The sequence below is a fragment of the Maniola hyperantus genome, chromosome 17, assembly GCF_902806685.2.
Source record: "Maniola hyperantus chromosome 17, iAphHyp1.2, whole genome shotgun sequence".
NCBI classification, from domain to species: Eukaryota; Metazoa; Arthropoda; class Insecta; order Lepidoptera; family Nymphalidae; genus Maniola; species Maniola hyperantus.
Genome location: NC_048552.1, coordinates 13,070,638 through 13,142,726, shown reverse-complemented (window position 1 = coordinate 13,142,726; position 72,089 = coordinate 13,070,638). Strand labels below are relative to the sequence as shown.

Sequence of the window (72,089 nt, the reverse complement as noted above, 5' to 3'; positions counted from 1 at the left end):
GACTCTGAGTATGGCGGTAAGACCTCGGTTACAAGTTACAACTCTAAAATGCAATAGCAGGAAACAGCTAGTCACAAATAAACAACATTACAAAAGCAAACCCTTTAGCAGCCATTGCCAAAGCGCAAACACGATTACACGGACAATCTAAACTTCGTCGCCAAATTGTAAAACATCACCATCAAATTCCTTCCACATTCCATTCCAGAGAGTAAGTAAATAAAGAAAGTCGATACTGACAACTTCTCGATCGGGAGATGGTGTGATATTCCTGGTTTGATACTCGACTGAAGATTTTTTTAAATAAATCAAATCATAAATTTTATTGCCTTTAAGATGCTGAGTGCTGACATAAATTATATAAGAACACAGAAAAATATTAATAATACAGGTAAAGAACAAATAATAACAATTAAGTAGACCTAGGTCAAGGTCTAGGACTAGGACTAGGCCTGACTTGTTAGTTTAAGAAATAGATCTATAGAATAATTGATGAACAGCATCTATTTCGATAACAATTTAAAATCAGCTTTTTTTATTCAGATACAAGTCAGCCCTAGACTGCAATCTCACCTGGTGGTAAGTGACGATGCAGTCTAAGATGGAAGAGGGCGAACCTGGAGGGGTATGGCAGTTTTTAATAAGCCCATGCCCCTCTGGTTTCTACACGGCATCGTACCGGAACGCTAAATCCCTTGGCGGCACAGCTTTGCCGGTAGGGTGGCAACTAGCCACGGGCGAAGCCTCCCACCAGACCAGATCAGAAATTTAGAAATTGTAAAATTCTGAATCCCTGCCAGAAATCGAACCTGGGACCTCGCACTGATAAGACCACAGCGCTTACCACTGCGCCAGGGAGGTCGTTAAAGCTTTATTTACTTTGACATACAGTTAAATACAAGGAAATGACGTCATATCTTTTCATCATCATCATGGTAAACACATCGTCGGATTACTACTGAGCACGGGTTTTTTCTCAGAATGTGGAGGGGTTGGTCACTACCACGCTGGCTAAGTGCGGATAGTTGGCAGACTTCAAACGCCTTTGAGAACATTATGGCGAACTCTCAAGCATGCAGCTGTCCTCACGATGTTTTCCTCACGTATTTATTAATTGCTTAAACTTACATAAGTCATAGCTTCAAAAATTGAACTTCGGAGTTCAGACCCCCCAAATAGGAGGTCGACGCCTAAGGATATAAAAAGTAAATGCTCAGTTAGTTACGTTTGTTACGAGGCCCCAACTCGCCGCGACCCAATCTGTTAACACGTTTGTGTTTATGTATCTCCCGCCGTAAAGCCCGCGTCGATTTTACGGCGCATCGCCGAAACTTGTAAAAGCCGATAAGCCGCCGTGTAATCAATTCGTGAACGCGCTCCGCGAATATACAAGCCTTTTAATACGACCTTTTTATACGACAGTCGACAAGTTAACGTTCGACTGCGACCTACAGACCTTTTACACACTTGTCTGTAGGTACAGTCAAACACAGAAGGAGATAGAGGTTTCGTAGAGTGTTGTCTCTGTCGTTGAGACCAACAAAACGTCACATCAGATACCTATGAGTGACAGAGACAACACTCTATGAAGCTGAAATCTCTTTCTAAAGATCGATGTGGAATATTTCCTGCCACCTATTGTACAAACATATTATGCCCATTCTTCCAAATGATAGACGTCCACTGCTGGAGATAGGTCTCTAGTAGGGTCTTGCGCTGCCTGAATCAAGCGGCACCCTGCGACTCGTTTGATGTCAACTGACCTCCTAGTGGAGGGTCTTCCTGCACTGTGCTTTCCGGTGCGAGTTCGCTATTCCAGCAGCTTGGGACCCCAACGTCTATCGGTTTTTCGAACTATGTGCCCTGCTCATTGCCACTTCAGCTTCGCAACCCGTTGAGCTATGTCGGTCACTCTAGTTCTTCAACGAATCTCCTCATTTCTGATTTGATCACGTAGTGAAACTCCACGGATAACTCTCTCCATCACCCGCGTGACTCATGAGCTTAATAATTATGAGGCTCATAATTAGCAATCATGTCTCGGAAATATAAACAGAAATAGTTTTATTTGCTAGAATGTGGTACTTGTTCTAACTTCTAACACATTCAACAAATAACTTAGTGTGCAAATATCATTGTAAGTACATTATCATAGACACGTCATTATTATCGGAGATCCATAATAATATGTCATCACTGGCAACACGTACCTACTGTTTGAAGACTTTGGTCTTCAAGCACTGAGGAATTTTGGACGAGAAGACATCTCGAAGCTTCCTGGTAAATTAAACCTGACTATTCATAAGCACTTTTAAAAAGTTTACATGAATAAAAAAACATTCTATTCTATTCTATTCTATTCTATTCTTCCCGAACGCTGCCCGGCTAAGTTGTGGATTATGCGTCTTCAGATAATATTATACCTCTCTAAAAATCCATTATTCTTCTTTAAATATTATAAAAGGAAAACGTGACTCACTGACTGACTTATCTATCAACGCACAGCTCAAACTGCTGGACAGATCGGGCAGAAATTTGGCATGCAGATAGCTGACGTAGGCATCCGCTAAGAAAGGATTTTTGACAAATCAACCCCTGAGGGGGTGAAATAGGGGTTTGAAATTTGTATAATCCACGCGGACGAAGTCGCGAGCATAAGCTAGTTTATCAAATAAACTTTCACATCCCACGTGCGACTAATCACTGAAATAGAGTGAGATGAAGCGAAGAGCCAATATTGACTGCTGTGGGTTACCTACGCGCTACCTTCGGTCGAAACCTTTAGTTTGGTGTCTAATAGGGCATAGGAAGCGACATCCAGTGTCCTTTTAATAGCTTTAGCGTTTAAAGTACAACTAGGTAGGTAGGTAATTCTACGAGAGTTTATTTCATTTTATTTATTGTTTACTAGCTGAAGCCCGCGACTTCATCCACTTGGAGTTAGGTTATTAAAAACCCCGTGGGAACACTTAGGTTTTGGATTGATCATGATGATGATCTTCGGGTACGGAACCCTAAAAAGGAGCGAGGAAACATCTCGGGGCGGCTGAGCGGGGCGGGCGGCCGGCGGGGCGGGCGGCGGCCATTAATCTGTGTCAACAAGACGTCGAATCAGTAATTAAGAAGTTTATCATAAAGCAAAAAATTAAGCAGCGCGAGCGTTCGACCTAAATGTCAGAGGGCAGGGCGGGGCGCTAGTGTAAGCAGGCGTGCCTACATCACACAGCACAGACACTTTAGACCTTGCTTCTTACTTCATCATCATCATCATCATTAACCGCTAGACGTCCACTGCTGGACATCGGTCTCTTGTAGAACTTCCACACGTCTTTACGCCACCTGAATCTAGCGGCTCCCTGCGACTCGTGTGATGTCGTCCGTCCACCTAGTGGGGGGGTCTTCCAACATTGCGTCTTCCGGTGCGAGGTCGCCATTCCAGCACCCCAACGTCTATCGGTTTTACGAACTATGTGCCCTGCCCATTGCCACTTCAGCTTCGCAACCCGTTGAGCTATGTCGGTTACTCTAGTTCTACGGATCTCCCCATTTCCGATTAAATCACGTAGACAAACTCGTAGAGTTCATACCTACCACTAAATAAGTAAGTAATATTATGCAGGTAAGTAAGTAGTTACTTACTATAGAGAGAGCGAGCGCGTGCCAGACCTTCGTTGTTTTATAAAAGCTGTAAGTTTCTCTGCGTATTGTCCCCAACACAGGGAGGAACGTTTGTTTCGGTGGTTCTCGGTAGGAACGGCATTCCGAACCAGTGGTAAATTAAACCTGACTATTCATAAGCACTTTTAAAAAGTTTACATGAATAAAAAAACATTCTATTCTATTCGTTGTAAGTACGCGACAGGTCGAGATGGGAATCGGGGTGGGGACGCCCCGCATACTTCATAGCCCCTGCGCTAACCCGGTGCGGGCGACGTACGGACATCCCCTCGCCTCATACTCCGAATGCCATCTCAACTGTCGCGTACAATAGATACCTATCCGTTGTTTTATCAACTCAATTTCTCTTTCTTTCAAATTCTGCTATAAGTGGAACCGCACGATATCCTAATATTATTTTAATTCAAGTTTCTTCCCGGCCATGATGAATACGGCAAAACAAAATTAAGATCGCCCACTTAACTCTGCATTGCAGATTTGGTTCCAGATAATAACACAAAAGAAAATATTATTAAACAAATCACCACTTGCCAGGATGATGTTACTTTTTCAGGGTTCCGTACCTCAGAAGGAAAAACGGAACCCTTATAGGATCACTTTGTTTTCTGTCTGTCAAGAAACCTACAGGGTACTTCCCGTTCACCTAGAATCATGAAATTTGGCATGTAGGTAGGTCTTATAGCTGACATTCGGGGAAAAATCTGAAAACCGTGAATTTGTGGTGACATCACGCAAAAAAATTAAATTGTGGTCATGAACTAATAATTAGCATTTTCAATTTTCAAAATAAGATAACTATATCAAGTGGTATATCATATGAAAGGTCTTCATCTGTGCATTCTAAAATAGATTTTTATTTATTTTTATACATCATAGTTTTTGAATTATCGTGCAAAATGTCGAAAAAATACAACTAGTATGGAACCCTCGTTGCGCAAGCCTGACTCGTACTTAACCGGTTTTTATTTTTAGGGTTCCGTACCTCAAAAGGAAAAAAGGAACCCTTATAAGATCACTTTGTTGTCTATCTGTCTGTCCTGTACGTCGTATCTGTCAAGAAAACCTACAGGATACTTCCCGTTGACCTAGAATCATGAAATTTGGTAAAGTAAAGAAAATTTTATTGAACAAAAACAAAAACTACTAAAACAGTACTATAATATTATATTAATTAAATCTACATAATCATGCTTTATAAACATCAGTGTGTTTATAGTTGATCTTCTTGTCAATGCCCAGCAGCTGTCGTATGATGAACTCGGGCAGGCGCTTGTGTCGCCAGCGCGTTGGCAGCGGCGTGTGGTTGGCCTTCTGCAGCTTGCCCGATACGTATTGCTCTGCCGAGAACTCGTTGGCTTGCTTCACCATGGCAAACAGTTCGTTTTGGAAGATCTTCTCCTTTTTGATGCGGCGGTTTTTCTTTACCTGGAAAGCATACAAAAGTATTAAGTTAAATAAATAAAAAATAAGTACTCCCTAAAATGTGAAAGTGTGGATGTTTAGATGTTTGGATGATTGTTACTCAATTACGCAAAAACGGCTAAACGAATTTGGATGAAATTTGGAATAGAGATAGATTATCCCCTGGATTAACACATAGGCTACTTTTTGTCCCGGAAAATCAAAGAGTTCCCGCGGAATTTTGAAAAATGTAAATCCACGCAGACGAAGTCGCAGGCATCAGCTAGTAATGATAATAAATCTTTATTTAAAGCGACTAGGGTTCAATTTGTTAGTAGATAATTTGAATTCTTAAAAACTATTGTTAGTAAAAAAGTGGGCAAAAAAGAGACAATTAATCATTTACAATAATACTATAGTAGTAACATACAAATCAAATAATATGCTTCCAATTTTTTTTTACAAAACCAAGGGAATCCTAGGTTTTGTAAAAAAACTCATACCATGTCACTAATAGTAAGGGATCATAATCCTTAGCAATGAGGATACAAGGCAGAGAGCTACCCTTTCAAAAAACTAGGAAGTTTGGACTTGAGTCCTGTAGTTTTCAACTTATACTTCATAATATAAAATCTGACAAATATGATGATTTTTAACAATACATAAATAATATTCACCCTGGCCCAGCGATACCTCATCCTCTTCCAAAGCTTCTGCCTCTGATGCTTTTTCATCTTTCTCCTTCTTATAACAATCAAACGGACAGCCTGTTTCTCTTCTTGCTGGATCGCAGGCAGACCTATCTCATCCTTCCTCCAGTTTGTGTCAATTAAGGGCAAAATCGACCGAGGATTCACTATCGGTATATAGAATACAGGATCTTGCTTTCTTTTTGCTTCATTAGGCTTTTCATTGATCTCAAAATTAATACTTCGAGGTGAAAAAGACAATGTTTTTGCTTTCGATATTAAGTTTATTTTTGGTTGTAAAGGTGCTGTTGGTTTGCATTCTTTTAGTGCATTTAAAGCAGTTTTTAAGTTTACTAGCCGTAAATCTGGAAATACACACGATATTGTGTTAAAAATGGTAATTTAACCGTATTTGTTTCGGTAAATTTAATGAACTAACCTATGAATCGTACTTACATTTTGCGGTGTTCTGCAGTGAATTCATCATTTTGATTATACTCGCTTGGAACTAAAACATGTTTATCTTATTCTTTAGTATTTAAATAATATTTTAAAGATAAAATTGCAATTTACTGCCTGAAATAAAACATAACCTTAATATTGACTTATTGACTTTGACTGTTTGACTGTTGACAGCACTAAGAACTTGCCACTTTGACACTGACAACTGACAGTTGATTTTTTTCCAGCTCTGGATGCAAATCTTTTAAGACCATTAAAGACGGACAACCATCTGTTGAATAAAGGTGGGTGTCCCTGTGGGCTCTGTGTCCTGGTGGTAAATGGTGTCCCATTAACAAAGCGATTGATTCGCGTTGAATTTCATCCTCCATAGCAAAGAGTATATTATAATCACTACTGCTCCATACACTGAATTGGACTTGTTTCTTGGCAATATAATATTATGTAGGCAAAGAAGAGGCAATAATATTTCATACCTTTGGAAAATGTTTTGAATTTATTCTATTTCGCATGGGCAAGCTTAGGTACTAATAAAATAAAGTAAATAATTAATAAATTAAAGTTTATTGTGAATGTTTTTAACAGTAGGTAAGTACCTATTAGTCTCTTCACATATTATAAAATATATCCGTTGGAACAGCTCCCACATCACCAACTATAGCGATGGCCATTTGATTGCCTGAAAATAAAATATACACGTAATTATTTAAATTAAAAAACCGGCCAAGTGCGAGTCAGGCTCGCGCAATGAGGGTTCCGTACTACAGTCTTATTTTTTCGACATTTTGCACGATAATTCAAAAACTATGATGCATAAAAATAAATAAAAATCTGTTTTAGAATGTACAGGTGAAGACCTTTCATATGATACCCCACTTGATATAGTCACTCACTTCGAAAGTTGAAAATACTAATTATTAGTTTATGACCACAATTTTTTTTTCGTGTGATCTAACCCTAAATTCACGGTTTTCAGATTTTTCCCCAAATGTCAGCTATAAGATGTACCTACCTGCCAAATTTCATGATTCTAGGTCCACGGGAAGTACCCTGTAGGTTTCTTGACAGACAGACAGACAACAAAGTGATCCTATAAGGGTTCCGTTTTTCCTTTTGAGGTACGGAACCCTAAAAACAGCAATAGGTATTAGACTGGATTGGCGTGAAGCACGGCAGAGGTGTGAGGGTGCTGATGTCGGAGGCAAACTCTCCTTGAGTCACCCGTGCATGAGCCAGCAAGTAAAGTAAGTAGGTAAGTAATAGATATCAGACAGGGGGGTAGGTGGTGACTGTTTTTTTTTTAAATAGAGATAGCTAGCAAGCGAGCAAGAGGGTCATCTGATGTTAAGTGATTACTGAACATTTGCAGCACCAGTTTGCCTAATGCCCACATAGTTTGTACCATGGAAAAGTGGTTACAATAAAACAATTCAGTTAGTCAGCTGATCTGCTAATATTGCTCAACACTGGGTATTATACACGTACAGTACCTACCCGGCAGTAAATATTGTACATAGACCTTTAGAAAGAGTTAGCGCTTTTGTAAAGCGTTGTCTCTGTCGTTGAGACCGACAAAACGTCACATAGGTATGGTGACAGAGACTACGCTCTATGAAGCCGAAACCTCTTAGATCGATGTACAATATTTCCCGCCGGCTACTGTACACTGTATAAGTGTATAATAAGCACGTGCAGTACGCGACAGAAAATAATGTACATCTACCTTTAGAAGGAGATAGCAGATTTGTAGAGCATTGTCTCTGTCGTTGAGACCGACAAAACGTCATATAGGTATGAGTGACACAGACAACGCTCTACAAAGCCGAAATGTCATTCTAAAGGCCGATGTACATTACTTCGGCCGCGTACTGTAGGTATAAATAAATTAATAATATGTAATAAAAACAGACGTCTAGCGGCCAGCGTGTTGGCAGTGTCAGCGACGTCCGCGGCTTCAATGGCGTCGAGCATGGCGACGGCATGCTCTGCGCTGTCTATGTGTGCGCCGCTGAGCGCCTGCAGCGCGAGCCCTTGTGAGGCTTTCACTGGGTCCTCGTCGTGAAAGGACAGGCTCACCTCTGAGAACATTCAAGAAAAAAGCCGTAAGCCGTCATGATCCACCGTGGTTCGTCTGAAATGTGGACCTCCACAGAGACCTTTTCAACTCCTGACAATACCCCATCACTTCAAACAGTTTTCCAAAAAATATTTAGAGAAAGAAGCAACCAGATGCACAACCCCTCTACACAGGCAATGGACACCCGATCGCGATAAAAGACGTCCTGAGCAAGTCCTTAACGACCCTGATGATCAAAATATCATGACCGACAATGCATTCTATCTTGTAGGGTAAGACACATCAATGACCTCTGCACTGCGTCTTCGCCGGCGAAGACGAGGTCCCCGATTTGTAGGTACCAAAATCATGCTTAGGTCTCGGTGGCGTACGGATTAATCAAGTCCAACCAACCCACTCGTCTAAGCATAGCCGAGGTCCGAACCTCACAGGGGGCGCCCTTACGAAGACATTGAATAGATTGATAGCCCATGACTGGGCACGTCCTACTATCGTACCGCAAGGCATCGCCAAGGTCTGCATCCGTACGTAGTCAAATTTCCACGGACATACAGTACGAAGCAATAAAGCCTCCTCGTTTCTTATTCGAACCGTAGGACATGGAACGCCCTTTCGGCATCAGTTGTCCCTTATAATTTTAAAAGGCTTGAACCCTTTATCTTACTGCATCATAACTTGCCAGTTGCCAGCATGTCCGATTGCAGTCAAGCGTTAGTCTGAGATCTTTTTCCTAGCGCTAACTATAATAAGATTGTTTCTTACGTAGTCTCTTCTTTCCATTTTCTATTTGTTCTGTACTCAGTTTACAGACGTTAGCCAGAAAGTCAGTGGCAGCGTAGGCCGCGTTACACGCCGTAGCTGCTTTGCACTTTGCTACTATACCTGCAAAAAAATATCAATAGAAAAACGCCACCACCAAACTTGCATGGCATGAAATTTCCTGAGGGAGTCAAAAGAAATGCTTACCAAAAATACCCGTTTCCGCATAAGAGATGTTGAAAGCTCTGTAATCAGAGAAGATATCACCCTGGGATAGAATACCGATCGGTCCTTCAGAAGTCCTGTCCAACCAGTGTTGCCCCTGAGCCATGGCGCTGGTGCCACATGCGGACGCTACTACTGCATGTTTGAACAGATCGCTGGAACAAATTAAAGGACGCCACAACTTTTATACCTACCAGGAATCGTCATAAGCTACTTAGTTACAGTTACCTTAGTTATCGTCTACGCAAAGTTTAGAAATCTTTTAATATGGGTGTTAGAGGGGCGCCTATGAGGTAGGTACTTGCCTAGGGCGTTCTCGACATTTAATCCGCCTCTGTACACACGATCGACATAATATCAGGAATCGTCATAAGCTAGTGACAGCTAGTTATCGTCTACGCAAAGCGTACTATCTTTTGTGGGGTCGAGCATAGTACACTTCTATAACATAATTCCGAAAGAGTTCTTAGATTTGCAATTGCATATTGAATTCACGAATTTCAATAGACATGGGTGCATGGAATTCAACAGCCCCAAAAGGTAGTTCGCACAAAACGGGCGGTCCGTTTTGTGCCAGATCCTTTTTCCACGCACATGCAAACTGTAGAATCAACTCCCTTTGCCGGTGTTCCCATCAGATTACAACATAGGGTTATTCTAGGGACGGAACTAGAACGTAGTGATTATATACCTACTCTTTGGGACGTAACAACAAATTCCTGAAAGGCCAGCAACGCATTGGAGTTTCTTCTGGTACTGCAATTGCAAATGTTCATGGGCGGCGCCGGCGGTAATCACTTAACATCAGGTGACCCACCTGCACGTTTGCTCGCCATTTTTTTAAAAAAGGTAGGTACCTAGTGTAATAATTAAATTTCCTAGTTATGTTGTTTGTATTTACATATTGTTAGAAACTTTTAAGGTATTAGCAGGTTACTTCAGGTGGTACCTTCTTGGTGGTCTTCAGGAGGTAAATAAGCACGAATTTTCAATAATATGTTAGTAACTTGTATAGACTTATGGTTAGCTGTTGTTTTCTTGAACTTACTCAACATTATCAGTTCCACAACCTTGCACCGCTGCAGCGATCCAGGTGTCGCTGTCGGAGCCCAGGTCGTAAGTCTCGATGCCAGAACGAAAGCAAGGGCTCGTGTGGCATTTTTCAGACGTGGGCCTTCCCTAAAACCAAAACTTTTTACAGGTATTTATTTATAGGTAGAGGTTTTTATAGGTCAAAACATATTTTTCTGCTGGAAATGAGCATAAAATTTCTGTGAAGATCTTCTACGCAAACTGTGACTCTAATGATGTGTAATATTTTACGAAATCATAAAGCTACTTACCTACTTAATAGTGGCGGAAATATCTACGCACCTCGCTGGAATGCGCTTCCCTCGCGCTTCCCTGCAACTCGCCCGTTTTCGCCTATCCAGTACCTACCAGCACACCAGTGCCAACGCGAGCGCGTTGCATGAGTTGCGTCACTAAGTCAGGTTCGCAGATATTTTCGCCGGCTTATACATATATTCGAACAGTGCGGAGTACCTACGTATAAGTAGGTAACTTACCACTCTCGAATCGATCATTTCTGCCAGTTCCATAGTTTCTTCAAACGGTACCCCCACACTGGCGACCGCACAGTGAATAGATTTGAAGTTAGTAGCAGCGTAACTCGTCAGCGTTTCAGACGTCATGCTGTCAATCCTCTCCTCTTCACAGAACATGGAGTTGGCGAGAGGGCCGGCCCAGCATGCTCGCTGAACCAGGTCTAATACGCGCTGTTCTGGATGCATTCTGGTGAGATCGCCTCTTACTAGCTGCTTTCGGTCGGTTATTTCCCAGTCGTGATAAGAACATCTAGAAAAATGGCAAGAGGTGTGGTAGGAGCCCTACGTTGCTGGGACGCAACTCGCACTGGAAAGATATGTTGACACTTGGTAGACCTCCTAGTAGGTGGACAGTCAACACCAAATAAGTCGGTAAAATGACAATTGACAGGTACAGTGTGATGATCGTAATTATTGCGATTGGCCGACAATCGTTCACTATTGGCTAAAATGAATCTTAAAACAAAAATACCATAAATTTAGCCAATCACAATGACTATCCGGAATTGACCTATGGTGTTAGCTTGTCATAGAATTTAAAATAGCAAAAGCACCTCGCAGCAGTATCCACCAAATAGCCTTTCAGCGTATTAAACAGAGGTAGAGTACATCTCAGGGAAAAGGCGATGGTCTGCCTGTCAGACGTGCAGGTCAGGTAGGCGCCTTGCTGCTGTAATACGCGGAGCTTGCCAAACGCAGTATATTCACTTCCCGATCCTGAGGACATCGCGCGGATGAAGTGGGATGCTCCCAAGTCATCGTTGGTTTCGAAGCGGGACCCAGCCTGAAATACAAAGACGTCATCAACCCTTAGTGGGGTAACCCGTCTTAACCACGGATCCAGAAATGAAGGGCCAGTTGAGTGTTGGTAGTACAGAGCTGGTAGTAGTTAGCTATCTTTCAAATGCAGAGTTAGTACCTGAAAGATAGAGCGAAGTAGAGGAGGAGGTTTTTTTAGTCCGTAGACCGTTGGGCAGCAATCCCAATGGAGTCGGGCATGCGATCGGAAACACCGAGGTATCCATGAGGATTTTTCCTCCTCCAAACGAAAAAAAAGTACATAGCTGGTAGAAGGAAAATGGAGATCTAGATAACTGCAGTGGAGTGCTGCCGCATCACTATCTACCGACACAAGTGGGGAATATTGCGCGGGAGGCCGTGCGACTTATAAACACGGAGTCCATCGACGACTGACGGGTACCTATATCATCTCAGTAGCCACGACCACTCTGTCAAGAGTGCATGATAGTTATTGTTATGGCAATGGCAACATTGCCACCATCAGCCTATTCAGCATGGTAAAGAGAGGTAGAAAATTTCTCAGGCTGAGATCTATAGAGCACACTGACTTTTACGTTATTCAAGGAGCGGATGAACTCTTAAAAGCCAGGAAAGCATTGGCATATTTTTGCAAAACTATGCAAAAGCGAGTCGGAGTTAGGCAGGTGCTCCAAGGAATGCCTAATCGAGTGCTTCTTTCGTCTGATCCGCCCAAGGTCTCGGGTTATATCCTTGGCCTGAAAGTACGTAACTCGCTGTGATTGGCTAATCATTGCGCGAGATCGCCATTCAACAAAGCGATCAGAGAAGATTTAAAAACCAAGTAAACTATTTGAAACCTGGAACATAACAGTGCAAGCAGTCATCAGAGCCCCAGAGACCCTCGCAGCCACGATCTGGATGCCGTTCAGCATCATAGACTTCTGTATCTCTGTCGGTCCATACACCTGCGGGTAACATTCGGCCCTCGTGGCTCTGCTCGTGGATAGACGTTTGTAATGTTGCAGGATTTGGGGTGATAGCTTTTTCATTTTGTACACTTTTTGCAGTTGACATTATCTTTCAAAAAATCACCAAAAAATCGTTTACAAAATGACAAAATGTAGACGTCTTTAAAATTGTCATTATAGTTAAGTAGGTAGGAGGCTTTTAATCTGAGGTAGGCTATGACTTGTAGGCTGTAGCACGTACAGTACGCGGCAGAAAATAATGTACATCGACTGTTAGGAGGAGATAGCGTATTTGTAGAGCGTTGTCTTTGTCGTTGAGACCGACAAAACGTCATATACCTACGTATGAGTGAAAGAGACAACGCTCTACAAAACCGAAATGTCATTCTAAAGGCCGGTGTACATTATTTTGTTTTCTGGTTATCTGCCAACTTCAGTGCGACAAGGCTATCTTGGCGCGTGGCAAAAACTAACGTCGCCGTGAAGTGTCCCCTTTGTTCTTGTTTGAATATTCTTAGATTCTAAGCCTTTGGTCTCCAACAGCGCCCCCCTGTCACTGTCATTGAAGTGCCAAGAGAGCCTTGTCGCACTGTACTTAAGTATAGTAGGCGACGGATCGAGATAGCAATCGGGGTGGGACGCCCCGCACACGCGCTCAGCCCCCGCGCTAACCCGGGCGGGTGCGGGTGACGTGCGACTGTTCAGGGTGTCCGTCCCCCCGCCTCATACCCCGATTGCCATCTTGATCTTCTAGCCGAATTTGAAAAAGTCTTGCCTAGCGACAGGCATTCTTAGTCGCAAATTTTTGTTGATAACATTTACTAGATACCTACAAATATGTATTTTCGCTTCCGTGTGCCAAGGTGATAACAGTGTTAGGTTTTATAACTTAATCTAGGCTTAACAGTGCTTGTTCACATTAATAACAACTGTTGCCTACGTCGTCAGCCAGGTTACAGGGTGTCTGGACGTCCGGCCAGGAAGAACCTTGACCTTGAACTTGCGCAGTGGGTGATTTATTTCCTAGCCTTAAAATACAGACTTTCCTGGTTTAGCGGTCTACATGAAAATATCTCGGGTTCTATTTCCGGCAGGTAGTTCTGGAATTTGTAATTTAAAATTGTCTTTGGTCTAGATAAAAGCTTTGGCCATCGCCAGTACAAGCCCAGTCATCGGTAAAGACGGCACGGCTAAGCGATTTAGCGTTCCGGTACGATGCCGCGTTTCTGTAATAAATAAAATTGTGCCTGTAAAAGTGCCTGTATGTTTGAACGGGCTAAACTTCGGAACGGGCACGGCTGAACCTATTTTGACGGGACTTTCACAGACAAGTAGAGGATTAACCAAAGAGTAACATAGGGTACTTTTTCAACTGACTTTCAAAAAAGGAAGAGTTGTGTTTTTCTACCTATGTACACCGAAAGTTACGAGATTTCTGAACCGATTTGCATAATTTTTTTAATCGATAGAGCTTTGTGACATTGTCCCATAAAAAAATAGATTCCAACTCCTCAATCCTGCTGCTGCAGGGGACCTGATCACCAAGACTGATGGGATTTAGAAACTGTCGGTTATAAATTGATATTGGAGGTACTTGCTTACCAAGAATACCAAGTTAAGACTTTTTGAACTCAAGGACGCAACTCCTCAGCCCTGATGCTGTAATGAATTGCATTCCTAAATCGTGGTGATACCACGGGATTTTTAAAAACCTAAATCCACGCGGGCGAAGCCGCGAGGATTAGCTATTTGACTATAAGTTTCCTGGACATTGATTAGCTAATACCCGCGACTTTGTCCGATTTCCTATCCGATGTCCTAATTTAATAGAACGAAAATAAAAATACGTAATCCTAAAGTATCAAATTAGGTTATTCCAGGTCTGTCACACTGATTTTGGGGATGCCATTTTTTTTTAATTTGCCGCGTTTTGCCAGTCGCATCTTTCGTTAGCCAGACTCTACCATAAATTCAGCCAATCACAACAATTGCGATTGTAATAATGATTGATGCAGGTTTTACGAAATCGAGTTACAGAGCCTCCGAACCGACGTCTTAACCACTAGGCTATAACGGTTTTACAGTATGGATATGGATGATCATAATCTCAAATGTGGTAGGTAGGTATATAAATCTGCCGCCACATAAAAGTAATTCGGAATCAACCTATCACTTTTATGACTTGATAGCATTTCACGGTATCAGTGTTTCTTCTATTTAGCTGTTTTCCCGCGAATGTCACCAAGGTGACCATGAGGTTTGTTTTACAAATACTATAAAGGCCAATCCGCACTTGGCCAGCGTGGTAGACTATGGCCAAGACCCTTCTCATTCGGAAGAGACCCGTGTAGTGAGCCGGTCATGGCTTGCTCATGATGATGATGATGATGACTGTAAAGGCCAGAAGCTTTTGATGACCTCTCTGGCGCAGTAGTAAGCGCTGTGGTCTTATTAGTTGTGGGTTAGATTTCCGGCAGGGGTTTGGAATTTTATAATTTTTAAATTTCTGTTCTGGTCTGGTGGGAGGCTTCGGCCGTGGCTAGTTAACACCCTACTAGCAAAGCAATGCTGCCAAGCGATTTAGCGGTCCAGTACGATGCCGTGTGGAAACCAAAGGGGTACATAGGTTTAATAAAAACTGCCATACTCCTTCCATACCCCGATTGCCATATCGACCTGTCGCGAACTATACGTGCTGTTGTTATCAGCTATAAGTACTTATACAATAAAGTGTTTTATGTGATATAGGTTTCATTTCTGTTGGGTTTGTAGGCCTTATAGGTCTCGCCTATAAGGTTAGCTACAAACTTATCATAAGATCTTTTGTAATAAATAAGTTCAGATTTTTTTTCATATAAACTGTCCTGCTAATTTCTTACAACATGGACACACTCGTTGATTTCGCACGGTATGAGATATAAACAATGCATATGAACCTAATATAAACACAATTATCATATAAAAGCAGATATGAAATAACTATCCACACCATACATCGATATCGCAAAGTCCTTTTCTAAAACAAAAAATAAAATAAAGAAAGTCGCGTTGCTAATATTATCAATCGCAGTTCAAAATCAGCAAAAAAATCTCATTTTAAATATCTAGAAGCATAGCATCGCGGTATAAAATAAATTCGAAAGTAGATAATAAAAGCAGTATAAAATACCTACTGAAGAAAAAGTCTTACAATCCAATAATGGATCAGCAGTTCAAAGATGGGCCGGATTTTCCAACTTTTTTGGATAACAACGATCCTCTGGGACAATTTCGTCGTAGATTTTATATAAAGAAGGGTACCATTTATATGTGCGGGAACTCTTTAGGACTAGCTTCGAAGGACGCGGAAGACGCAATTTTAAAGGCAATGGACAGATGGAAAGAAGAAGGAGTGAAGATTTGGAACGTGGAAGATAGCAAGTACTATTTATATTCAGCAGAACTAGCGAAACTGATGGCGGACTTGGTCGGAGTTGACCCAGACGAAATAGCAGTTACTGATTCCACAACCGTGAACATACACCAAGCGGTCAGCACATTTTACAAGCCAACTAAAGACAGATACAAAATACTAGTCGATAACATAAATTTTCCCACCGATAAATACGCAATAGACAGCCAAGTGCGATTAAAAGGATACGACACAAAAGATGCTGTAAAAATTGTGAACTGTAACGACAAATTTATGGATGAAGATGATATCATTGACGCTATGACTTCGGATGTAGCTTTAGTACTCCTACCAACAGTTTACTACAGATCTGCGCAAATTTTAGACATGGAAAAGGTCACTAAGGCTGCAAAATCAAAAGGTATAATCATTGGTTGGGATTTAAGCCACGCAATCGGCAGTATAGAAATCGATTTAAAATCTTTAGATATAGATTTTGCCGTTTGGTGCACTTATAAATATTTAAACGGTGGTCCAGGAGCTACTTCTGGGTTGTATATAAATAGAAAACATTTTGGTAATCTCCCTGGTTTAGCTGGATGGTTTGGCAATAAACCAGAAACACAGTTTCAGTTACGCCAAGATTTCGATCACCAAAAAAACGCAAGCGGTTGGCAAATTGGAACTCCCCATGTCTTTTCCATGGCAGGTTTGGAAGGTTCGTTAAAAATGTTCAATGAGGCTGGAATGGCGAATCTTAGGAAGAAATCTTTGCATATTACAGCTTATCTTATGTTTTTAATTGAAATAAAGTTGGCTAAGTACGGTTTTACTATTGGAAATCCAAGGGAAGATGAAAAGAGAGGCGGGCACGTATGTCTAGAACACGATGAAGGGTATAGAATATCTATATCTTTGAAAGCTCGTGGTGTCGTCCCAGATTTCAGAGACCCCAACGTCCTGCGTTTGACTCCTACTGCTTTGTATACGAGTTATGAAGATGTGTATAAGATGGTAGAAATTTTGTTAGATATTGTTAAAAATGAGACTTACAAGAAAATAAGCCTTAAAAGGAATTTGGTTGTATGATATTGGCACCGATTCTAAGCACAACCTAATTTTAGAGTATTCGCACCCTCTTCTTACTATTGTAATATGAAAAGGACAGAAGCAGTTTAACATTTCTAAATTTAATTTTTAGATGGTAAAACCCGTGATTTTAGCACGCACTCGCGAACCTACTGTTTAAATTTGTATTGTGCACTAAAATTTAGAGTCTTTAAATGTGAAAGTCATGTTCCGTTCCTTTTTTAGCATTAGTAAAAAGAAAAGGATGCAGATACTCTTAATTTAGTTTAGAGAGAGACTAGAGAATCGGGGCCTTATGTGTTAGTTAATAAGTGTATGCTTAGGTTATGTCCAGTAAATTAAGTGATAGGAGAATGTAAAATAAAACAGAAATATAGTTTGTTTTATTTATATTTTATCTCTAAAATAGGCTTAGTCTATTATAATTCTAGCAGTAAAGCGAATAATTTTCTCTCTTTCTAAATTTATGTACCCTACCATTTGCAACTAGAAATTTCAAATATTTCTAAATAAACTTATTTTTAATTTAGGTTTCATCACATTGCAACTGTACACAATATTTTTGAAAAATAAAATAAAAACACAAAATATGTCAATTAATATAACTTTCACAGTAGTACCCTAAGTGCCAAATCTTTTTGTTTAGATTTTGGTACTTAATAAGGCATAAAAAGTAATAATCTATGAAACCTTAACTATTTATTTATTTTACCTAGTTAACTTTTTCTATATATTTACAGTAATTTACATCACAAGATTTAATTGTATGGTGGACGATGTAACATTTTTTTGTATCATACAATGGGAGTTCTTGAAGAGATAGCATGCTATCTCTTATCAACTTCCAGACTTGTATTTATCTATCTAAATTCTAGACTTTTTTTAACGTATTTCAAGTAAAATATTTGAATTTATGATAATATTTTGAATAAATAAAATTTTAAAATCGATTTTATTCGCCGAAAAATTTATTTCGGTGATTAAAATACTATTCGGAAAAATCATGTTTTTCAAGCCGCCAAACTATAAATAAGCACTTTGTCGGTTGTTTTACTGGAACATTCGATTTTCGAGGAAAAACAATGTTTTATTCAAAAATACTTAAATGCAATTTTGATATTATTTTCGATTAGCTTCCAAGAACCATTAAAAGATATCATAGATTCGTATCATTAAGTTATGAAACCTAGCTATTATAATAGGATGCCAGTTTTAAAAATCTACCTTGTTCAGTAAATAAGTACTATTTAATTTAACAAAATAGAATAATTTAGGAAAGGAACTTGACACATGATTATTATAACTTTTTTTATAATCTAACAGATAGTTTAAGTAAAAAAAAACACGCTTTATTTTTAATATTTCTTCCCGTTAAAATGTCGCGTGAGAAGTCATTTTGTACGGACTATATCTAACTTTTTTCGAAGTAAACTTTGCCGTTGGCAGTTGGCACAACCAAAAACCACTAAAAATCTTCTTTTTAGTGGTTTTTGGTATTACATAGTATTTTCCGTTGATATTTCAGTCAGAATTTTGTATCTTTTTTTTAAGGTCAACATAAAAATGAGCATTTTATTTTAACATTTTTTAAATTATATTGTAATATAAATAATAGTTATAGTATAAAACATAAGTGCTATGACGGCTATGACATATCCCTTAAGTACATGTTATTCGAAATTTCCTAACGACATTTCAGAACAAATGCATTGATACAACTTTTTTTAGAATTTTTGCTTTTTTGGCACAACCAAAACCTACTCGTAATAACAAGAACTTTTAGTTAGTACTAACTAGTAGTTAGAGTATTTATCAGTCAGTATTTTGCACGTTTACAAAACTACAATTTAAAACAAGTTAGGTCTTTATCATATAAGGAGCATTTATTTTTCAATTTTTTATACAAATAATTACGGTATAAAAGACTTGCGGTCACAGTAGGCAAAGCCGCGGTTTGCGGTATGTGTGTCTGTTTGTCTGTGTGTACGTTCCACCATACTTCTCCCTCAGAGCGCGCATTGGCCGACAGATGGCTCCGAATCTGACTTGAGATCCTGGTGGAAAAAAAAAAACCAATATTAATTAGATATATATAATGCAAAAAAAATTTTGCGATAAAAATCGTGGCAACACCCCTTCAGATACCCAACTTCAAAGGTGTCTGGCAGGGCGTTACCACCTACTAGTGTCTAGCAATGCATGACGTGATTTCTAATACTATTCTAAAGAAAATATATAAAAAAAATATTTTTTACACCTTTATTACCTGTTATCTCCCAAAGCCACCATGTTCCAAACAAACGTTCCTCCCAGTGTAGGGGACAATACGCAGAGAAACTTTCAGCTTTTATAAAATAAGGATATACCTTATTTTATAAAATAAGTATATATATTATAAATATATTATGTATATGTCTGGCACGCGCTGGCTCTTAAACCAAAATATAATCACTACGATACGCTACGCAATATACATATTACAATAAGTGATAAGCTAGTGGCAATGTATTGTTCAGTGTACTAACACCGAGTCATACAGCGGCCGTTAGTCCGAGGCCGCTCGACGCTCTCTAACGCTCCCTGCAAGAAATACACCAAAACATCACACACGCTTCTTTGTCTGTTTGTTTGTTTCTTTGTGACGCTCTAGAGAATGCGTGGACTAATTGTAATAATTATTGTGGTATGGTAAGGTATAAGTTGTAAGCAAAAACTAGTCGCAGTCAGCAAAAGTCTTGTTCGGAATGTCCCGTCTTGTGCGAAGTCGTTGTGTGTGGTGTAGTATGTGTGTGGTGTGGTATGTTGTGTGTGTGTGTGAGGTGTGTGGTATGCGTGTGGTGCGCTTGTGTAGTGTGTGGTGGTAGTTATAGGCGCAAGGTGGTGAGTTGTTTTGTGTAGGTGGTGTGGTATGCGTGTGGTGTGGTGTGACGTACATGTAGTATGGTATGGTGTGACGTACGTGTAGTGTGGTGCGCGTGTGGTGTGGTGAACGTGTGGTGTGGTGTGTGGTGACGTACAGTTGGTGAGGCGCACCGAGGGCCAGTGGTGCTCCTCCTGCTCCCGCTCGTGCGCGCGGCGCCGCACGCTGGGAGGCTCGCTCCTCACGACACAGCCCTCGTGTATGTGGACGCATGTGATGTACGTGTGGTGTGTGGTGACGTACAGTTGGTGAGGCGCACCGAGGGCCAGTGGTGCTCCTCCTGCTCCCGCTCGTGCGCGCGGCGCCGCACGCTGGGAGGCTCGCTCCTCACGACACAGCCCTCGTGTATGTGGACGCATGTGATGTACGTGTGGTGTGTGGTGACGTACAGTTGGTGAGGCGCACCGAGGGCCAGTGGTGCTCCTCCTGCTCCCGCTCGTGCGCGCGGCGCCGCACGCTGGGAGGCTCGCTCCTCACGACACAGCCCTCGTGTATGTGGACGCATGTGATGTACGTGTGGTGTGTGGTGACGTACAGTTGGTGAGGCGCACCGAGGGCCAGTGGTGCTCCTCCTGCTCCCGCTCGTGCGCGCGGCGCCGCACGCTGGGCGGCTCGCTCCTCACGACACAGCCCTCGTGTATGTGGACGCATGTGATGTACGTGTGGTGTGTGGTGACGTACAGTTGGTGAGGCGCACCGAGGGCCAGTGGTGCTCCTCCTGCTCCCGCTCGTGCGCGCGGCGCCGCACGCTGGGAGGCTCGCTCCTCACGACACAGCCCTCGTGTATGTGGACGCATGTGATGTACGTGTGGTGTGTGGTGACGTACAGTTGGTGAGGCGCACCGAGGGCCAGTGGTGCTCCTCCTGCTCCCGCTCGTGCGCGCGGCGCCGCACGCTGGGAGGCTCGCTCCTCACGACACAGCCCTCGTGTATGTGGACGCATGTGATGTACGTGTGGTGTGTGGTGACGTACAGTTGGTGAGGCGCACCGAGGGCCAGTGGTGCTCCTCCTGCTCCCGCTCGTGCGCGCGGCGCCGCACGCTGGGCGGCTCGCTCCTCACGACACAGCCCTCGTGTATGTGGACGCATGTGATGTACGTGTGGTGTGTGGTGACGTACAGTTGGTGAGGCGCACCGAGGGCCAGTGGTGCTCCTCCTGCTCCCGCTCGTGCGCGCGGCGCCGCACGCTGGGCGGCTCGCTCCTCACGACACAGCCCTCGTGTATGTGGACGCATGTGATGTACGTGTGGTGTGTGGTGACGTACAGTTGGTGAGGCGCACCGAGGGCCAGTGGTGCTCCTCCTGCTCCCGCTCGTGCGCGCGGCGCCGCACGCTGGGCGGCTCGCTCCTCACGACACAGCCCTCGTGTATGTGGACGCATGTGATGTACGTGTGGTGTGTGGTGACGTACAGTTGGTGAGGCGCACCGAGGGCCAGTGGTGCTCCTCCTGCTCCCGCTCGTGCGCGCGGCGCCGCACGCTGGGAGGCTCGCTCCTCACGACACAGCCCTCGTGTATGTGGACGCATGTGATGTACGTGTGGTGTGTGGTGACGTACAGTTGGTGAGGCGCACCGAGGGCCAGTGGTGCTCCTCCTGCTCCCGCTCGTGCGCGCGGCGCCGCACGCTGGGCGGCTCGCTCCTCACGACACAGCCCTCGTGTATGTGGACGCATGTGATGTACGTGTGGTGTGTGGTGACGTACAGTTGGTGAGGCGCACCGAGGGCCAGTGGTGCTCCTCCTGCTCCCGCTCGTGCGCGCGGCGCCGCACGCTGGGCGGCTCGCTCCTCACGACACAGCCCTCGTGTATGTGGACGCATGTGATGTACGTGTGGTGTGTGGTGACGTACAGTTGGTGAGGCGCACCGAGGGCCAGTGGTGCTCCTCCTGCTCCCGCTCGTGCGCGCGGCGCCGCACGCTGGGCGGCTCGCTCCTCACGACACAGCCCTCGTGTATGTGGACGCATGTGATGTACGTGTGGTGTGTGGTGACGTACAGTTGGTGAGGCGCACCGAGGGCCAGTGGTGCTCCTCCTGCTCCCGCTCGTGCGCGCGGCGCCGCACGCTGGGCGGCTCGCTCCTCACGACACAGCCCTCGTGTATGTGGACGCATGTGATGTACGTGTGGTGTGTGGTGACGTACAGTTGGTGAGGCGCACCGAGGGCCAGTGGTGCTCCTCCTGCTCCCGCTCGTGCGCGCGGCGCCGCACGCTGGGCGGCTCGCTCCTCACGACACAGCCCTCGTGTATGTGGACGCATGTGATGTACGTGTGGTGTGTGGTGACGTACAGTTGGTGAGGCGCACCGAGGGCCAGTGGTGCTCCTCCTGCTCCCGCTCGTGCGCGCGGCGCCGCACGCTGGGCGGCTCGCTCCTCACGACACAGCCCTCGTGTATGTGGACGCATGTGATGTACGTGTGGTGTGTGGTGACGTACAGTTGGTGAGGCGCACCGAGGGCCAGTGGTGCTCCTCCTGCTCCCGCTCGTGCGCGCGGCGCCGCACGCTGGGAGGCTCGCCCCTCACGACACAGCCCTCGTGTATGTGGACGCATGTGATGTACGTGTGGTGTGTGGTGACGTACAGTTGGTGAGGCGCACCGAGGGCCAGTGGTGCTCCTCCTGCTCCCGCTCGTGCGCGCGGCGCCGCACGCTGGGAGGCTCGCTCCTCACGACACAGCCCTCGTGTATGTGGACGCATGTGATGTACGTGTGGTGTGTGGTGACGTACAGTTGGTGAGGCGCACCGAGGGCCAGTGGTGCTCCTCCTGCTCCCGCTCGTGCGCGCGGCGCCGCACGCTGGGCGGCTCGCTCCTCACGACACAGCCCTCGTGTATGTGGACGCATGTGATGTACGTGTGGTGTGTGGTGACGTACAGTTGGTGAGGCGCACCGAGGGCCAGTGGTGCTCCTCCTGCTCCCGCTCGTGCGCGCGGCGCCGCACGCTGGGCGGCTCGCCACTCACGACACAGCCCTCGTGTATGTGGACGCATGTGATGTACGTGTGGTGTGTGGTGACGTACAGTTGGTGAGGCGCACCGAGGGCCAGTGGTGCTCCTCCTGCTCCCGCTCGTGCGCGCGGCGCCGCACGCTGGGCGGCTCGCTCCTCACGACACAGCCCTCGTGTATGTGGACGCATGTGATGTACGTGTGGTGTGTGGTGACGTACAGTTGGTGAGGCGCACCGAGGGCCAGTGGTGCTCCTCCTGCTCCCGCTCGTGCGCGCGGCGCCGCACGCTGGGAGGCTCGCTCCTCACGACACAGCCCTCGTGTATGTGGACGCATGTGATGTACGTGTGGTGTGTGGTGACGTACAGTTGGTGAGGCGCACCGAGGGCCAGTGGTGCTCCTCCTGCTCCCGCTCGTGCGCGCGGCGCCGCACGCTGGGCGGCTCGCTCCTCACGACACAGCCCTCGTGTATGTGGACGCATGTGATGTACGTGTGGTGTGTGGTGACGTACAGTTGGTGAGGCGCACCGAGGGCCAGTGGTGCTCCTCCTGCTCCCGCTCGTGCGCGCGGCGCCGCACGCTGGGAGGCTCGCTCCTCACGACACAGCCCTCGTGTATGTGGACGCATGTGATGTACGTGTGGTGTGTGGTGACGTACAGTTGGTGAGGCGCACCGAGGGCCAGTGGTGCTCCTCCTGCTCCCGCTCGTGCGCGCGGCGCCGCACGCTGGGCGGCTCGCTCCTCACGACACAGCCCTCGTGTATGTGGACGCATGTGATGTACGTGTGGTGTGTGGTGACGTACAGTTGGTGAGGCGCACCGAGGGCCAGTGGTGCTCCTCCTGCTCCCGCTCGTGCGCGCGGCGCCGCACGCTGGGCGGCTCGCTCCTCACGACACAGCCCTCGTGTATGTGGACGCATGTGATGTACGTGTGGTGTGTGGTGACGTACAGTTGGTGAGGCGCACCGAGGGCCAGTGGTGCTCCTCCTGCTCCCGCTCGTGCGCGCGGCGCCGCACGCTGGGAGGCTCGCTCCTCACGACACAGCCCTCGTGTATGTGGACGCATGTGATGTACGTGTGGTGTGTGGTGACGTACAGTTGGTGAGGCGCACCGAGGGCCAGTGGTGCTCCTCCTGCTCCCGCTCGTGCGCGCGGCGCCGCACGCTGGGCGGCTCGCTCCTCACGACACAGCCCTCGTGTATGTGGACGCATGTGATGTACGTGTGGTGTGTGGTGACGTACAGTTGGTGAGGCGCACCGAGGGCCAGTGGTGCTCCTCCTGCTCCCGCTCGTGCGCGCGGCGCCGCACGCTGGGCGGCTCGCTCCTCACGACACAGCCCTCGTGTATGTGGACGCATGTGATGTACGTGTGGTGTGTGGTGACGTACAGTTGGTGAGGCGCACCGAGGGCCAGTGGTGCTCCTCCTGCTCCCGCTCGTGCGCGCGGCGCCGCACGCTGGGCGGCTCGCTCCTCACGACACAGCCCTCGTGTATGTGGACGCATGTGATGTACGTGTGGTGTGTGGTGACGTACAGTTGGTGAGGCGCACCGAGGGCCAGTGGTGCTCCTCCTGCTCCCGCTCGTGCGCGCGGCGCCGCACGCTGGGCGGCTCGCTCCTCACGACACAGCCCTCGTGTATGTGGACGCATGTGATGTACGTGTGGTGTGTGGTGACGTACAGTTGGTGAGGCGCACCGAGGGCCAGTGGTGCTCCTCCTGCTCCCGCTCGTGCGCGCGGCGCCGCACGCTGGGAGGCTCGCTCCTCACGACACAGCCCTCGTGTATGTGGACGCATGTGATGTACGTGTGGTGTGTGGTGACGTACAGTTGGTGAGGCGCACCGAGGGCCAGTGGTGCTCCTCCTGCTCCCGCTCGTGCGCGCGGCGCCGCACGCTGGGCGGCTCGCTCCTCACGACACAGCCCTCGTGTATGTGGACGCATGTGATGTACGTGTGGTGTGTGGTGACGTACAGTTGGTGAGGCGCACCGAGGGCCAGTGGTGCTCCTCCTGCTCCCGCTCGTGCGCGCGGCGCCGCACGCTGGGCGGCTCGCTCCTCACGACACAGCCCTCGTGTATGTGGACGCATGTGATGTACGTGTGGTGTGTGGTGACGTACAGTTGGTGAGGCGCACCGAGGGCCAGTGGTGCTCCTCCTGCTCCCGCTCGTGCGCGCGGCGCCGCACGCTGGGCGGCTCGCCCCTCACGACACAGCCCTCGTGTATGTGGACGCATGTGATGTACGTGTGGTGTGTGGTGACGTACAGTTGGTGAGGCGCACCGAGGGCCAGTGGTGCTCCTCCTGCTCCCGCTCGTGCGCGCGGCGCCGCACGCTGGGCGGCTCGCTCCTCACGACACAGCCCTCGTGTATGTGGACGCATGTGATGTACGTGTGGTGTGTGGTGACGTACAGTTGGTGAGGCGCACCGAGGGCCAGTGGTGCTCCTCCTGCTCCCGCTCGTGCGCGCGGCGCCGCACGCTGGGCGGCTCGCTCCTCACGACACAGCCCTCGTGTATGTGGACGCATGTGATGTACGTGTGGTGTGTGGTGACGTACAGTTGGTGAGGCGCACCGAGGGCCAGTGGTGCTCCTCCTGCTCCCGCTCGTGCGCGCGGCGCCGCACGCTGGGCGGCTCGCTCCTCACGACACAGCCCTCGTGTATGTGGACGCATGTGATGTACGTGTGGTGTGTGGTGACGTACAGTTGGTGAGGCGCACCGAGGGCCAGTGGTGCTCCTCCTGCTCCCGCTCGTGCGCGCGGCGCCGCACGCTGGGCGGCTCGCCACTCACGACACAGCCCTCGTGTATGTGGACGCATGTGATGTACGTGTGGTGTGTGGTGACGTACAGTTGGTGAGGCGCACCGAGGGCCAGTGGTGCTCCTCCTGCTCCCGCTCGTGCGCGCGGCGCCGCACGCTGGGCGGCTCGCTCCTCACGACACAGCCCTCGTGTATGTGGACGCATGTGATGTACGTGTGGTGTGTGGTGACGTACAGTTGGTGAGGCGCACCGAGGGCCAGTGGTGCTCCTCCTGCTCCCGCTCGTGCGCGCGGCGCCGCACGCTGGGAGGCTCGCTCCTCACGACACAGCCCTCGTGTATGTGGACGCATGTGATGTCTGAGCCGGGGATCTCGAACATCACCTCCAGAAGTAAATTCTCCTGCGAATATAAACGTTTTATTTTAATATTTTATTTTAATTCAAATAAAAGAATGGGAATATTCAAAGGGAAGACCAACAAATTTCTAAAAGGCCGGCAAAGCATAGGCGGTTCCTCTGGTGCTGCAGATGTTCATGGGCGACGGTAATCACTTAACATCAGGTGACCCGCCTGCTCGTATGCTCGCTATTTTTATGAAAAACATCAACCTAATAAATAATATCCGGTGTTTAGCTACAAATAAGACCGCAAGGAGAAAAGATTGACCTCAACTGACTTGACTCAGATTTTTTTTATTGTGAGATGCCTATCCACTCTTGCCTTAAAGGCATTCAAGTTATACTTGGCCACTCAAGATGGTGAACACCCTCTGAGTTTTTTGTCACTGTAATTCGTATGAGATTAACAGAGAGGGCACTATACTAACTTCTCTCCGTGCATAGAATGTAACAACTTACCATAATAGCTCTCAGTCCTCGCGCCCCGGTTTTCCTCTCCATGGCCATGCAAGCAACAGCCTGCAGCGCCTCCTCGCTGAAGGAGAGCTCACATTTGTCCATCGCGAATAGTAACTTATATTGAGCCACCTGTGACGAAAAACTCCAAGTTTATTATATTATTTTTGACAGTCGGTTAAAAGTCGATGACCTTGAAATATTTACGGAACAATTTTTAAAATATCCCCTTTCTAACAAAAAAAGAATGAATGAAATCGGACTACGCGTTAATGAATTACAACTTAGTATACATTTTAACTTTCATCCCCTCTCCTACGGGAACCATGCTGAATTTCGGGATAAAAAGTATCCTATATTCTTCCTCATAGTATGACCTCAAATCGTACCAAGTTTCATTGGAATCCATTCAGTAGTTTCAGCGTGATGCGCGGCCGTGATACAGACAGACAGACAGACAGATAGACAAACAGACAGACAAAAATGAAAAAAGTTACAGTTTTGGGTTCAGTATCGATTATAGAGTGCCCTCGAAAAAAAAAATTTCAAAATATCTTCAATGTACAGAATTTGACCTGTTACAGTTTTATTATAAGTATTGATATAGTCGTAAAAATATAAGAGGCCCGTTTTGACATTTGTCATTGCGTCGTAACTAGTTATGAACCACACGACTCGGTACTCGATACTTACGATAGATCGATTCAAGTTTGTATCAGTATTTGATCGATTTGATAAAATATCACTACACAATATTTTAATTACTATTAAAATCGAATAAAGCTGGTTAAATTTAAAATGGTTAAAATTAGAGCCTCAATAGCTCAACCGGTAAAGGAGTGGACTGAAAACCGAAAGGTCGACGGTTCAAACCCCGCACGTTGCACTATTGTCGTACCTACTCCTAGCACAAGCCTGACGCTTAGTTGGAGAGGAAAGGGGAATATTAGTCATTTAACATGGCTAATATTCTTTAAAAAAAAAACAGTAATTAAATAGTTACAACACTATTATTAAAATATATTATTTCATATTATTTTACAAGTCTAAAAGATTTACGTATTTTTTTTAAACACTTTATGTAATTAATTTTAATTTTATTGTTTTTTTCAGTTTCGTTCCAAGTTACATTCTATGGTCTTTCACAAATGTCAAAACGGGCCTATTACATTTATACGACTATAGCACGGTAATGTTATCTATACAGTATTCAAATCATACAACCCGTCGGAAATATCTGAGACCCTGTCTTAGTGACGTCATGCAACGCGCTTGCGTTGGCACCAGTACTGGATAGGCTAAAACGGGCGAGCTGCGGAGAAGGGGGAATATTTTCGACGGGTTGTACGTATAAACCTTCCTCTTGAATCACTGTTATCTATTGGTGAAGACTAAAAACCGCATTAAAATCTGTTGCTCAAAAGATCTAAGCTTTCTGGATTTTTTTCTGACGCACATTACCATCATGGTCAACCCATCGCTGGCTCACTACAGAGCATGGGTCTCCTCTCAGAGTGAAAGGGTTTTGGAAGCACATACTCGTGACATAATAAAGCCTCAATTTAGAGCCTCAATAGCTCAACGGGTAAAGCAGTGGACTGAAAACCGAAAGGTCGACGGTTCAAACCCCACCCGTTGCACTATTGTCGTACCTACTCCCAGCACAAGCTTGACGCTTAGTTGGAGAGGAAAGGGGAATATTAGTAATTTAACATGGCTAATATTCTTTAAAAAAAAAGCCGTTGGCTGGTGTGTGTTGGTCCTTGGCGGTTGTTGGTGCCACGGCATGATCTCAACACTCACCATAGCGTTCTTGGGTTCCGTGAGTATTCGAACGAGCAGGTCCTGGTTGAGGCTGTGGAACGGCACCAGCACGGGGAATCTGCCCACAAACTCCTGCAAAAATAAATACAAACAAATGTAAATACAGAGAGATTGTTGCATCATCATCATCATTTATTTTATTTTATTTATTTATTTTATTTTATTTATTTATTTTATATCTAATTAGAACGGCAGTGCCACTTACACTACACTAGCGGCACGCTATGATGGCCGGTTTGACACATTACAATAGTGATGTGGAATGTCAATTTATTCTCGAACAAAAAACAATTAAGTTTTGTTTTTGTACCTGATTAAATAGGTTTAATAAAACAAAAATGTATATGTTTATTTAATTTATTTGAACGAACTGAATATTTGAACGAAAATGAATATACATACTTTATATGCACACAAGAAACATATGAATACAAAAGATACCGAAAAAGGTGCCACAAAAGGCCATAATTAATCAGATTCGTCCATACTACTATTTTCACTGTCGTCACTGCTATCATCACATACATTAATAATTATATGTTCGTTTTCTATAATATTATCTATTTTCACATCTCTTTCATAATCTTCCCTTATTAATTTAACAGTTCTATTCACAACCTTTTCCCAGTCTCCTTTAGTCACATGTTCACAAGCTTCTTCTAATAATTTTAGCATTTTTTTTGTGGTAAATGGGGGTTCTGTATTGTGTCTTGCAGCATATCCCTTAATTTGAGCCCACACCAACTCAATCGCATTATACTCACAATGGTAAGGCGGTAACCGTATAACTCTGTGCCCATGTTCTAATGCTATTTCGTCAATGACGTATCGGATCTTGGTTGGTTTGTTTTCTTTTAAAAGACGTACTAATTCCGCTTTTAACATATTCATGTTTGCATCTACGCCATTTTTACGAAGCCATGCGACGATATCAGCTTTCTTTTGGGATTGGGCAGGTGGCTTGTCAATTTGCATCGAGTGGTATGGGGCGTTGTCCATAATTATAATAGATGGTTCAGGGAGGCTACACAACATTGAGGTAAACCATTCAGTAAACTTTTCTCCATTCATGTCTTCATGATAGTCTCCAGTGGTTTTGACGCAAAAGCCATGAGAGAACCTTCGACAAACCCGTTGATGGTTCCGGCGTGACAAATTATAAGTCGCGATCCTTTTCCTACAGGAACTTTGGAAGTAGATGCTGCTGTGTCATCGTTCCAAGAACGGCCTACAGTATGGTTAGCATTAAGCCATGTTTCATCCAAGAACACAACATTTTGCCAATTTTTGATTTCTTTCACTTGCCGTAAAAAAGTATACCTTGCCATCGCTATATCAAATCTTTCCATCAATATTTTGCGTTTGTTACATTTTTTGTATCGAAATCCAATGGTCTTCAAAATCTTCGTTAAAGAACTTTCCCCACCGAAGAATAATCCAGCTTCCTTCAGTGAATGCACCAACTTTTTTCTTGTTGGATACTCCTTCTGTAAATAGTAGCCGTAAACATGTCTTCGGATAGCATCGGCATCAAAGCTATCGATGCCTACGACTGGTTTTGCTCGTTTTCTCTTTTTTGGTGTGTGAAGTTTATTTTCTTCTGTGCCAGTCTCGCCATATTTTTTTTTAGTTATCCGTCTAACAGTTCGTTGTCCAATATTAAGCGCATCAGCTACGCGTTCAACCACTGACGTTATAGGTAAAATTGGCCCTCCATTTTGAGCTTCACGATCGAAATAGTTACGAAGGCGTATTAGGAACTCACGTGTCTGACTATTTAGAACAGTTCTCTGCGTACGTTCGGTCATATCGACGAAATCCACAACAAAGGGCTTGAACAGAGTCCAAATTAACGAGCAAGGGTCAACAGTAATGCAGTATCAATATTTGAAATCCAAAGCCAGGTCAAAACTATATCACAATCGCATTGCACTGACAGTTTATACTTTTCGAAGCAACGTCAATTCGAAACTGCTTTGTTTTGCATTGAGCATTGACGCGAGTTTGCCGGAGGTAGTAGTTGTGCTAGCCAGCGATCCTATGTGACGATCGTATTAGATTCCATTTTTAAAAATTTATTGATATTTTTTTGCGATTTCAGAGGTTTGTCCACATAGTGAAAATTGTTCATATTCACAAGTACATTCACCCCTTAAATGGTGCAAACTGATTTTTCTACACTTGTATACATTTAAGAAATCAATTTAATAAATAAATTTTGAGTCCTAAACCTAAAACTACATTCGATAAAATTTATGAATCTCTGCACATCACTATCGTCAATAAAGTAATACAATTATTTCCTTCAAAGTCGTTATCAATTAATACGGAACTTCATGAGCGGACAAACGTCAAACCGGCCATCATAGCGTGCCGCTAGTTTAACTAGATGATTAATAATAAATTTAAATAAAAATAAAGGTACAAGAAAAAAGACATAAAATACAAAACGATAAAAGATCAAAGAATTTTGAATATGTACGTTGAGAACATTGAATGACATATTCATGCAATGCTCTCAGCGTACTTCAGTAACTCCCGAACCAGTATTATAGACCCATCATTAAATGGGTCCCATTGAGCATTATTGTCCAAAAGCGCGTTGAACGATGCTAATGAACGGGGTATAGGTGACATAGATCTAGCAACAGTGCGATGATGTGGGACCACAAAAATTTTATTTTTTCGTGGACGAAGATTACTATTGGATTCAGGGACACGTATGCGACACAGTTGGTCATGAAGTTCTGGAGCATTAACATCTCCTCGCAAAATTTGACACATAATTTTGAGTTGGTCGCAAATGCGTCTGACCTCCAGGGAGTTGAAACCATGATCAACCCATCACCGGCTCACTACAGAGCATAGGTCTCCTCTCAGAGTGAGAAGGGTTTTAGCCATAGTCTACCAGTACCACGCTGGCCATGTGCGGATTGGCAGACTTCACACACCTTTGAGAACATTATGGAGAACTCTCAGGCATGCAGGTTTCCTCACGATGTTTTCCTTCACCGTTAAAGCAAGTGATATTTTAATTACTTAAAAACGCACATAACTCCGGAAAGTTAGAGGTGCGTGCCCGGGATCGAACCCCCGACTTCCGATTGGAAGGCGGACGTCCTAACCACTAGGCTACCATGGTGGTTGTTGCATACAGACGGCAAAATGTAAATTCTTTGCATTGAATAAAATGTATGAAATAGCTATTTCACACACATGGAGAACTGTACTGAACTGTTCCATGTATACTGTCATTATACTAGCGATCGCGCTCATCTGCTTCGTGACGTGCGCTGTCCAACAGTGACCCGTCAGCCGACTTTGAGGGTAGCTTACAGCCGCACTCAGAGCCGCTTAATCGTTACTTAAGGCATTCCTTATCCATACTAATTAATGCCTTAAGTTATTAATTAAGCAACTCTGAGTGCGGCTTTTAGTCTAAGATGACGATGTGGTGGATGAAGTGGTTTTGTACAGCGAATACTTAGGCATGTGGAGTGTATTATAGTGTGGATGGTGTTATGCAATAGGTGTATTATCGGAGATTGTGTTAAGCCTTATGGATGGATGGTGTTATGTCATATGGATGAATGGTGTTATGCCATATGGATGGATGGTGTTATGCCATATGGATGGATGGTGTTATGCAACTGCACGATATGGGATGGTTTAATGCAACAGGTAAGTGACGACAACACGGGATGACTTTATGCAATACTGACCGGTATCATGCCGAAGTCGATCAGGTCCCGCGCCTGCACGGATCTCAGCCAGTGGTCGCGCTCATCCGCCTCGTCTCGTGCACTGTCCAGCGGGAACGCGTCAGTCGCTAGAGCCGCGCGTCGATCGGACTTAGGGTATAGAGTATAGACTAGACTTGTTTGAGATGACAACATGCAATGAGTGGTTTTGTGTAGCTAATACTAGGGCATGTGGATTGTGTTATGCAATAGGCGTAATTAGAGATTGTGTTATGCCATATGGATGAATGGTGTTATGCCATATGGATGGATGGTGTTATGCAACTGCACGATATGGGATGGTTTAATGCAACAGATACGTGACGATAACATGGGATGGCTTTATGCAATACTGACCGGTATCATGCCGAAGTCGATCAGGTCCCGCGCCTGCACGGATCTCAGCCAGTGGTCGCGCTCATCCGCCTCGTCTCGTGCACTGTCCAGCGGGGACGCGTCAGTCGCTAGAGCCGCGCGTCGATCGGACTTAGGGTATAGAGTATAGACTAGACTTGTTTGAGATGACAACATGCAATGAGTGGTTTTGTGTAGCTAATACTCGGGCATGTGGATTGTGTTATGCAATAGGCGTAATTAGAGATTGTGTTATGCCATATGGATGAATGGTGTTATGCCACATGGATGGATGGTGTTATGCAACTGCACGATATGGGATGGTTTAATGCAACAGATACGTGACAATAACATGGGATGGCTTTATGTAATACTGACCGGTATCATGCCGAAGTCGATCAGGTCCCGCGCCTGCACGGATCTCAGCCAGTGGTCGCGCTCATCCGCCTCGTCTCGTGCACTGTCCAGCGGGGACGCGTCAGCCGCGGCGGCCGCTAGAGCCGCGCGTCGACCGGACTTGGGGTCCCAGGCGCCAAAACCTAGGTATTTCTCGTTGTTGCGACGCTGGATTAGCCTGCACGGGAAAAAATACTTATCAGCGCACTTCAAGTTAAATTTCTTTGAAAAAAGAAAAAAACAGCTTTGTCTATAATATAATATACTAGCTAATGCTCGCGGCTTCGTCTTCATGGATTTAGGTTTTTAAAAATCCCGTGGGAACTCCTTGAGTTCCGGGATAAAATGTAGCCTACATCACTCTCCAGGTTTTTAACTATACTCAAGCGAAAAATCACGTCTATCTGTTGCTCTGTTGCGACGTGATTGAAGAACAAACCAGTAAACCAAAAACAAACACTTTCGCATTTATAATATTATGGATAGTGATTCGGTGATGTTTTTCATAAAAAATCTGTAAAAATCTTCGCTTCAAAAATGAATGCCGGTTTGTAGGACTCTGTACCCGAAGGGTGCCTATCACTAAGCCTACACTGTCCGTCTGTCTGTATAGGTAGAGTCAATATTTTCAAAGTGTATTTTTTAGCCGCTCTAACAAATAATAATAATTTCAAAATGGCCGCCATCCAAATTTAAAAAAAGGACAGTGTTAAATTTTGTACAATGGTACGGAACCCTTCGTGTCCGAGTCCGACTCGCACTTGACCATGTTTTTGGAATTGATCTCCTCATACCTGTCGAGTCCGTTGTAAGCGCCACTGGCCACGAACAGTATGTTGGTCGTGTCGACTTGCACGGCGTCGCCGCGCAACTTGCGCGAGTTGCGCTCCGGCACCGACACCACCGCGCCCTCCAGCATCTTCAGCATGCCTTGTTGTACACCCTCGCCTGGTAATGATACGTACATCATGATCAACCCATCGCCGGCTCACTACAGAGCACGGCTCTTCTCTAAGTATGAGAAATGTTATGCGGATAGATAGACTTCACACAACTTTGAGAACATTATGAAGAACTCTCAGGCATGCAGGTTTCCTCACGATGTTTTCCGTCACCGTTAAAGCAAGTGATATTTAATAACTTAAAACGCAAATAAATCACTCTGAAAAGTTAGAGGTGTATGCCCGGGATCGAACCCCCGACCTTCAATTAGAAGGCGGACGTCCTAACCACTAGGCTATCACAGCTTCACACATAATATATTATTATGTTAATCATTACAATCACTTTAAACTTAAATCACTTAAAATTTAAACTGCCATACCCCTTATAGGTTAGCCCGCTATCATCTTAGACTGCATCATCACTTACCACCAGGTGAGATTGCAGTCAAGGGCTAACTTGTATCTGAATAAAAAAAAAAAAAAAATTTAAAACGTACCTCCAACATCCCTCAGTTGATGTATCCCAGGCACGGCCCCTATTTTGTCCACCTCGTCCAGAAACACGATGCCCGTCTGTGCGCGCTCCACACTGAAATTAACAGAAACATACTTTAAATTGATTAAACATATTCATTTCACAGGTATTTTACCACAAATATGTGTATTCATTAATACACATATCCCGTGGAAGCAAGCTAGGTCGCTTGTGTGGGATGCCACGTGTGGGATACACTGGCGCTGTCACACGTACAGGCGACCTCCGTGGCGGCCGGAGCGGCGGCTACTAAGGCAGAAAGGGCCAAGAGGCGCAAATATGAGAATATAGAAAATAGTTTCATATTTGTGCCTTTTGGGGTGGAGACCATGGGTTCGTGGGGCGAGGATGCTAGATCCTTTTTAAGGACCTTTCATCCCGTCTCGCGGAATCCACGGGGGACCGGAGGGCTGGCAGTTACCTCGGTCAGCATATTAGTCTGGCCATTCAACGAGGTAACGCTGCCAGCGTTCCCAGCACCCTGCCTCGTTGCGGTGGTTTAGATGATATTTTCGATTTGTAATTTTTATGTTCTCTAGAATAAGTTTGGTATTTTTGTTTTTTGTATTTTCATTTTCTACGTGTAAATATATTCATTAATACAGATGGTGAATATAAAAGGAACTAAAGTCCTCCCTTGTAGAACACCATCGCAGATTTGCAAGAATGATTTTACTTTCGATAAGAAAAACATAACTCTAATCTACTGGTGAGCATTTATGTTTTTTTTTAAATATTATGTGGATCACTGTTGGACAGAAGCTCTTTGTAATTTATAAAAAGGCGAATATTTGTATGATGAATGCAATCAAACGTTTTTGACAAATCAGAGAACTGCTAAGGTGTAAGATTATGGGAATACATAGCTTTTAACTATCTCGTTGGCAACAATAAAACAAGAATACGAAGATGCCCAAAAATGGTAAACTAACACTAAAAGGTGCAAGATTGGAAGATCTTCTACTTAATGAATGGACGAAACACCTGGGGAGCCGCTGGACACAAGACCGTTTTATGTGTGTCAGTAGCATTCCTTGCAAGAGACTTATGTCCAACAGCGATTGTAATACTGATTAAAAATGACTCTTCACGCGCCATTTTAACTCTATGGGTCAACTGTCATTGTCAAAAGTACGGTTCACCTTTAAAATAAGGACTAAAATCGTACTTTTGACATGAAATTTGACACAAAAAAAATTATCATTTTTAGGATTTATTTTTAGGGTTCCGTACCTCATAAGGAACCCTTATAGGATCACTTTATTACGTGTCTGCCGTTACGTGTCGTTAGGTAGATGGGTCTAATAGCACAAGTAAAGGGAAAAGTTGTTATTTTTTGTACGATTGTACGGAACCCTTCGTGTCGAGTCCGACTCACTCTTGGCCGGTTTTTACGCACTATACTCACTTAAAGTTAGCATCTTGCAGTAGCTTAGCGATGACACTCTCGATGTCCTCGCCGACGTAGCCGGCCTGCGTGAGTGTGGTGCAGTCGCAGATCGCGAACGGCACGTCCAGACACTGCGCGATCGTCTGCGCTAGCAGCGTCTTATACTCACTTGAAGTTAGCATCTTGCAGTAGCTTAGCGATGACACTCTCGATGTCCTCGCCGACGTAGCCGGCCTGCGTGAGTGTGGTGCAGTCGCAGATCGCGAACGGCACGTCCAGGCACTGCGCGATCGTCTGCGCTAGCAGCGTCTTATACTCACTTGAAGTTAGCATCTTGCAGTAGCTTAGCGATGACACTCTCGATGTCGTCGCCGACGTAGCCGGCCTGCGTGAGTGTGGTGCAGTCGCAGATCGCGAACGGCACGTCCAGACACTGCGCGATCGTCTGCGCTAGCAGCGTCTTATACTCACTTGAAGTTAGCATCTTGCAGTAGCTTAGCGATGACACTCTCGATGTCCTCGCCGACGTAGCCGGCCTGCGTGAGTGTGGTGCAGTCGCAGATCGCGAACGGCACGTCCAGGCACTGCGCGATCGTCTGCGCTAGCAGCGTCTTATACTCACTTGAAGTTAGCATCTTGCAGTAGCTTAGCGATGACACTCTCGATGTCCTCGCCGACGTAGCCGGCCTGCGTGAGTGTGGTGCAGTCGCAGATCGCGAACGGCACGTCCAGGCACTGCGCGATCGTCTGCGCTAGCAGCGTCTTATACTCACTTGAAGTTAGCATCTTGCAGTAGCTTAGCGATGACACTCTCGATGTCCTCGCCGACGTAGCCGGCCTGCGTGAGTGTGGTGCAGTCGCAGATCGCGAACGGCACGTCCAGACACTGCGCGATCGTCTGCGCTAGCAGCGTCTTATACTCACTTGAAGTTAGCATCTTGCAGTAGCTTAGCGATGACACTCTCGATGTCCTCGCCGACGTAGCCGGCCTGCGTGAGTGTGGTGCAGTCGCAGATCGCGAACGGCACGTCCAGACACTGCGCGATCGTCTGCGCTAGCAGCGTCTTATACTCACTTGAAGTTAGCATCTTGCAGTAGCTTAGCGATGACACTCTCGATGTCCTCGCCGACGTAGCCGGCCTGCGTGAGTGTGGTGCAGTCGCAGATCGCGAACGGCACGTCCAGGCACTGCGCGATCGTCTGCGCTAGCAGCGTCTTATACTCACTTGAAGTTAGCATCTTGCAGTAGCTTAGCGATGACACTCTCGATGTCCTCGCCGACGTAGCCGGCCTGCGTGAGTGTGGTGCAGTCGCAGATCGCGAACGGCACGTCCAGGCACTGCGCGATCGTCTGCGCTAGCAGCGTCTTATACTCACTTGAAGTTAGCATCTTGCAGTAGCTTAGCGATGACACTCTCGATGTCCTCGCCGACGTAGCCGGCCTGCGTGAGTGTGGTGCAGTCGCAGATCGCGAACGGCACGTCCAGACACTGCGCGATCGTCTGCGCTAGCAGCGTCTTATACTCACTTGAAGTTAGCATCTTGCAGTAGCTTAGCGATGACACTCTCGATGTCCTCGCCGACGTAGCCGGCCTGCGTGAGTGTGGTGCAGTCGCAGATCGCGAACGGCACGTCCAGGCACTGCGCGATCGTCTGCGCTAGCAGCGTCTTATACTCACTTGAAGTTAGCATCTTGCAGTAGCTTAGCGATGACACTCTCGATGTCCTCGCCGACGTAGCCGGCCTGCGTGAGTGTGGTGCAGTCGCAGATCGCGAACGGCACGTCCAGACACTGCGCGATCGTCTGCGCTAGCAGCGTCTTATACTCACTTGAAGTTAGCATCTTGCAGTAGCTTAGCGATGACACTCTCGATGTCCTCGCCGACGTAGCCGGCCTGCGTGAGTGTGGTGCAGTCGCAGATCGCGAACGGCACGTCCAGACACTGCGCGATCGTCTGCGCTAGCAGCGTCTTATACTCACTTGAAGTTAGCATCTTGCAGTAGCTTAGCGATGACACTCTCGATGTCCTCGCCGACGTAGCCGGCCTGCGTGAGTGTGGTGCAGTCGCAGATCGCGAACGGCACGTCCAGGCACTGCGCGATCGTCTGCGCTAGCAGCGTTTTACCTAGAAGAGAGGAGACACAGTGGTGACTAAATAATTATGAAACAAGACATACAATGACGCCGATTCTCTTGTCTTTCTCTAAACTAAATTTAGACTATCTGCATCTTTTTCTTTTCAATATTGTGAATGAACATGAATTTTACATTTAAAGACTAAATTTTAGTGCACCGTGCTCTGAAGTGAGCCGGCGACGGGCTGATCATGATTGTAATATGTACGAATTGTCAGTTTAAACGTAGCATGTTCATATTAGCTGTAACATAAAAATGCAACTCCTCAATATATCGAAGTAGGTTGCCTGCACATCGGATTGAAAGAGAGGTGATGCAAAATTATGTAGGTTAGGTCGTTAAGCAATAAGTTTAAAACAATAGTATGTAAGATTTCTTTATTAATATTGTTAGTCCATAAGCGAGAGTAGATCATAAGACGGCTCTCAATAAACATCTTTCATCGTTGCCGCATTTAATTATTACCATACGGCCACAACATATCTCATGATAGTTACCACTGCCCGTAGGCCCCAGTAGCAGCACATTGCTCTTGTCTAATCTCAGCTCGTGGTGGTTCCTCTCCAGCACCTCGGCGCCCCCGCCCGCCACGCCGCCGCCGCCGCCCGTGCTGTGGCTCAGGTGCAGGAGGTCTGTAAAAGACAACCGTCCTTAAAACATCAAATCACTTTTCTTCCTGCGTCGCTCCCTCAATTTTCAGGATCGTGGCTCCCCTTTGATATAATCTTTGCTAAGATGTTTTTCCATTTTCCTCTGTTTCGTGCCTCGTGGATTGCATCGCAGATAGGCATCAAATCACTATCCCTATTAAAAATGCAAAAGTGTATTTGTTTGCTGGCTTGTCCCTCAGTAACGTCGCAACAGTGCAACGGATAGACGTGATTTTTTGCATGGGTATAGTTTAAGACCTGGAGAGTGCTGAGTGACGTAGGCTACTTTTTATTCCGGAAAATCAAAGAGTTCCCAGGGGATTTTTAAAAATCTAAATCCACGCGTACGAAATCACAGTCATCAGCTAGTACAAATATAACGATTCACAAAGTAAACAAGAGATGCGTAAAACCGTGACAGTTTCGCTTTTCACGCCCACAAATCAATTGAACACACTCTCGAGGACGCGACGTCAGCTGTCATCCCATTGTCATTACCGAAATCGATAGCGCATTCTTTAGAGTCAACAATATAAATAAAGTTGTTTTTTTTTTTTTTTAATAGATATAGCGAACGAGCAGGCGGGTCACCTGATGTTAAGTGATTACCGCCGCCCATGAACATTTGCAGCACCAGAGGAGCCGCCGATGCGTTGCCGGCCTTTTAGAAATTACTAATAAAAAGTAAACGTAATAAGTTTGACGATCTCCCTAGCGCAGTGGTCTTATAAGTAGTGGGAGGTTGGATTCAATTCCTGGCAGCGGCAATTTAGGATTTATGTTTGTTCTAAATTGTTTCAGCGGGGCGATTGTCTAAAACCTGCATCAATCATTATTACAATCTCAATTGTTCTGATTGGCTGAATTTGTGCGATTCTTGTTGCAACAATGCATTGTGGCCAATAGTGAGCGAGCATTAACCAATCAGAGATGAATGCGATCGTGACATTGTAGCTGTCAAACAACCGCGGTAGGGCCGCTGGTCTGCTCCGGTGCAAGTCTTCGGCCGTGGCTAGTGACAACCCTACCGGCAAAGCCGTATAGCTAAGCGTAAGTCACCTCTGTGCGTGTGATGTAGAGGATGGTGCGCGTCGCCGGTGCCCGTGACGTTGTTGTAGATGCGCTTGTAGTGGTTGTACACGGCCACGGACAGCACCTTCTTGGCGTACTCCTGACCTACCACGTGCTTGTTAAGGTATTCGAAGATCTTCTTGGGTGGTGGTGGAGGCTTTCTGAAAGGAAAAAATCTCTTTAAAAAAGGTGGCTTGGAGTTTCTCTACATGATCAAATCAGAAATGAGGAGATCCATTAGAGAACCAGAGTAACCGATAAAGCTCAACAGATTGCGAAGCTGATGTAGATTGTAGCAATAGACAGAAGGGCACATAATTCTAAAAACTAATAGACGTTGGGGTCCCAAGGTACTAGAATGGCGACCTTGCGTCGGAAAGCGCGGCATCGGAAGACCCCCACTACGTGAACAGATTAAAACTAACAGTGGACGTGAATTTTATGAATTTTGGAAAACCCCTGAAAATCCCACTTGAAAAATCTCTCGAAATATTGCAAAGTAGGTATAGTGCGCGACAGGTCAATATGACAACCGGGGTATGAGGCGGGGGGACGGGCGGAGCGTCCCCACTCTGATTGCCATCTTGACCTGTCGCGTACTATATATAAATTTACTGGTAAAAATAAGCAGATATTCCCCAAATTGTCAGAAGCTATCTTTTAACAAAGAACTCGGAGATGCAGACGATAAAATAATAAACATTTCGATAGGTCATTTCTCCTGATAAGCTTATCGGTCATTCGCCATTGCTAGACGATCCAATCCGCGAAGTCAATAACCTATAGATTCGTAGTTAAAAGAGTTATTAACGACTTTAAGGCAGTGGTCCGACCGCCGTCGATAAACGAGAAACGAGTAGAACTAGAAACTATAAACGAGTTGGCCATCAGCAGGAAGCGAGTTTCGATAATTTTGTCGCCGGGCTATAAGCGAGTGTGCAAGTGCGACGAGCGATTACTCGCGCCACTTGCCCGCGGTCGCTCAGTTCTGTGCAAACCTCATGTGAATATCGCTGAGCGAGTTTATTTTTGAAAGCTCAAAAGTGACGAAGTCGCGAGCATAGCTAGTTTCTTATAAGAAGTTATATGTAACTAGAACTAGTGTAAAGAAACACCAAGTGTACACATCATCATCATGATCAACCCATCGCGTCGCCGGCTCACTACAGAGCACGAGTCTCCTGTCAGAGTGAGAAAGGTTTGGCTGTCTACCACTGGCCAAATGCGGATTGGCAGACTTCACACACCTTTGAGAACATTATGGAGAACTCTCAGGAGTGCAGGTTTCCTCACGATGTTTTCCTTCAAATCAAGTGATATTTAATTTCTTAAACCTTCTTCGACTTTGTTATTTAACTTCGTAAAATAAAGGTACAAAATCTTGTTCGAAATTCCTCAGTGCTTGAAGACCAAAGTCTTCGAACAGTGCGTGTTGCCAGTATATGGATCCGAGACATGGTCGCTAACTATGGGCCTCATAAGAAAGCTCAGAGTCAGTCACCGGGCGAGGGAGAGAGCTATGCTTGGAGTTTCTTTATGTGATCAAATCAGAAATGAGGAGATCCGTAGGAGAACTAGAGTAACCGACATAGCTCAACGGGTTGCGAAATTGAAGTGGCAATGGGCAGGGCACATAGTTCGTAAAACCGATAGACGTTGGGGTCCCAAGGTGCTGGAATGGCGACCTCGCACCGAAAGACGCAGTGTTGGAAGACCCCCCACTAGGTGGACGGTCGACATCAGATGAGTCGCAGGGGGCCGCTGGATTTAAGTGGCGTGTGGAAGTCCATACAAGAGACCTATGTGCAGCAGTGGACGTCTATCGGTTTTTTTTTTTTTTTTTTTTTTTTATTTGGGACAGTAAACAATTGCATATGTTGATGATGATGATGAAAGTGTAAAGTTAGAGTAATACGCAACGTAGGTAGATGCCGCGATATCGCGAGGCTGTGAGACAATGTCACGGACCAGACATCTAGCAACATGGTTCGTTGACACCATTAGGTTTTCACAATAACAAAATTATTACACAGATGCCAATACTTTTAGCACGCTTAATCTAAATATATAAATATATAAAATATATAAATCAATAAAAACTTATAACAAGCTACCCGAAGTAATAAAAAACACGCCTAGTATACTACATTACAAGCGGAAACTACATGATCTTCTTTTAAACAAAATGTATTAAAAAATTAATGACTATTTCATGGATAAAAATTTATAATATAATTGATGAATTTGGACTTTTATATGCGCTGACAAACTATGCTTTTGTTCTGCTTCTTTTAAATGACTGGTTTATATTCTGTAATCACTGTATATTTTATTTTGTTTTTAACTACGACATGGAAATCCTTATTTTATTTTATCTGATTGAGTAATGTTTAAATTTATGATTTCGTAAATGTAATGAACTAGAAAAAAAAATTGATGTAATTGTAATATTCTTTAACCATTTGCACACCAGGATCTGGTAGAATGTGTCAGGCAACTCAACTGATGTAACACCTACATGTACCCACATTCCAGCGAATAAACGTTTATTTATTTATTATTATTTATTTATATTATAAAAGAAAAGGGTGACTGACTGACTGAATGACTGACTGACTGACTGATCTATCAACGCACAGCTCAAACTACTGGACGGATCGGGCTGAAATTGGGCATGCAGATAGCTATTATGACGTAGGCATCCGCTAAGAAAGGATTATTGAAAATTCAACTCCTAAGGGGGTGAAATAGGGTTTTGAAATTTTGTAGTCCACGCGGACGAAGTCGCGAGCATAAGCTAGTTAATAATAAAAACATAGTTTTAGCACACGCTTTACCTAGATTAATATCTTTTGTAAATATTTAAAATTTAAAATAGATTTGGTATGCTAATTTTAGAAAACAGTATCACGCGTTATCGTCGTGTCTCATACCTATCTGATAGAAGTTCATTGCTGAACTTATTCCCTTGTAGGGATCGCCTCTGAAGTCAGAACACAATCGTGTACCAGTCGGCCATTGTATGGCCAACCAATCACAAACGTGCCTTGAAAACTTTCGAAATTCAATTCGAAAACATAAGTTTCATTTGTGATCGTTCGATGCCTCAAATGGTTAACGCCCACTGAGTTTTTTGTCTTTGTCATTTCCATGGGATTGCGTAACAGAGAGAGCCCCTATACTAACTTTCTCCGTGGATAGAGGTCCACGGGCTGCTCGTGGTACGTGCGCAACGTGGACCTCCAACTCTCGAACAATAGCTTATTACTTCAAACAGCTTTCCAAAAACTACTTTGAGAAAGCCATCAGACACCCCAACCCCCTAATAGTTGAGGCAGCAACATACACCTCCGACCGAACCGACCACCCCGATAAAAGACGCCCTAAGCACGTCCTTAACGATCCCGACGATCAAATCATGACCGACAATGCCCCTATCTCGTAGGGCTACACAACTCAACATTATTACAGCGTCTTCGCCGGCGAAGAGATCTCTAACGTCACCCGGACGTGGACTCACGCCACGGCCTCGGGGGGGTATGGACTAACCAGTAGTTCAACAACTCCACCCATCCCAACATCATCCTAAGCCGTGGTCCGAGCCTCACAGGAGGCGCCCTTAGGAGGACGTTGCCGCCCGACCTCTCGAAATATTTCTTCTCGCCCTAGGGCTGAACACAAGGATAGAGGCATTACCTGTAGAATCCGGCTTTGCTGTCAGCGTTGTCCTTGATGCTCTTCTTGGTGTCCACCTCGCTGAGCACGACGAAGAAGTGGTGGCACTTGTCGCACTTGACGAAGCGCGTGGAGCTCACGAAGGTCTCCACGTGCGTGCACGGGTCCCCGCACTTGGGGCACGTCAGCACGCCGCTGCCGCCCTTCTTGCCGCTTGATGATGAACCTGAAATGAATGATAGATTGAAGAGATCGTCAGTTCCCTTATTATAAATGCGAAAGTGTGTTTGTTTGTTGGTTTGTTGGTCTATCGGTTTGTTGGTTTGTCCTTCAATCACGTCGCAACGGTGCAACGGATTGACGTGATTTTTAGGGTTTCGTACCTCAAAAGGAAAAACGGAACCCTTATAGGATCACTTTGTTGTCTGTCTGTCTGTCAGTCAAGAAACCTACAGGGTACTTCCCGTTGACCTAGAATCATGAAATTTGGCAGGTAGGTAGATCTTATAGCTGACATTTGGGGAAAAATCTGAAAACCGTGAATTTAGGGTTAGATCACACAAAAAAATTAAATTGTGGTCATGAACTAATAATTAGTATTTTCAACTTTCGAAGTGAGTGACTATATCAAGTGGGGTATCATATAAAAGGTCTACACCTGTACATTCTAAAACAGAATTTTATTTATTTTTATGCATCATAGTTTTTGAATTATCGTGCAAAATATCGAAAAAATACGACTGTAGTACGGAACCCTCATTGCGCGAGCCTGACTCGCTCGACTGCCTGGAGAGTGACATAGGCTACTTTTTACCCCGGAAAATCAAAGAGTTCCCACGGGATTTTTGAAAACCTAAATCCACGCGGACGAAGTCGCGGGCATCAGCTAGTAAATAAATAATTTATGCATTCGAATTTAGCAATTAGCATATTTTGTTGAAGTTTTTTAATATAAAATTTTATTATTTTCTAATAAATCATCATTAGAAATGTTTGCGAACATTTGTGTTAAATAATACGCAGGTCGTTCACCTCCACCAATAAATCAAATTGTTTATGTTACTGTAGATACTAGATATTAATTTGCAATTGTTGTCAAGATGGGAAATACCTACTTTTATACTCTAATAATATTCTTTATTCTTTATTGATACAAAATATACTAACACATATAACATGTACAAATATACAGGGTGCAACCAAAACCTCATCCACCCACTTCCCGCTACCTTCTTAAGGTCGTCAGTCCAGCGGGTTGGAGGTCGTCCCACACTGCGCTTGCTGATACGCGGTCTCCACTCCAGAACACGTCTGTCCCAGCGGCCATCGGTTGCGGCAGACGTGGCCTGCCCACTGCCACTTCAGCTGGCTAATTCGTTGAGCTATGTCAGTCAATTTGGTTCTCCGACGGATTTCCTCGTTACGGATTTTGTCCCTCAGAGAGACACACACATAAGTTCGAAAAGTTAGAGATGCGCGCCCGGGATGAGCCACGGACCTTCCGAATACAAGGCCGACGTCTTAACCACTGAGCTATCACCGCTCTAGCATAGCGACATGACTCTTTAACTAGGGGTCATCATCATCATCAACCAATAGACGTCCACTGCTGGACATAGGTCTCTTGTAGGGACTTCCACACGCCACGGTCTTGCGCCGCCTGGATCCAGCGGCTCCCTGCGACTCGTCTGATGTCGTCCGTCCACCTAGTGGGGGGTCTTCCAACGCTGCGTCTTCCGGTGCGAGGTCGCCATTCCAGCACCTTGGAACCCCAACGTCTATCGGTTGTACGAACTATGTGCCCTGCCCATTGCCACTTCAGCTTCGCAACCCGTTGAGCTATGTCGGTTACTCTAGTTCTCCTACGGATCTCCTCATTTCTGATTTGATCACATAGAGAAACTCCGCACTTAGCTCTCTCCATCGCCCGCTGAGTGACTCTGAGCTTTCTTATGAGGCCCATAGTTAGCGACCATGTCTCGGATCCATATGTCATCACTGGCAACACGCACTGTTCGAAGACTGGTCTTCAAGCACTGAAGAATTTTGGACAAGAAGACATCTAACTAGGGGTAATGAAGCCAAATAGCGTTTTTTAGATTGTAGATTCGTCGTTCTAGCCTATCTCTCATTGCTATATGATTACAAAATATGGTCTCCTACTTGACCTTTATCATATGCCCCTCGATAAAGACGCGTCATGTGGCGAGAGCGGAACAATGGAAATGCGACCTTGCTTACATGATCTTGGGGACGGTTTCACCTTGATTGCGTTTGGAAAGAGCATGTACCTTGTTTAAATTGGAATTACGTATAAAGATCGATTGACGTAGGCGCTTCTATGTAATTGATTTTGAACTTGAAATTGATTTTGGAAACATTTTGTTCTTGAAAAGTTTTTTTTAATTTATAGACTAGCACGTCGTGCCTACAATCAGAACCTATGCCTAAATTCACTCTTGTTTGACTTGAAGGTTCTTATATTAAAAGTGATGTTTGTACGATCTCAGCAAAATGATTCTTCGCTAAGAGAGTTAATTCTTCAGTAGGAGAGTCAATTTAGGACAGAAGATTTGCTAAATAAACCGGAAATCAAAGCTAAAGGACAAGTAAAGCAAAACGGACTACTTTTATACTTGTCAACCACAGAATAATCTTTTTTTTTATTTGATAAAAAATTTACAAGGTATATATAAGTACATAACCCTGGTAGTAGCAATGCAATGTTCCTGGCCCCCAAACTAGGATTCCCTGTGCTATGGGAAGCCAGTCTTTCGCCCGAATATAAATAGGTAGGTACAATTAATGTTAATAACTTACTTATAAATACATAAACCGATTACAGTTAACAAGTAAACATTAAAACAAATAAGTATTTTCTTATTAGATATAAATTACATAAACACTAAAAATTGAAAAATAATGTAATTTATTACCGAATATATTATGTATACAAGAGTTAATATAGTTCCATAATAATATTTTTTGGTGCCGGTGCCAATTAGCTTTAGCTGCGCGAATCGTCTAGACTTCATATTTTTATGGGACTCCACAATGGCACCTCATTGGCACCGACCCCAAAAAATATTATTATGGAACTATATTAACTCTTGTATACATAATATATTCGGTAATAAATTAAATTATTTTTCAATTTTTAGTGTTTATGTAACGAAGTCGGTTTTTATTTTTTTTGTAAAAAAATTTTATTTCACAATTTTTAGTGGCCCCATGGAATTGTGCTATGACTGGTTAAAAATCTACTGTTTACTAAGCTATTACACTGATCGCGAGCAATTTACTCTTATCCGTTGAGGAGTTCCAGTATCTATCTTCGAAGATGTTCATCAGATCTTCACCAAATTAAAATGGGACCAACTTTGAAGTATACCCTTTCAAACAAAAAAAGAATTTTCAAAATCGGTCCAGGCGTTTTTGAGTAATCGGGGAACATACATAAAAAAAAAAAAAAATCCGACGAATTGAGAACCTCCTCCTTTTTTTGAAGTCTGTTAAAAAGAAACAAAAAAAAAACCATTAATTGTCGATAATCCTGGCCCCCGAACTAGGATTCGAACAGAACGACCTGCATTTTGCAGAGGAATGTATCTATCTACGATATAAACTCTGAGACAGGGGGATTCTGTAATTCTTGTATGCTCTCATACAATACAATACTCTTATCATCATCATGATCAACTCATCGCCGGCTCACTGCTGAAGTCGGGTCTTTTCTCTAAATGAGAAGGGGTTGGCCATAGTCTACCACGATGGCCAAGTGCAGAATTTATATTATTTTCTTAAAAAAAATATTAGCTAAGTTTATAATGAAAACTAAAATTCCACTTTCCCCTCCAACTAAGCGTAAAGTTTGTGCTAGGAGTGGGTAGGACTGGCAACGGGTGGGGTGGGGTTCGAACCAGCGACCTTTCGGATTTCAGTCCGCTCCTTTAACCGTTGAGCTATTGAGGCTCAAACTGAAATGAATGATGGAATGAAGAGATCATCAAGTACCCTTATACTAATGCGAAAGTGTGCTTGTTTGTTGGTTTATCGGTTTGTTGGTTTGTTGGTTTGTCTTTCAATCACGTCGCAACGAAGCAACGGATTGACGTGATTTTTTGCATGGGTATAGTCCACAGACATTTCAAAGATTTGGAGAGTGACATAGGCTACTTTTTATCCCGGAAAATCAAAGAGTTCCCACGGGATTTTCAAAAACATAATTCCACGCGGACGAAGTGGCGGGCATCATCTAGTAAATAATAAACTGTCATCAACAAACTTTTCAGCTGGCGACATGGTACGCAAGTCATATCGTGTCATCGCTATAATAGAGTTATTATCATGCGGCAAGGCATGGCATGGATGCATGCAACATTGTGTTGGGCGTCCATCGGACGACAAACATGTGATGGCACGTGTCCAATCGCATAGGACTACACGTGTTGATCAATCAGACAACACGCCGACGAGTTGACGTAGCGCATTAAAGCGAAATGGGATCGAAGTTGTACAGGGGTGCTCTCTAAGGGCCATCCCACCACCCGGATCGAAGTTGTACAGGGGTGCTCTCTAAGGGCCATCCCACCACCCGGATCGAAGTTGTACAGGGGTGCTCTCTAAGGGCCATCCCACCACCCGGATCGAAGTTGTACAGGGGTGCTCTCTAAGGGCCATCCCACCACCCGGATCGAAGTTGTACAGGGGTGCTCTCTAAGGGCCATCCCACCACCCGGATCGAAGTTGTACAGGGGTGCTCTCTGGGTAAGACACCCTCCAACTCCCATCGGCGGTGTTCCCACTAGATTACAACATGGGGTTATTCAAGGGGCGGACCAACAAATTCCTGAAAGGCCGGTAACGTGTCGGCGGTTCCTCTGGTGCTGCAAATGTTCATGGGAGGCGGTAATCACTTAACATCAGGTACACGCCTGCTCGTTTGCTCGCTATCTCTATTTTAAAAAAAAAAGACAACTATACCAAGTCGGGTATCATATGAAAGGGCTTCAACTGTGCATTCTAAAACAGATTTTTATTTATTTTTATGCATCATAGTTTTTGAATTATCGTGCAAAATGTCGAAAAATACGACTGTAGTACAGAACCCTCGTTGCGCGAGCCTGACTCGCACTTGGCCGGTTTTTTTTTTACGTAGCACGGCGCGGCTGCAGCGTAGTACTTACCTTTTTAGGGTTCCGTAGTAAACAAGGAACCCTTATAGTTTCGCCATGTCCGTCCGTCTGTCCGTCCGTCCTCGGTTAATCTCAGAGACTGTACTAGAAATCTGTAATTTGGCATGGTTATAAATATTAATCACGCCGACAAAGTGGTGAAATAAAATTGTGGTAAATTTTTTTTTTAGGGTACTTCCCCTACATGTAAATTGGGGATGAATTCCTTTTCTAGTCTACCCCATAGTGTGGGGTATCGTTGAATAGGTCTTTTAAAAAGTTTACATGAATAAAAAACATATTCTATTCTATAATACTGTGGGTGCGGGAACATCATTTTTCGATTTCTAGATCCGTTTGTAAAATATGATGTTTTATAGTGCTAACTTTTATTAGAGTAAAAATCTAAAAGTGTCCCTTCCCTTTATCAGCCAAATGGTAGTATATAGGCACGTGAAAAAATTCACAGCAGTAGTATATCAATTTTAAAGGAAAACTATCCTGGTTAAGTTGTGACTACGGAACCCTACACTGCGCGTGGTCCGCCACGCACTTGGCCGGCTTTTAAAGCTTTTCCTCCCTTTACAGAGACTCGTTCGTAGGATTTGTCAGTTATTATCTGGGCTACGTTCCGCTGCACAAAGGTACGGAACTTCTCCCTATCGACTGGGCCTTGTCACTTTTTGGCACGTGTTATCGGCTTGGTGGTGTATGTTGGCATTAGTACGCGCGTGGAGCGTAATTCCGGGAAAGTGTGCACTTTCTTGATTCGTAATGCACAAAATGACATTTTTTACTTATTGTTATTATTAGGTATGACCGATACTTTATTATTTATTTATTTATTATTACATTTTAAACAATATACACTAACAGTCTTAACCAAAGCGTGTACATGCAAAGTTATTAACAGCTAATTAGTAATTACATTCTAAAAAAATCACTTAACACACAAAAGTACTTAACTATATTATAATCTATTTAAATAGGAAAAAATTGATTTTATGAAAGCTGCATCTTTTTGATAAAACACGTCGGCATCTGGGAGTTGATCCAGCATCTCGTTTATCTGTGCCTTTGTAAATAGCCTGACAAGCCGGGTTTAAAATAAACAGAACCATCATCATTAATTTAATTTTTTTGTGTGATCTAACCCTAAATTCACGGTGTTCAGATTTTCCCCCGAATGTCTGCTATAAGACCTACCTACCTGCCAAATTTCGTGATTCTAGGTCAACGGGAAGTACCCTGTAGGTTTCTTGACAGACCGACAGACAGACAGACAGACAGACACAAGTGCAAGACGCTGTTACCTGTTCCGGGAGCTTCTTTGGAGGGGTGAGGGGGTCCGGGCGGCTGCTCGGTGGGACTCTTGCAGAGCACGGCGCACGTGCTCAGCGGGCGCGAGCACGGCCGCCGCACCGTGCGGCAGGTGTGTGCGCTTCCTGGGAACAAACACACAAACAAACATTTAGGATTTTCATGATGGACCAGTTTATGGACAAATTGCAATAAATATCAACCTACAGTGCCCGGCAGTACAACCTATGTACATCAGCCTTTAGAATGGCATTTCGGCTTTGTAGAGCGTTGTCTCTGTCACTCATCCATACTGATATTATAAATGCGAAAGTGTGTCTGTCTGTCTGTCTGCTAGCTTTTCACGGCCCATCCATTCAACCGATTTTAATGAAATTTGGTACAGAGATAGCTTGCATCCCGGGGAAGGATATAGATAGGCATCATCTAGTACCTAATATATATGACGTTTTGTCGGTCTCAACGATAGGGACAACGCTCTCCAAATCTGCTATTCCTTTCTAAAGATCGATATACATTACTTTCGGTCGCTTATATTATACTAGCTTATGCTCGCGACTTCGTCCGCGTGGACTACACTAATTTCAAACCCCTATTTCACCCCCTTAGGGGTTGAATTTTCAAAAATCCTTTCTTAGCGGATGCCTACGTCATAATAGCTATCTGCATGCCAAATTTCAGCCCGATCCGTCCAGTAGTTTTAGCTGTGCGTTGATAGATCAGTCAGTCAGTCAGTCAGTCAGTCAGTCACCTTTTCCTTTTATATATTTAGATTATATTTATATCTAATTTTTCTTTTATATATTTTCCTTTTATAGTATATTTACTAGATGATGCCCGCGACTTCGTCCGCGTGGATTTAGGTTTTTGAAAATCCCGTAGGAACTCTTTAATTTTCCGGGATAAAAAGTAGCCTATGTCCTTCCCCGGGATGCAAGCTATCTCAGTACCAAATTTCGTCAAAATCGGTTGAACCGTTGAGCCGTGAAAAGCTAGCAGACAGACAGACGGACAGACAGACAGACACACTTTCACATTTATAATATTAGTAGATATGAATATCTAATTTCAAAAAGTTGTATATTACAGCCACAGGTAGATTACAGTCAAGCACCTTTAATTAATCCTTTTGTAAAATGTCGCAACCCACTTTCATTTATATTGGACCTCACGATCGCCGCAGCTTTTCCTTCACACGCCATCGCATTTCCCCCTAATCAGTCATTGTGTGTAAACAATGAAATGATACTCGAGCCATCCGTCCGTCCGTCCGTCCGTCTGTTTATCCTTGATCACTGAACTGCATGTGTATTGTCAATCTGGCGACCTACTTTCTTTAAATAAACTGTTTATTTACGAGTTACGACTAAGCAATAAAATTGATCGTGTTTGCAAATGCCATATTTTACCGTTCACTAGAAAAAATCGGTCAAGTGCGAGTCAGACTCGCAGATAAAGGGTTCCGTGCCATCGTACAAGAAATGACAGTTAAATACACATTCTGTGAAAATTTCAACTCTCTGACGTCGGCCTCATTCAGCTGGTCGGGGGTTCGATCCCGGGCAGGGGCTGTGCGGGTGTGCGGGGCGTTCCCACCCCGACCTGACGGGGACTATACTTGCACCACCTACCCCTAATATCTATAGCTATGTCCGCCATATCATCATGATCATGATCAACCCATCACCGGCTCACTACAGAGTACCATATAATGCCGCCAAATTGTACCTGCCTATATTTTTGTTCAAGTATGTGTTTTTCAGTAGATAATAATTTTGTGGTGTACAAATAAAGGTATATTCATTCATTCATTCATCCCAACTGGCAACCTAACTTCCTAACTGGCAACTGCTTAGATTGCCTAAGTCGGATACTTCAAAGTTCTAAGTGATTCCCCATTAGTGACCGAGTCCTCGCCCCCAAGAACACCTCACTTAGTATCAGCTCATATAATAAGGTACCCGGTTACAAGGTAATACAAAAATCCACAAAAACAACTTGTGCAACACCACCTTGACATAATAACTTTGTATCAGAACAGCACTTAATGTCGCACGCAAAAGGAAATTGTGCTTCGCCTTATAAAACGGTTTTACGCTCTGTCGAATATAATCATACAAGTTTGATACGCCCTTCAAACGTCTTCATTGATTAAATTACTTTTATATATAAAACTAGCTTCTGCCCGCGGCTTCGCCCGCGTGGCCTACAGGAAACAAATGGCTTTTTTTTCAGAAACAAACACTATAACATCAGGACACGCACCCTGAACAGCACCGAATAACAGATACAATGATAAACTTCCATCCCCCATTTAACCTACTTAGGGGTGGAATTTCGAACCGAGAAGAACCAGCAAGAAACTCGACGGTTGCTCTTTTCAAATATTTGATATAAGTATGGATATAAGTAAATCCATTACTATCTATAATAATAATAATCTTTATTTTTAACACATTCATTTTAAACTCAAACTCAAATTATTTATTCAGAACTAGATGATGCCCGCGACTTCATCGGCGTGGATTTAGGTTTTTAAAAATCCCGTGGGATCTCTTTGATTTTCCGGGATAAAAAGTAGCCTTCCCCGGAATGCAAGCACTAGCTGTACCAAATTTCGTCAAAATCGATTGAACGGATTCGCCGTGAAAGGCTAGCAGACAGACAGACAGACAGACAAATGATATAGTATGGATTGATAAATTTTTACGCTTCCTGATTGTCAAAAAATTTTATTTGTAAGATAAGTTTTTAGCCCTACATTAAATTTTGATCGATATCAGTTATCTATCACCTTAAATCACGAATGAAAGTGTTAACTAGTTAACTGATATCGATCAAAATCAATCGAATGAGTATTCCGTAATAGGTAATGTTATAGTTACGGAACGGAACCAACTCATTCGGCAAATTAGTTCACACTTGACCGCACTGCGCTAGTTAGTTGCTTAGAGCGATCACGCACTCATCCGATCCGAATCCGTGAAAAGTACCCTTATTATAAATGCGAAAGTGTGTTTGTTTGTCATTCAATTACGTCGCAACGGAGCAACGAATCGACGTGATTTTTTGGATGGGTATAATTAAAGACCAGTTAGGCTAACATGCGCACCACGAGAATATTTTGTCTACGCATTTACTCGTCTTATTTGTATGAAGAAACACGAGATAATGCGTAGACAAAATTTTCTCGCGGGGCGTGGTTGTGCGATGAGAAACCTGGAAATTATTACGCAGAATATTGTTTAATACACTTATTACTAGAAAGAATCATTGTACCGTTTTCTTTAGCTAATTCATTCATAGCTCCCTAGATGACGCTATATAGGTGTTGCATCGCGGCATGTTAGGCCCTCTGGAGAGTGACATAGGGTACTTTTTGCCCCGGGAAATGAATGAGTTCCCACGGAATTTTAACAACCTAAATCCACGCATACGAAGTCGCGGCCATCAGCTAGTACGGATATAAAAAATATCTACGTCATATGTCATTATTATTATTATTTATTTAATTAGAACGGCCATAAAGCCAATTACACTAATTAAACTACGAGTACAAACTAACATAAACATACTTACAAAAATTGTTAAAATTATTAATTTTAAAAAGCAAAATTATAAATTTTCACAAAAGTGCAAGATCTACCATAAGCTATATACAAATAGTTCTATGACTAGGTACATCGGAAAGTATTTTCACGGACTCGGATCGGGTGAGTGCGTAACCGCCCTTACTGTTAGTTACTTTGTTGTTACATTAATTAATAATTTCAATAAATTATTTCTTATTCAACAACCATTTACTTACCTACTTATTATTATAACGTAACACGTGCAACTGACTGACAGAAAGAGAAATTTAACGATAATATTTAAGTAACATTAACAAAGTACCTATAGTCCGCGACAGGCTGAGATGGCAATCGGGGTATGAGGCGGGGGGACGCCCCGCACACCCGCACGTCACCCGCCCGTGCTCGCACCGGGTTAGTGCGGGGGCTGTGTGGGTGTACGGGGCGTTCCCTCCCCGATTGCCATCTCGACCTGTCGCGTGCTATACCTAACTGGTAGGTAATTCAATCAAAAGTTACTAAGAAATTCTGTCAACATGTTTATTTTTTTCTGTTTATTTTTTGCCGGGGCATTATCGCATTGCGATTATGTCGCCCCCGTTTACAAATCAACTTATTTTATTTTATTTTATTTTATTTATTTTATATCTAATTAGAACTGCAGTGCCACTTACACTAACTACATGATTAATAATAAATTTAAATACAAATAAAGGTACAAGAAAAAAGACATAAAATACAAAACGATAAAAGATCAAAGAATTTTGAATATATTAATTATATATTAATTAACACCTAATCACTAATTAAAGACTATTAAATTTTATAACTATATATTTAACTAAAATTACTGGACCGCAAATAGATGTGTGCAACTACAAATGTACAGAGAATCCGAAGTTATTAAGCTCTGTTATAACCAACGTCGTTGGGAGGACGAGCTCAAACTAACAGCTGGTCCTTTCTGGAGAAGGGTGGCAGAAGACCCGAAGCACTGGCGAGAGTTGGAGGAGGCCTTTGCCGCGACCCACTCAGAGCTAAGAAACTTTTTGTGATGCAAATAACTGTAATATAATTTTTTTAAAAATTGAACTCTGAAATAAAGGCTATTTTTATTTTATTTATTTTTATAATCCCGTACTACGGAGAGCACGTAAAGACGTCGGCCCTGCTACTGATCCCTCTTCGATCGTGTCTGGTTTCCGTCCCATCACTATGAGAGTGAGGGAATAGAGAATGTGTTTGCGCACACACTAATTACTCCTGCGTGGGCCATATTGAACTGGCCAAGTGCGTATTGGCAGACTTCACAGTTCACGCCCATTTACGAACATTAATTATCTTTTAATTATAGAGAACGCTGTACATGCATGTTTCCTCACGATGTTTTCCTCCACTGTTAAGGAAGTGGTATTTAATTGCTTAAAAAGCACATAACTCCGAAAAATTAGAGGTGCGTGCCCGAGATCGACCCCCCGACCCCCCGTACAAGAGGTCGACGATTTAACCACGAGGCTATCACCGCTTGTAGCCCTTTTTTTTTTAATTTATTCATTAGAATGCAGGTACCCATAGACTGTTATAATATCAATTTAAGAGCCTTATGCATTCTTCTACCAATAAAGTATTATCGGTCATTAGTCGATTTCAATCACAATAATTATAACTGCAACAGTCGGCTTGCAGTCGAAATAATAATAATGTTCTTTATTTAAGGCAAAATGTACCCATATTATTACAAAAGTCAATAAAATTATAAATAAAATAAAAATAATTAAAATCTACAATAAAAGTAATAACAAAAATAAGTACAATAATGTATTATTGTATAGTATTTCTATCATTATTAAATAGAAATGCAGCCCGTCTGCGTAGACCCTAATGTGCAAACCAACAAAGAAACCCCGTGAAAGCTTTCGCCTCTCTCGCAGGTAACTACAGAGAGCCTGTGTAATGAGTTCGTACTTCGTAATGGCATCATTTGATATAATCGGCGGCATTTAACGCCAGATCCACATCTGCGCACGCGCACGAACGCGGTGCGATTGTAGAAAAAACTATATACACTAGATAAACTATACTACCCAGTATACCCATATTATAAAAGCGAAATTGTTGGTTTATTGGTTGGTCCTTCAATCACGCCGCAACGGAGCAACGGATTGGTGTGATTTTTTGCATGGATCTTAAAGACTTGGCGAGTGACATAACCCGGCCAAGTGCGAGTCAGATCTGCGCACCGAGAATTCCGTACTACAATCGTATTTTTTTGACATTTTGCACGATAAATCAAAAACTATTATGGATAAAAATAAATAAAAATCTGTGTTAGAATGTAGAAGGTAAAGCCCTTTCATATGATACCTGGTAATAAAACCTTACTTTGAAAGTTGAAAATACTAATTGTTTGTTCATGAACACATTTAAATAATTTTTGTGCGATGTAGGTAACCACAAATTCACGGTTTTCGGATTTTTCCCCTTACATGTGCTATAAGACCTACCTACCTGCCAAATTTCTATGATTTTACGCGACAGGTTGAAATGACAGTCGAGGAGGGAACGCCCCGTATTATCCCGGTGCGGGCGAGAGCGGGTGACGTGCGTGTGTACGGGGCGTCCCCCCGTTTCATACCCCGATTGCCATCTTAACCTGTCGTGTACTCGATGTCATTTGCTTAGCTAGTCATAAAAGTAGCGTGTTTTTATATATATTTTTTAGCATTAAACAGTCGCTTCAGTACTGAGTGAACATACATTAGGTACACAAACTTCGTCACTGGCAGTAAGCGAAACCGTGGCCGGGTGGTCAAGGCATCGGGCGCGAACCCAGATGATGCAGGTTCGATTCCTGCCGGGTACGGAATTTTTGATATGTATTTAAAACTAGATGATGCCCGCGACTTCGTCCGCGTGGATTTAGGTTTCCAAAAAACCCGTGGGTACTCTTTGATTTTCCGGGATAAAAAGTAGCCTATGTCCTTCCCCGCGATGCAAGCTATCGCTGTACCAAATTTCGTCAAAATCGGTTCAATGGATGGGCCGTGAAAGGCTAGCAGGCAGACAGACAGACAGACACACTTTCGCATTTAAATATGGATTATAAAGTACGTGTGTTCAGGGCCTAACGGCTAAGCTGCAATCTGCGTCTCATGAAAGTGAAAGCGGTGAAGTAACTCGACACTTAACTGAAGCGGTAGGCTGTATAGTGTATAGGCACATTTGAGTGCTTTTGTCGTATGCCATCTTAGGCCACATCATCACTTTCCATCAGGTGTGCTTGTGGTCAAGCGTTTACCTATCAGTACCCTTATAATAAATGCGAAAGTGTGTTTGTTTGTTGATTTGTTGGTTTGTCTTCCAATCACGTCGCAACGGTGCAAGTTATTGACGTGATTATTTGCATGTGTATAGATAAAGACTTGGAGAGTGACATAGGCTACTTTTTATCCCGGAAAATCAAAGAGTTCCAACGGGATTTTTAAAAAACCTAATTCCACGCGGATGAAGTCACGGACATCAACTAGTCCATACTAATATTATAAATGCGAAAGTGTGTGTCTGTCTGCTAGCTTTTCACGGCTTAAACGTTCAACCGATTTTGACGAAATTTGGTACAGAGGTAGCTGCAACCCGGGGAAGGACATAGGCTGCTTTTTATCCCGGAAAATTTAAGAGTTCCCACAGGATTTTTAAAAACCTAAATCCACGCGTACGAAGTCGCGGGTATCAGCTAGTAATGAATAAAATTAAAAAATGCCCATTTTTTAGCGTACCGTAATAAAATTCCCTAATAAGCTGTGGTAGCCTAGTGGTTAGGACCTCCTCCTTCCAATCGGAGGTCGGGGGTTCGATCCTGGGAAGAATCGAACCCAGGTTCTGCCACTTATAAGACCACAGTGCTTACCACTGCGCCGGGGAAGTCATCAAAATTGTGTGTATTGTTTATAAGTAAATGTATGTTGTTTCACCGTTTAGATTATTTTGTTTTTGTGGCAGTAGAATTTATTATACCTACTTTATAATTTATAAATAATAATTTTAAGCTATTCAGCCTAATTAATAAGCAATATAACATCAGCAATTAAGTAATTAGCTAATCAATGCATTTAGTTCAAGATTTTACTGTTAATAATATGCCTTTAAGTATTTATTAATTCTTATTATTTACTTAGTTGCTTAATTGCTCAAAGAAATCAAGTAAAGTTCACAATAATTAAAATGTTAAGTACCTATTGTATGTAAGTTTGTAGATTTTAGATCATGTTTAGAGACAAAAACAAATTAAAGCCTATTAGAAATTTACATCATCATCATCATGATCACTACAGAGCATGGGTCTTCTCTCAGAGTGAGAAACGTTTTGGCCATAGTTTACCACGCTGGCCATGTACATAACTCCGAAAAGTTAGAGGTGCATGCTTGGGATCGAACCCCCGACCTCCGATTAGAAGGCGGACGTCCTAACCACTAGGCTATCACAGATTTTTAAATTAGCCATTTATTACTTTACTTATTTATATTATATCACATTTTCCCGTTTATTTGATCAGCTTTGAGAAATCACACTAACCACTTAAGTCATTAGGCAAAACCTGTGGACCAGTACAAAATAAAGGCAGTTTTTCTTGTAATTTTTCCTTGATCACATATTGTGGTTAATGCCATTATACACAATCTTTTAAACTAAACTAACACAACACATCTAAATATATTGCTATCCCTTTCATACTGTTGCTTGCAGAAAAGAATGGCATTAGATTTAGAACAGTTAATTAAGTTTAGTTTAGAGAATGTGTACAAGAGAATCGGCACCAATGATGCCTCAAACTAAAATTGATAGTCACATTGACAGATTGAACATCATCTCAACCCATCGCCGGCCTACTACTGGCCACAGATCTCTTAGAATGAAAAGGGGTTAGAGCCTAAATTTTAGGTCATAGTCCATCACACTGGCCAAGTGCAATTGGCAGCCTTCACATACCTTTGAGAGCAATATGGAGAACTCTTCAACATAGAAAACCGTTTTTCTCACAATCTTTTAAGTAAATTTAATAAATAAAATACAAAGTTCAAAACAGAAATGTATTAAGATTGTTTTTGATTAGGTATTAATATGAGTTTTTTGTACATTTCAAGTTACCATCAAGATCACTTAATTGTTATAACTATTATTTCTGGTCACGTACATCATTTTATACTTACTAGACAGCTTAAGAAATGATTTTGCAGGCATTTTCTACAAAAATCAAGTTTTTAAGTAAGTAACAATTTCTTAAAACCACATTTTTTCTCACATTTGCTAAGTATGAATTTTGATGGCATACATACTTACTACTTAATATTATGGTTAGTGTTATTGCATAATACATTAATGTTAATTGGTGATATTATGTATGAATTTGAATACTTAATGTCTCAAATGATATAAATAAACAGTTTAACGAATAAGGACCTCGCGAACCAATGTCAAAACTCCGATTATACAATTTAAATGTTAATGACCTTGCTGTGAGCCCGCAGCCTGCTCTGGGGTACTCAAGTTTTCATGTTCAAGATTATCAGAAAAACATCGAGTGGCGCACGACGATTTGTTATCAAACAGCATACATACGCGTGTAAACGTAATAAAACGCGATGTACACTACATGTACGTCTTTGGAATACGGCCAGTTCGATAGCATAGATAGGAAAAACAATGATAAAACGCGCTCACCTGATGTAAACTGTGAATTTCTCCTAACAGCAATCCTCCCAACAGACACAAAGCTTAACCGAACGCTGCTCATTTTAATTATCGAAGCACACTTTGTCACATTAGCTAAATACTCGACAGATACGTGAAACGAGCGAATTCGAAATGCTCCTTGTTTGCCGTAATCTCTCCGTGAGCAATTTTTATTGTATTTATTTGTCAGAGAGAGGCTATTCTGTCATGACGCAACACTTTTAGTCAACAACACCGACTGCTTGCAAAGATACAACAAATATTTTACACGGTTTCTCCACTGTAATTGCACTTTTCTATTTTTTATTGTATGATTTCATAGATGGCAAAAACAATTTTATTTTGTGGAGGTATGAACGGCCATACTGATGTTTACAGCTGATTTTGATCACCGACAAATAAGATTTCGATTGATTTTGGTCTGTGAAGTTGTGGTGTGAAGTTAGCTCGAATTTAGAAATGAGTTACGAAGAGTAGGTACCTATGTAGCACTACGTTTGTAGATGGAATAAACTAGGGCGTGTGTGCACTCGTCCGTATGCGGTTCGTATCCGTGATCAAACTTAATCGATTTTCGACATTGAAATTTTCAATAATTTTCCGTAAAATTGAGAAAATTTTATTTGCTGGCAGCCTTTGTTCTACAACTACCCATGCCCCCTGTCCATGTGATTCAAGTGCCAAAAGAGCCGTGTCGGACTGTACGTACATCCAAAGAAATTTTAAAATCAAAATCTATTTATTTGTTGAAATAGGTAGTATACCTATGTAAGGTGTTGGCACAATTTTTATGTCACTCTATTTCATGCCTATGTGAGGCGTACAAATTTTAGCCTTAAAACTATAAAACTATACAATTACGTCGACATAGGTTGCGCTAACAATCAACTGTATTATTATAATTATTATACATCTAATCTTTATGTACTAATTACTTTCTATATCGATGCGTAGGTAGGTACATGATTCGTATTTTTACGGATCTGTAAAATCACGGATAAGTGCACAAATGCTCTGAGTTTATGATTTATGGCTCCACGTTGTTTTTTTTTTTTGTTCTGGCTTTACACAGATTAGCCAATGTCAGGACACGTTGTTTTACCACTCATACAGATACAGTGCGACAAGGCTATCTTGGCGCGTGGCGAACATTGGAACTAACGTTGCCGTCAAGTGTCCCCTTTGGTCTTTGTTTGAATATTCGAATGATTCTTCTTCTTATTTTGCTTTATAGCATTCTAATGATTCTAAGCCATAGAGATATTGAATAACTCTTTGATTAAATAATGAATATACGAATGGTTCTACTCTATGAGGGTTTCTTATAGGTATCTGTGGTTTCAACTTTCAAGTTTCAAGTGACATCAAATGTCATGTTTACCCGAAATTGTCCAAAATGGCCGAGACAGAAACTGATAATAACAGTATTGTACGGCCCGAAAAAAATAATAAGGGCACAGTGACTAATAATGGACCCCGTCGCGTTACTATATACAAAACAGAGACCGGCTTCGGTTTCAACGTTCGCGGTCAAGTTTCCGAGGGCGGGCAGTTGAGATCGATCAATGGTGAACTTTATGCACCTTTGCAGCATGTTAGCGCAGTTCTGGAGCAGGGTGCAGCTGAGCAGGCCGGTATACGAAAAGGGGATAGGATCCTAGAAGTGTGAGTATCAGTTCTATGTCATTTTTATTTAAGAACCCCATAAATTTTGCGGCTTAAAAAGGCGTTCTCTTATGGGGGTTTTCTCATTATTGTTTGCATTTCCCAACCTCAGCAACAATTATAATGTTTTTCTTACTAGAACTAACTGGTTCAAATTACATTCTTTGTTATACGAGACTGTATTGAATGGTGCCTGTGAGTCACAAACCTGTTTTGCGAAATTGTTGTTTAGAAACAGTTACGTCCGATGTCTTGTGCAAACGTATACTAAAAATATGTTATTGTTGAACGTACATTGGGCAATTGAGACATTTGAAATGCTTTGATTACTTTGCAGACTACTGGTACTGGGTAAACTGTATTTTTGTCAGATTATATTATTTAGTACATGTACATTCATCCTTTATTCAATTTATGTCTTCGCGGTAGCCCTAAGTAGTGTATAAAGGCTGTAAGTACAGTGTAAAGTAGGCCCTAATGATTTCCTGCTGGGAATTCCTTCCATGCTATCCCCTTTACCAACACTCATCAGCCCCTCAAACTTTGATGTGATCAATGTGATTGATACCTAATAAAAACCTTTTTAGCTTGACAAGCTTTTAAATATTAGTTAAAATTTCAGAGGCCAGAGAAGTATAAGTTCACATAACAGTACTGATGATCACAATGTTGTAATCACTAGCTATTATGGTTTGTGGTGACAGCCTAGTGGCCTGGTGGTGGTGGATTTTGGCCTCTTATTTGGGGTTGAATCCTGGGCATCTAACTTTTAGAGTTACATGCATTACAACAATTAAATACCAATTTTTTATTTATTTATTTATTCAGATACAAGTTAGCTCTTGATTGCAATCTCACCTGGTGGTAAGTGATGATGCAGGAGTATGGCAGTTTTTGCTAACCCATGCCCCTTTGGTTGGCGCAGCTTTGCCGGTAGGGTGGTAACTAGTCACGGCCGAAGCCTCCCACAGGCTAAGAAAGGGTTTTTGAAAATTGTGTGAAATAGGGGTTTGAAATTTGTGTAGTCCACGCAGACGAAGTCGTGAGCATAAGCTAATTTTCCTATATTTTCATCGTTTGAATCAAATTATTTTATGATCCATAAAATAATTTGATTCAAACTTAGACATATATACTTCCACTTGACTGAAATATAAATGAATTTGTGTAAGTAAATATGAATATTATTTGCATACAATGTAGTCACAGCCTAGACACATCTGGCGTCTAAATATAGAATCCGTATTGTGTAAGGCTTCTTTAGACTGTGTTACTAATTACTACAGATTAAAATGGCTTGATACAGCTTATGGTAATGAGTTTTGCGGGCATAACATTTGTGCATCTACATGTTTTTCCATAAAAACTTTGGCCAAAAATACTTATTTAGTTCTTATTTGTGCAAATCTGGGAAAATTCAGGAAATTATCTTTCAGGAACAAGGCTCTGCTGGCTCTATTAAACCAAGAAATATCGTCAGTTAAGGTGGAGGACACGGTCTGCCCGCGAAATTCAAATTTAATGTGGTTTTTTGCAATTTGTAATCTAATACGACAAAGTAGGCTTATGGCGTTCAAATTGAGCCCCTAGCAGTATCATCTTCACAGGCTTATATAAAAATCTTTACTTGAAAGTGTCCAGTTTAAGAAATTAGTGAAAATAATAAGTTTGACGTGAGCTATACACAAATTAGTGAAAATAATAAGTTTGACGTGAGCTATACACAAATTAGTGAAAATAATAAGTTTGACGTGAGCTACACACAAATTAGTGAAAATAATAAGTTTGACGTGAGCTACACACAAATTAGTAAAAATAATAAGTTTGACGTGAGCTACACACAAATTAGTCAAAATAATAAGTTTGACGTGAGCTACACACAAATTAGTCAAAATAATAAGTTTGACGTGAGCTACACACAAATTAGTCAAAATAATAAGTTTGACGTGAGCTACACACAAATTAGTCATTATTTTCATCATTTATCACCACCATGCTATAAAACACACTGCTGATGAAATCCTACAATAGTTTCAGTGGGATGCGATAATACAATTTATAAATATCCATTGTAAGCAAATCTGTGAGTAAGATACGGCTGTGGGGCATGTGTGAGTTATCTGCCCACACTAATCATAATTATTGCCTATGAAAATAGTTGTCTATTTATCCATGTGGTTTAAATTTCTAGGTCAAATCGGCCTTAGAAGGGTTTCCCAATCATAATATCAGTTAGATTTACAATATTATTTAGTGACGACCTCCCTGGTGCAGTGGTAAGCACTGTAGTATTATTAGTGGAAGGTCCCGGGTTTGATTCCCGGCAGGGGCTCGGAATTTTATAATTTCTAAATTTCTGGTCTGGTCTGGTGGGAGGCTTCGGCCGTGGCTAGTTACCACCCTACCGGCAAAGCCGTGCCGCCAAGCGATTTAGCGTTCCGGTACGATGCCGTGTAGAAACGAAAGGGATATGGGTTTAATAAAAAACTGCCTTACCCCTTCCAGGTTAGCCCGCTTCAATGTTAGGCTGCATCATCACTTACCACCAGGTAAGATTTCAGTCAAGGGCTAACTTGTGTCTGAATAAATAAATAAAGTTTAATAATATTGTAAATCGTTTTTTTTTATTCAGACACAAGTTAGCCTTTGACTGCAATCTTACTTGGTGGTAAGTGACGATGCAGTCTAAGATGGTTTTTAATAAACCCATGCCCCTTTTGCTTCCACACGGCATCGTACCGGAACGCAAACTCGCTTGGCGGCACGGCTTTGCCGGTAGGATGCCGGTGGATGTTCAATTGATTGTGAGGTAGGTAGTTAAGCGACGATGAAGCGAACTAATAGTATTTTTAAAGGATTATTTATTTGTTACAGCAATGGGGTGAATGTAGAGGGCGCCACACACAAGCAAGTGGTCGATCTGATAAAGTCGGGCGGCGACTGTCTCACTCTCACAGTCATCTCTGTCACACAGAAGGTTAGTTTAAAACTATTATATTATACGCGACTTCGTACGCGTGGATTTAGGTTTTTAAAAATCCCCTGGGAACTCTTTAATTTTCCGGGATAAAAAGTAGCCTATGTGTTAATCCAGGGTATAATCTATCTTCATTCCAAATTTCAGCCAAATCCATTCAGTAGTTTTTGCGTGAAGGAGTAACAAACACACACACACACACACACATACACATACAAACTTTCGCCTTTATAATATTAGTGTGATAGTATTTTTTTCTATGCTAAATAAGTGGCTAACCACTCTTTTTGCAAAGTAACAAAACATTATATACTATTAAAATAATTTTTAATCTAAAAATACGCAAACATGAACTACCTACTGACAGATGAAACGTCAAAAAACGAAGTTTATCTTGCATTGCGTTGTTCATAAACGCACTGTCTCGAGTTATCGGACCAATAGCGCTATTGATTAGATAAACCGTCAAAATCTGTGTTGTAACTTGTAATACCAGGAGGCAGAGCGGCTGGAGCCATGCGACGACGGCTCGGCACCAGTGGGCGTCATTGGCGGCGCGGCCAACTCGCGCGCGACGGTGTACCAGCGCTACGACTACACGGACAAGCGCTCGCTGCCGGTGTCCATCCCCGACTACCGGGTAGTGATGGAGAGGAACACTGGGCGGAGCTACGTCGCCTTCAACGTGCACATGGCGGGCCGGCATCTCTGCAGCCGCCGCTACAGGGAGTTCGCCGCGCTGCATCAGCTGCTGAGGAAGGAGTTCCTAGGTGAGTGACATATTAGAGGAAATCGCGCTTGCTTCGCTCGCAATTTAGGTGTGTGTATCTACTTAGCTTACATATTTCGAACAGTCTTTTTTTATTTAGACATTTGGTGGAGGTATAATGCAAAAAAACACGCAGGGAACTTGTGTGTAGCGAGATGCCAGATCTTTTTTCCACGCACATGCAAACTGGGGAACCACAGTTGCATGTGCGTAGAAAGAGGAATCTGGCACAAGGGCCGTTCGAAGTGCACCCGGCTATACAATAGTCAGTGTAAGGCACTCATACTCGTATGTGCAGTGCAATATTGAGCCTCAATAGCTCAACCGGTAAAGGAGTGGACTGAAAACCGAAAGGTCGACGGTTCAAACCCCGCCCGTTGCACTATTGTCGTACCTACTCCTAGCACAAGCCTGACGCTTAGTTGGAGAGGAAAGGGGAATATTAGTTAATATTCTTTAAAAAAGAAAAAAAAAAAAAAAAAGAAAAGAAAATTTTGGACATTGGTATTTTCTGTTGCAGGCTTCAACTTCCCGAAGCTGCCGGGCAAGTGGCCGTTCACGCTGAGCGAACAGCAGCTAGATGCTAGGAGGAGAGGCCTCGAACAGTATTTAGAAAAGGTAAGTTTCGCATTCAATAAGGTGGCTTTTTATATTCATACTTCCAGATATTGGTTTCCTTACAATGATTTCCTTCACAGTTAAAGCAAGTGATATTTAATTACTTAAAACGCACGTACGAAAAGTTAGAGGGGCGTGCCCGAGATTGAACACCCGACCTCCGATTAAGAGGCAGACGTCCTAACCATTAGGTTATCATGTCTTTACTTACTCATAACTTTATTCATCAGGTATGCGCGGTCCGCGTGATAGCGGAGTCGGACGCCGTGCAAGAGTTCCTCACGGACTCGGACGACTCGTCCAACCCGTCGCCTGTGGAGTTGAAGGTTAGACGTTCATCTCAATCATCAACCGATAGACGTCCACTGCTGGACATAGGTCTTGCGCCGCCACCATCCAGCGGCTTCCTGCGACTCGTCTGATGTCGTCCGTCCACCTAGTGAGGGTTCTTGACGAGTCATCATCATGATCAACCCATCACCGGCTCACTACAAAGCACGGGTCTTCTCTCAAAGTGAGAAGGGTTTTCGCCTTGAGAACATTACAGAAAACTCTCAGGCATGCAGGTTTTCTCACGATGTTTTCCTTTACCGTTAAAGCAAGTGACATTTAATTAATAACTTTCTTGCCCCATTTTTCCAAAAGTAATCTAGGAAAATTTGCCCCTTCAAATCGATTAATGAACTCTTACAATAACTTACATTGATATCTTCCACGATTCTCTAATTAAATTTAAGAAAAAATTGTACTCCATGAATGAGCTGACATTGTCGTAATCTTTAATCCTTAAATTGTTATCGTTATCTGACTCTTATCTAATTTAATTAATTTTTATGCAATGAGTAACTAATTTCATTAATTAAGCAATTGTATCTATTAATTTAGCTGTAGATTATATTTATTAATTAGTGGTTAATGTTAAAAGTTTGTAATGTAGGTAGCTTATTGTTAACACAATCGGAGACTTATGTAATGCTGTATATGCCTATAATTGATGATTGTAGTAGGACTGGAATTGTTTGTGACATGTTTTTAATATTTGTGAATGTTGTTACAATTTATCGTTGGCATATCTAATAAAATAAAATAAAATAAAATAAAATAAATTGGCGTCGACGACTTGACGAGTATGAGAAGTGTAATAAAATTTTGAGTATTTTTGTAGGTACTAGTACCGGAGCGGGAGGTGGTGTCGGTGTCCGTGCTGAAGTCGACGAACGCAGACGACGTATACCGCGCGGTGTGCGACAAGATCGGCCTCTCCAAAGCCGTGCAGAGCTACTTCTACCTGTTTGAGATCGTCGAATATAACTTCGGTGAGTGGTCGAGGCACATCCGACGACTGGGAGACGGCAGATGCTCGAAGGCGACCACAAGTTCCTACCCCATCCATAGTACCCGAGCGGGAGGTGGTGTCGGTGTCCGTGCTGAAGTCGACGAACGCAGACGACGTATACCGCGCGGTGTGCGACAAGATCGGCCTCTCCAAAGCCGTGCAGAGCTACTTCTACCTGTTTGAGATCGTCGAATATAACTTCGGTGAGTGATCGAGGCACATCCGACGACTGGGAGACGGCAGATGCTCGAAGGCGACCACAAATTATAAATTATAAAGTCATAACGTCATTATCTCCCTACGAAAGGGAGCTAATTAATCAGTTTGTAATGAGACGTAACCGATTTAACGTGCTAATTCCTTATTACATTTTGCTTTACTTTACTGCCTTTTAAAGTCATAACATCATTGTACCTAAATCTTATGTACTAGCCAGTTGTTAACGTTTATGCTATGTGTCCTTTAGTTATAAATCCTTTTGTATGTAAATACTTGTGTATGTGTAAATGTTGTTGGTTAGTCAAATAAAAAAAAAAAAATAAAAAATAAAAAAGAATCCTACCCCATCCATAGTACCGGAGCGGGAGGTGGTGTCGATGTCAGTACTAAAGTCAGTCATTCTAAAAAGGTAGCCTATGTCATTCTCTAGGTCTTTATCTATACCCATGCAAAAAATCACGTCCATCCGTTGCACCATTGCGACGCGATTGAAGGACAAACCAACAAACAAACACACTTTATGATAAGGCTAATAAATAAATAAAATAAAATAGCCTTTATTCACTGATACACTAGTTTTACATCTTATATTACTAACTAAACGTATTACTAATTTCTTATTTCCTATTATTTAATTATCCTATCCTACATAATTTATTCTAAAAAAATTAGTAACACCAGCAGTTTACAGTTCAGGTTGTCCTCTTTGGACATAGGCCTCCTCTAGACTTCTCCATTTTTTCCTATCTAACGCTAGATAATAGCGTTAGATAATAAGGCTACTGATTACTAAATCATATCAAGATAGTGCTGTCCGTCATTAACTTGCAAATTTTTATCATACTGCATGGTTTGGGATTTCTTATACGATGGTGCGGATGGATTGGGTGTGCGAGTTCGACTCACACCTAATTAGTTTTTTTTAGTATTTATATCCTTCAATTGTTCCACAGAACGCAAGCTGCAGCCGAACGAGTGTCCCCACTCGCTGTACATCCAGAACTACTCCACCGCCTCCAGCAGTTGCCTCGCCATCAGGAAGTGGCTGTTCAGTCCTGAGCGAGAGATATCCGTCATCAAGGAAGACGATAAGGCCGCCGCCTTTATATTCTGGCAGGTGAGACTTGATACTTTACTAAGGAAGTGGCTGTGGTTCTGGTTCTGAAAATGTTCATGGGCGGCGTTAATCACTTAGCATCAGGTGACCCACCAGCTCGTTTGCTCGCTATTTTTATTTTTAAAAAATTAAAAAAATCTAATACTTGTATAGAATAGAATAGAATAGAATAGAATGTTTTTTTATTCATGTAAACTTTTTACAAGTACTTATGAATAGTCAGGTAGTTTTAATTTACCACTGGTTCGGAATGCCGTTCCTACCGAGAAGAACCAGCAAGAAACTCGGCGGTTGCTCTTTTTAATTTTTCAATTTACAATGTTATTATACCGTACTATACAAGCCATTGCAGCCCCGTACATTGCTGGAGCGAGTCAAATCCAAGCTTTTTTATCGTTTACATAGCTTTTTTTAGGAGCATACTTTTAACACATTTTTTAAACTTGTGTAAAGGCAAGTCTAAAATTGGTTGTGGAATTTTATTATAAAATATTACACTCATTCCCACAAATGACTTTCGCACCTTCCAGAGGCGGAGCGCAGGAGTAGCCAGCTTATTTCTGTTTCTAGTTTGCCTATCATGGAGATCACTGATTTTTTTGTAACTGTGAATGTTTTGTCGTACAAAAATTATATTATTGTAAATATATTGGGAAGCTACTGTAAGAATACCTATTTCCTTAAATTATGTTAATTAAGTATGAATTTGTTCCAAGGCGGTGGAAGACGTGAACCGCGGCGTTTGCGTGGCGGGCGCTCGTCTGTACCAACTCAAAGCGCTGCAGGAGGTGCGGAGAGCGCCGGACTACCTCGCCCTGGCTCGGACGCTGCCCGGCTACGGCGACATCGCCTTCCCTCCGGCTCGGACAGACTGCCGCGCCACGCCCGTCGTCGCGATCACCGTCGGTAAGTCGCTCACCGATATACTTAAGACGCGAACCGCGGCGTTTGCGTGGCGGGCGCTCGTCTGTACCAACTCAAAGCGCTGCAGGAGGTGCGGAGAGCGCCGGACTACCTCGCCCTGGCTCGGACGCTGCCCGGCTACGGCGACATCGCCTTCCCTCCGGCTCGGACAGACTGCCGCGCCACGCCCGTCGTCGCGATCACCGTCGGTAAGTCGCTCACCGATATACTTAAGACGCGAACCGCGGCGTTTGCGTGGCGGGCGCTCGTCTGTACCAACTCAAAGCGCTGCAGGAGGTGCGGAGAGCGCCGGACTACCTCGCCCTGGCTCGGACGCTGCCCGGCTACGGCGACATCGCCTTCCCTCCGGCTCGGACAGACTGCCGCGCCACGCCCGTCGTCGCGATCACCGTCGGTAAGTCGCTCACCGATATACTTAAAACGAGCCATTGGCGTCGATTCTGATGTTTTTCTATATACTAAATTTAGAATATCTGCATCCTTTTCTTTTTAATATTGCTAAAGTAGGACAGAAAATGTTTTTTTTTTAACAAAATTTTAGTGTGCTCAAAACACAAAAAGCAGTTTTGGTCCACTAACACTTGGTATACAGATACGAATATGAGAAGTGAATAATAAGTTGCTAAGAAATTTCCTTTGCATTTTTTGGTATTTTTTTTTCAAAACGTTGCTTTTGTCACAAGATGATGATGGTGATGATGTTATCGTGTCCAGGTTGGAGCGCGCTGAAGCTGTCCGCGTGGTGCGAGAGTGAGAACACGTGCGCAGGCGCGTCCGCGACCGTGCCGTGGAGTGACGTCAGAGAGTGGCGCGCGGACGACGAGGCGGCGGCCGCGCGGCTCGCCTACCGCCGCAGAGAGCGTCCGCCGCGCACGCTCGCGCTCTACACGCCATACGTAAGTACATTACGTGGAGTGACGTCAGAGAGTGGCGCGCGGACGACGAGGCGGCGGCCGCGCGGCTCGCCTACCGCCGCAGAGAGCGTCCGCCGCGCACGCTCGCGCTCTACACGCCATACGTAAGTACATTACGTGGAGTGACGTCAGAGAGTGGCGCGCGGACGACGAGGCGGCGGCCGCGCGGCTCGCCTACCGCCGCAGAGAGCGTCCGCCGCGCACGCTCGCGCTCTACACGCCATACGTAAGTACATTACTACTACCGGAACACCGGCCCGTCCGCACATGATGTATGTGTGGGTGTGTAAATCGAGCGGGACAAGGACAGCGCTGTAATACGCAATATCAGTGCTTCTCACTCTCTGACAAAGGGAGAACCAAGTGACGCCATCGCGGTAGAGCGCGATAGTAGTGCTACGTTGTGGGCAACGATAGATCAGCGAGACGAGTGAGTATCGCTTATTTCGTAGGCTTTAATCACATATCACTACTACCGGGACACCGGCCTGTCCGCTGTTTGCACACGACTTATGTGCGCGTGTGTGTGTGTGTGTGAGTAAGGGTTCTGAGGTCTGAGCGAAGCCAATCGGGCATCGAAAATATACTGAATCAAAATATATTTCTAGCTAGGACGTCACAAACTGACGGACACGATTTGCCTTTCTTAGTTTGGACGCGTTATAAATATAGTCCGTACAAAATGAGTTCTCACGCGCCATTTTAACTCTATATGACAACTGTCATGTTAAAAGTATAGTTCACCTATTAAAATAAGGACTAAAGTCTTTTTGACATGACACTTAATATGGCGCGTTAGAACTCATTTTGTGCGCATTTTAACTTGATTTTTATTTCGTTTCTTGCAGTACCAATTTCTATGCAACTGCATGGATCGAATAGCAGAAGAAGCGAACTGGGTGGACACCGGGGAATAGAACCCCGTCCTTCTAGAACCTTCTAGAGTAAGCTAACCAACGGTATTACGCCATCACCGCCGCCATTGCCGAACAAGTCACTCTTGATTCTCTTAACGTTGAAAAACAAAACGGTTGATTTTTATTCTTTTAATGAGGCCGATTCTCTTGTACACAATCTCTAAACTAAACTAAATTTACAGGTCTAAATCTAGTGCTATCCCTTTCATAATGTTGCTTGCGGAAAGGGATGTCACTAGTTTTAGACACCTGTCAGTTTAGTTTTAGTTAAGTGTGTATAAAAGAACTAGCCACATTACCGTAACAAACATCTTAGTGCTAAAAATTTTTTACGAGACATTTCACCGCGATTAATAGCCTCAACTGGTGACAGAAGGGCTGGCTCATTTTTTGCGCAGCGGATCAGCCTGGCTGTCCAGCGCGGAAATGCAGCCAGTATTCTTGGCACCATTCCACGCGGTCATGATTTATATAGTAATTAGATAAGGCTAGCTTTAAGTTTTATTGTATTAAAAAAAAAAAAAAAAAAGAATAAAGTATTTTAAATTAAAAAACAAATAAAAAATAAAAAATGTTACTAGGATTAAAAATTGTACCACTTTTTACTGTACTGTAAATGTTTGTATACAAAACTTATACAGAAAAGACCTTAGGGTCCTTTTATTTTCCCATATTATGGGTCCTGTTGATTTTCCCAGTTTTAAGTTTTGTGTACAATAGAAATAAAAATGGCGGCGTCAAGATCCTATCTAGTTTATGTATCATATACAGAGTGTTCTATTTAGATGAGACAGTTGGAAAAGATTTAGAATCTGAGATCCGAAAAACTATTTGCTGTTTTTTTTTTACCTTTTCTTTTGAGGTCAATTTTGATTTAATTCTTTACCGACTTGTTACAGAATATAAAAATGTTATGTTTAGTATGTTTTAAATCGAATTTTAGAATTTTCGACTAACACTTCTCCTTGATTCATTGAAAGTGAAATTACTTAATTCCTAACAAAAATCACGCGTAATCTAAAACTTTGCCAATATTTTTTTTTTTTTTTTTTTTAATACAATAAAACTTAAAGCTAGCCTTATCTAATTACTATATAAATCATGACTTTGCCAATATTGATCTCAAAATAAAAGATAAAAACTTTGAAAATATTTTTTACTAGCTGATACCCGCGACTTCGTCCGCGTGGAATTAGGTTTTTTAAAAATCCCGTGGGAACTGTTTGATTTTCCAAGATAAAAAGTAGTCTATGTCACTCGCCAGGTCTTTATCTATACCCATGCTAAAAATCACGTCAATCCGTTGCACCGTTGCGACGTAATTGAAGGACAAACCAACAAACAAACACTTTCGCATTTATAATAAGGGTACTGATTCTGTCACACTTAAAAAGGACACCTGTTTATTGTAATTAATGTGATTTATTTTTTAGAATTAATTAATTACTGAACAATTATCGGGAATATTTTAGACGATTTATTATTATATTGTCTGTGGTTATTAGGGTTGCCATGTAAGCCGTGACACTGTGAT

The 72,089-nt window shown here is 43.2% G+C and overlaps 4 protein-coding genes across 4 annotated transcripts; 2 read left to right on the top strand and 2 right to left on the bottom strand.

Moving 5' to 3' along the window:
- Positions 1 to 4,826: 4,826 nt before the first annotated feature.
- On the bottom strand, positions 4,827 to 12,709 carry LOC117990284 (cytochrome b-c1 complex subunit 2, mitochondrial-like). Its single transcript, XM_069504216.1, has 9 exons — positions 12,518 to 12,709; positions 11,453 to 11,682; positions 10,860 to 11,148; positions 10,340 to 10,470; positions 9,274 to 9,446; positions 9,070 to 9,189; positions 8,141 to 8,308; positions 5,757 to 6,133; positions 4,827 to 5,103 (listed from the first exon to the last, which is right to left on the bottom strand). Exons 1-9 carry the CDS (start codon positions 12,707 to 12,709, stop codon positions 4,864 to 4,866), a joined length of 1,920 nt encoding a protein of 639 aa, XP_069360317.1. The 3' UTR covers positions 4,827 to 4,863.
- A 2,921-nt stretch (positions 12,710 to 15,630) lies between these two features.
- Positions 15,631 to 17,491, top strand: LOC117990297 (kynureninase-like). Its single transcript, XM_034977758.2, has one exon. It carries the CDS (start codon positions 15,828 to 15,830, stop codon positions 17,106 to 17,108), a length of 1,281 nt encoding a protein of 426 aa, XP_034833649.1. The 5' UTR covers positions 15,631 to 15,827; the 3' UTR covers positions 17,109 to 17,491.
- Positions 17,492 to 25,903: 8,412 nt separating this feature from the next.
- ClpX (Caseinolytic protease chaperone subunit) lies at positions 25,904 to 59,542 on the bottom strand. The gene is made up of 12 exons (XM_069504371.1): positions 59,088 to 59,542; positions 49,790 to 49,921; positions 43,324 to 43,528; positions 39,616 to 39,788; positions 38,404 to 38,538; positions 37,751 to 37,895; positions 34,342 to 34,433; positions 33,695 to 33,848; positions 32,883 to 33,078; positions 28,390 to 28,482; positions 26,590 to 26,718; positions 25,904 to 26,131 (listed from the first exon to the last, which is right to left on the bottom strand). Exons 1-12 carry the CDS (start codon positions 59,158 to 59,160, stop codon positions 25,904 to 25,906), a joined length of 1,755 nt encoding a protein of 584 aa, XP_069360472.1. The 5' UTR covers positions 59,161 to 59,542.
- Positions 59,543 to 60,453: 911 nt separating this feature from the next.
- Positions 60,454 to 70,863, top strand: Snx27 (sorting nexin 27). The gene is made up of 10 exons (XM_034977397.2): positions 60,454 to 60,764; positions 63,639 to 63,741; positions 64,238 to 64,511; positions 65,031 to 65,128; positions 65,359 to 65,454; positions 66,294 to 66,444; positions 67,637 to 67,800; positions 68,517 to 68,706; positions 69,439 to 69,620; positions 70,487 to 70,863. Exons 1-10 carry the CDS (start codon positions 60,496 to 60,498, stop codon positions 70,553 to 70,555), a joined length of 1,596 nt encoding a protein of 531 aa, XP_034833288.1. The 5' UTR covers positions 60,454 to 60,495; the 3' UTR covers positions 70,556 to 70,863.
- Positions 70,864 to 72,089: the final 1,226 nt, after the last annotated feature.

Coding starts and splice junctions, on each gene's coding strand:
- Snx27 (XM_034977397.2), top strand. CDS start 60,496: ATGGCCGAGACAGAAACTGATAATAACAGTATTGTACGGCCCGAAAAA. Junction 66,445..67,636: donor GATCGTCGAATATAACTTCG/GTGAGTGGTCGA, acceptor ATTGTTCCACAG/AACGCAAGCTGCAGCCGAAC. Junction 69,621..70,486: donor TCGCGCTCTACACGCCATAC/GTAAGTACATTA, acceptor CGTTTCTTGCAG/TACCAATTTCTATGCAACTG.
- LOC117990284 (XM_069504216.1), bottom strand. CDS start 12,709: ATGAAAAAGCTATCACCCCAAATCCTGCAACATTACAAACGTCTATCC. Junction 11,683..12,517: donor CTTGCACTGTTATGTTCCAG/GTTTCAAATAGT, acceptor TTTGTATTTCAG/GCTGGGTCCCGCTTCGAAAC. Junction 11,149..11,452: donor TTGGTGGATACTGCTGCGAG/GTGCTTTTGCTA, acceptor CCATTTTTCTAG/ATGTTCTTATCACGACTGGG.
- ClpX (XM_069504371.1), bottom strand. CDS start 59,160: ATGAGCAGCGTTCGGTTAAGCTTTGTGTCTGTTGGGAGGATTGCTGTT. Junction 38,539..39,615: donor TCTACATCACACGCACAGAG/GTGACTTACGCT, acceptor TGTCTTTTACAG/ACCTCCTGCACCTGAGCCAC. Junction 34,434..37,750: donor CTGCAAGATGCTAACTTCAA/GTGAGTATAAGA, acceptor TGTTAATTTCAG/TGTGGAGCGCGCACAGACGG.
- LOC117990297 (XM_034977758.2), top strand. CDS start 15,828: ATGGATCAGCAGTTCAAAGATGGGCCGGATTTTCCAACTTTTTTGGAT.